Below are 72,089 nucleotides of genomic sequence, written 5' to 3' on the forward strand. Positions count from 1 at the left end.
AGGCACTATAAAAATCACCTGTAATCCTACCAACTAAAAGGTAAACTTTTTGTTGATATGAATAACAATTATAAAACACTGTCACATTACACTCAATATTCTGTAGTCAGTTTTTTTCCTCACTTAGTAATACAGCATCAACATTTTTGTTATGTGATATTGTTACCTGAATTTCTTTCTTCAGTAGGTCCCTGGTCCCTGGGCTTGGAAGAATGAACCCACGGACCACAGGTCAGTGGTAAGATAGGATTTAATATACAGAAAACAATACAGAAAAAGCACCAGAGCTCCTGGCAGAAAGACCCAAGTGGGAAAATCTCCGTCTGGGTCCTTTGTTTAGGGGTATATATAGTCCTCTTTGTCTTTTGTAGTTACCTTTGGCCAGGACCTGGTAACAAATGAATGGATACAGTCCTTCCCGGTTGGGCAAGGTGAACAAGCACATTAACTAAGGATACAGTCCCTTCAGCTCAGGGCAAGGTCAAAGAGCCATTCCCTGCAGGAAATTGTCCAGGCCTAGGAAATGGCAAATGCTCATAGGGGAGTAGCGCAGACAGAGGCTCTTTAGGTCCAAGGGTGAGGGTTGGCACCGACAGCAGCATGGGCCGTATCATGGTTTTCCTCAACTAAGGACCCGCCTGCTTCCGCGGAGCTCGCCCCTCTGCCGCACTTGGTTCTCCAGCCCTTGCCTCCCCGCGACTCGCCACACTAACACCCCTAGGGCTGCGCTGCAGAAGGCTAGGCGGGTCCTCCCGGGCAGCCCGGCACGCCCGAGTCGGGCGCCGCTGCCCTGTATCAGTATCCCTACAGGATAAGTCCTAGTGGATGCTAGAGCTAACGCTACGCTGTATGAAGCATCATACTTTACTCAACTACTCTCGTAGTGTTGGAGAATTTAAATAAGGCTTCATTAAACATATCTGATTATTTCCTTAGAATAAATTCTTAGTAGAATTGCAGCTCGAACTAAATTTGGTGCTGTCCACCGTTATGATGATAAACTTCAGAATATCCAGTCATGCCCTCATCTGCCATCAGCTCACTCAGGATCCACTCTCACGCAGAGAAGGGCCTTTTCCTGACCGCCCTGTGCCTCCGCTCCACCGGTCCTTGTCTAGCTGGACCACAAAGCTCGGCCTTAGAAGTTGTGGCGCCGGCGGAGGGGAAGTGGGAGGGTTGCTGACAGTCCTCCACCAGTTGGAGGCGCTGTGCGGTCCAGGACGAACCAGGATGCCGCTCTCCATTGGCGGACGCTCTTCCCGCTAGTTCCGCGTCGCCTCTGCGGCTGCGGGTTTGAGGAAGTGTTTCTAGGAGACCGCGGCAGGCGGCTGCGCTTGCGTGGTTAGCGCTACCGGGGGCGGGCTGACGGACCGAGGCGCTGGCCGGGGGAGCAAGTTCCCGCGGCTCTGGGTGGCTGTCACCGCCAGGTTTCTCTAACCTCATGGTACGTCCGTGAGGCCGGCTGCCGGTAGACGTCTCCGCAGGATGGAGCACATCCGGACCACTAAGGTAGTCGGGTGTGGGAGAGCGATTAGCCGCTCGGCCGGTCTGACCCAGCAGAGACAGGAGGCGACGAGGGCTCGCCTGGCCTGCCTAGGACTGGGAACTGGTGGGGTGGGGATCTGGCCTCGGACCGAAGGGGCCTGGCCAGGCCTGATCTGGGAGGGCAGGTCAGCTTTGGCCGAGGGTGGTGTGGAGGCCTTCTGACCTACAGAGGACGGGGTTTCTTTCTCAGTACCTTGGGGTGCTCGAGGGTAAGTACGGGAAAATTGGTCGACGCCCTCTTAGTTGTAAGCTTGCTTTCTTTCCTCCCCCCCCCCCACCCGCCCCGCCTGGAGTGGGGGGAAAGCAAAATTGGAAGTGCTTTCTCTTTGGGGGCTTTCAACTGTTCACTGCTTCTCATACTGGAAGACCAGCGGGTCTTCACATTAATATTACGGTGTCGTGTAAGCTTTCCTTTGCTCACGTTTCATTGTTCCGTGTCATAGATAAGTGATGGAAGTTTTAGAGAAGCCGAGATCAGCACTCTTGACTTCCTAGCCTCAATATCATTCATTTATTAGGTATTTCCGCCTCTGTGCTTCAAAGTTGAGGCGTTACATTCAGTGGTCAGCTCAATAGAGGAGTTACGGAGAAGAGAAAAATGTTATCCCATATTTTAAAAGGATGGAACTGTTTTCGATTGAACTTAATTCCATTATTTCTTATTTGCGAAAGATATTTACTTTGAGAATGTACGAATATTTTATAACATTACAAATTTTAAAACCTAAGGAAATGACATCAGAATATTACCAACTTACTTTTCCAACATTAAAATTAAACTTCAATTTTGGCAGGGAAAAAAACATAAGTCGGGACCAGAAGAACTAAGTAGCATTTTAAGATTGTTTTGGAACTTGTCAATTAGGGGGAAGCCCCCCTGACTTTAACTCTCCGGGTTTCCCCCAGGCCAAAACCGTCAGTCAATTGCTACGTGTCTTAAAGTTACAGCTGGTTTGGGGAACCTGGCAGACTTAATGTTATCTCCATTGTTCCAATGAGAATTTGAGATCTGTGTCTTTAAAGTATTTAACTATACTGTACCCTGACAAAATTGAATATGCTAGAAGCTGACCCTTTATAAAATAATCTTTCTTTCTTTCTTTCTTTCTTTTTTTTAACAGAAGAAAGGTAAAGTTGCTGGCACTCAAAGTTTGAAAATATAAGGGTGATTAAGCCTATAACCAGACTAGTAGAAGGCACAAAGGTGGCAGGTTTTTGTCTATTGAAGTTTTTGTCCTAGTTCCAGGGTTCCAGATGTGTTTTATATAGTAGCGGTGTGCTTATGACTTCTTTCTGCACCAGTTTGAACTTCATCTTTGCATCTTTTTTTTTTTTTATCTGAATCATGGGGCAGCGCCTGTGGTTCAGTGAGTAGGGGTGCAGGCCCCATATATCCAGGGTGGCCCCGGCCAAATTGCAATTAAAAAAAAAAAGCCAGGCGTGGGGCGGGCGCCTGTAGTCCCAGCTACTCCAGAGGCTGAGGCAAGCGCCTAAGCCCAGGAGTTGGAGGTTGCTGTGAGCTGTGTGACGCCACGGCAGTCTATTAAGGGCGATAAAGTAAGACTCTGTCTCTACAAAGAAAAAAAAAATCAAACACGCTAATAGAATTTATCTTGTTTGTGCTTGCTACAGTGGATAGCATACAATTGAAAACCAGTAAACGTGAACTGAATCTAATCAACTAGAACAAACCCTATTCTTTGGTGAATGGTAAGAGTTAACAGACTCTTGGAAAATACATGTATTTGGATCCTTTGGGTATTTTAAGGCTTTTCTCCTTCAATTTATAATAACACAGGGTGTTCATAAAGTTCATGTGCAGTGTAAAATAGCCAACTATTTTGTTTTTATTGTACGGTTGTAGCCCTTTTTATTATCATCTTGAAGGTTGTTACTGTTGATTTGCATTTGGTCTGATATTTCTCTTTAATTTCTGATTTAAATTTAGCTTTCCACAGTGGACCCATGCTGGTGGTTTAATAAGGCCCTCTTATGCCTTTTAAAGATTTAATTTAATTTTGAGACAGAGTATCACCCTGTCACCCTCGGTAGAGTGCCATAGCATCATAGCACACAGCAAACTCAAACTCTTGGGTTCAAATGATTCTTTTGCTTCAGCCTCCTGAGTAGCTGGAACTCTCAGTGCTGGCCACAGTGTCCAGGTAGTTTTCCTGTTTTTAGTAGAGACAGAAAAGACCAACCTCTTGCTTAGGTTGATATGGAACCCCTGAGCTCAAGCAATCCATCTTCCTCAGCCTCCCAAAGAGCTAGGATTTATAGGCCTGAGCCACTACACTGGCTCATGCTTTTTTAAAGACTGAAAGATTTCTGACTAATTCAGTATTAAAACTACTTCTCAAATATGCTCCTTTATTACTTTGGGTTGCTTTGGACCACTACTCTGGAGTGATCTGAAGTAGTGTATGTAGACTGCAATTAAATATTTGCTAGGTATCTATTATGTGCCAGACACTGTATAGACACTGGATATACAATAGCAAGGTAGACATGGATCTCATATATATTCTGATAATTGTATGGATGGTAACATTTTCTTAAAATATTAATCTATTGGGAAGATAACTTATTCTTAAAAGGTTGATTTGAACATAACCAACCTTTTTTTCTCATTTTCACCTAGACATAGTCAATTTGCTGCAAAAATAATTATAAGTATTTCAGAATCAAAAATGAATGACTTTTGGTTTATTAGCTATTTTGAACCTTATATAGTTAAGTCAGTAGATCAAGAATTGATCAAGTAGGCGTGGTGCCTATGGCTCAAAAGGGTAGGGCGCCGGTCCCATATGCCAGAGGTGGCAGGTTCAAACCCAGCCCCGGCCAAAAAAAAAAAGAATTGATCAAGTAAATATACATAAATATGACTGTTCAGTGATTTGTTCTCTGTTCAGAAAGTTATATTTGAAAAGTAATTCCATTTATTGGAAACTATCATATAAACAATCATACAATATTTTTGTAACTTCATAATATGTATATGTATAATTTCACAAATATGTTCATTTATACTGTTATAGGGTGAGATAAGGACCACCTACTCAAATTAGAAGTTCAAAAGGAGTCTTTTATTTACCACGGGGCTGTCTCAGCAAAGTCTGAGGCAGCCTAAGTGAGAGAGCATTGAGGGGTCTGAAGTTGGGGTTGTTATAGTCTGAAAGTTGGCCAAGGGACAAACAGGTGGGCTAAAAGTTGGCAAAACAAGCAAAAAGCAAGCGTGGGATCATGATGACCCCTTTTACAGAAGTGAACATTGCAATTTAATGGATTAACAGATAGGTAACATAAAGGTCACGTAAAGCAGATTTGGCAACACATCAAGCAGATCTGGCAATTAGTGAACAAGTAAAACAATTTGTCATAGCACTTAGCTTGTTAACTCTCATCATGACAGTACTTGGCCCATTAGTTCTTATCTTGTTCTGTTCCTGCCCAATCTGGACCAATCTAAGAGTAATGGTGCCTGTCATCATTTCAGAATTATGGTAGTCTCATCTTTTGTCCTTTTATCTTTTATCCTGGTGCAAGCCGGGTGGCGGGGCCGTATCCCCTGGTGCAAGCCAATGGTGGGCGGTATCCATCTTACGGGGGTGATGAAGCTGCTGTCACCCATCTCAATATAGTATTACACAGTTCACTTATACATTGTTGTACAGTATTAATGTCTTAAAAAACCCTGTTGGTTGGGTATTATTATTTCCATTTATAGATAAAGAAGAAATAGCCCTAGACAGTTTTGAGTAACCTGATCAGTTAGCTCAAGAGGGGTGAAGTTTGGGTTTAAAGTACATTTAAATTTAGTTTGTCTAACTATGTATGCTTTTTCCAGTGCCTCTCTAGTTTTAACCTAATTTTTAAATTTGTATGTAATATTAATTCAAAAATAAATGCTAATAGTAATTTTAAGGACTTTTTCTTCCCTAAGCCTCTTGTCAGAAGTAAATGATATTTACGTATACTGTTTTTTATAATGTTTAGGATCATTATTTACTGCTTTGTTTTAAAATTTTTTCAAGACAGAGTCTTACTTTGTTTTCCTGGGTAGAGTGCTGTGGCATCATAACTCATTGCAACCTCAAACTCTTGGGCTTGAGCGATCATCTTGCCTCAGTTTTTCTATTTTTAGTAGAGACAGGGGTCTCACTCCTGCTCAGGCGAGTCTTGAACTTGTGAGCTCAAGCGATGCACTTGCCTTGCCTCCCAGCGTGCTAGTATTACACACGTGAGCCGCCTTGCCTATCTTTTATTTACTGCTTATTAACCAGGGGTTTTAACCAGGGATATTACCAGAGTAATATTTCAACTAAGTACTAATTAGTTCTAAAATTGAGGAACAGAGATATCTTCTTGTCTTAGTCGCATTTGGTTTACTAACTGTGTAGCATTAAGAAAGATGTCAAGTCCCTGAATTTGAATTTCTGAAAGAACATTTGCAAGCTATACTTATGAACTACATAGCTACTGCCTATCACTTTGAGCTCTAATTTTGCTGTAATGAGTTAGTCCTGCCAAGAAACAATGAGAAATATGCAGAGGCCATCCTTTTTTATGCAGTCTTTCTCCTTTCCCTGCCAGGCTCCAGAACTCTAGCTGACATCATATATTGATGTTGAATGATACTGTGCTGTCTGTGTATGGAACTTTACAGAATGGAATGGAAGAATTTTTTTTAAAGCTATAAATGAAAAGCTGCTTCCTGGAGTTTGTTAAAGAATGAAACGTCCCATAAAAATGTGATCCTACCAGAAATCAAATTGAGTTATTCCAAAAGTAATGCCCAATTTCTTCTTTAGCTCACTCCCCTGTTTAGTCATTAGAATGCATCATACATGAGTGTGTACAAGTATACAGAGGGAAGGACATATAAAACTAAGAATGGATCAAGAATAAAACTGATATTAATTAAATTGTCTTTGAAATAAGAGCCATTAGATTTTGAGGAGTACCTGAACACTTTTCCCCAAGTAAAGTGCTACTTCATCACTAATGTTATCCCATTTTATAGGTGAGGAAACTGAAATTTCAGAGATTAAATAAAATAACAAGTCCTGGGGCTCACTCTGCTCTACTAAGGAAGAGGTGGGAGCTGGGACCTTGAATCCAGGTCTTTCTGTTACCAGGCCTATTCTCTCAACCACTGTATTCTCCCACCTCACAGAATAATGATCTACTCAAGAGATTTGAGTTTGAGTAGTCAGGTGGGGCAGTGTGAGTAGGTAATGGAGAGGAAGGGTTGGTTGAGAGAAACTTAAGTGATCAGATTTTTTTTCTAGTAGCTAGCTGTCTTATGAGGATCCAGAGTGTAGGAAAAGGTCTGGCACCAGGAAGTATATTTGGACATTATCTGTGTTTAGATAACCATTCAGATTTCTGGATGAGAGAAATTTGGATGTGTTTATGTGAGAAGAATATATTAAGACTCTGCAGAGAAGAGTGCAAAGGCTAGAGTCCAGGGAATGCTTAAAAAGGGACAAACTAATGAGAAAGAGTAGTTTGGATCAAACTGGAAGGGCTCGGATAGGATGAAATGGGAAGGGAACAGGCTTCCCTATTCTAATTTGCTTCTCTGGGCCTTCTTCTTTCCCCTCTGCTTCCTCTTCTTGGGGCCAGGCACTATTCTGGGCACTAGGGAAATGGCGATGGACAAGTTAGACAAAAATTCCTGCCCTTATGAAATTTTCTAGTTGGAGAAGACACAATAAACAAAAATATTAAGTCCAATGTGTAGAATATTAGATGGTGGTAAATGCTATGGATAAAAATAAAGGAAGCAAGGGCTCTGTAGAGTGGTTGGGGGGAAGTGAGGGAGGGCAGTTGTAAATCTGTAGTTCAAGAAGTCCTTGCTGAGAAGGTGACTCTTGAGTACAGACCTGAAACTCGTAAGCGAGTGAGGCATCCTGCCATGGGGGCAAGGGCCTGGGGGTCCCCAAAGAGGAGTAGCAGGGGCAAAACCCCTTTGTAGGTTATGCCTGCTTAGTAAGAACCAGAAAAACTGAACTGAAAAAAATGCCCTCTGATTTATGATCTGATGTTACTCCCAACCTAAGAGTTCCATGAATGTTTCACTTGATGATTTATGCAGTGAGAGATTATTCTAGAAACTGGGATACTTACCTTCCACTTCCTGAAGGAAAAATTAATACACTTTTTTTTTTTAGAAAGTGCATTTTTTTTTTTTTTTGAGGCAGAGTCCACGCTGTCATCCTGGCTAGAGTGCAGTGGCATTATCATAGATCACAGTGACCTCAAACTCCTAGACTGAAGTGATTCTCCTGCCTCACCCTCCCATGTATCTGGCACTAGAGGCTCACGACATTGTGCCTAGCTAATTTTTCTATTTTTAGTAGGGATGGGGTCTCAGTCTTGATTAGACTGGTCTCAAACTCCTGAGCTCAAGCCATCATCCCTCCTTGTCCTCCCTGAGTACTAAGATTACAGGAATGATCCACCACACCCAGCCTGAAAGCTAATTTTTGGCAGGATATCAATGAGGAATAATGATTCTAAGAGTCCCAAAGGACTGCCTGGCTGTGGGAAGGAGCAGAGCAAGCCAGAGAAGGAGTGGCAGTGCATCTTCTGCTTCAGTAGCCACAGCATCCATTGCCATGTAGATGTAGAGTAAGTGTTCTGTTGGTCACAGAAGTCTGATTAAAGAAGGACATTGCTTCCTTTCTGTCCCATAGGCTACTTTTCATTTGTGGGAATAAATAGGTGTCTTAATTTTCTGAATGCGATTCTGTGTATATGGGATTTCTACGTTTTCCAGCTCCAACTTTGTAATTACCTGAAATTTGAACTTCTCCATAGACCATTAGGAACTTCTGGTGTAGGCCCATAGTTGGCAACAAATCATGTAAATTTAAGGTCTGACAATTAAGTTCATGAACTTACCTTTAAAAAGGGGCTACATACCTCATTGCTGAATATCATTATTGACACACTCCCTTTGAGAAACTATGCACCAACACCAGTACCTAACCTACCCTCCAAATCAAGTTTGGAACTCTTTTTCTGGTCTGGCCATCAGAGCTGTTGTTATATTACCTGTGATGTCCTGAATGTCATTAAAATGTCTTCCTTTCAAGGAAGAAAGTCATTGGGGGCCAGATCAGATATGTAGGGAGGGTGTTCCAATACAATTATTTGTTTACTGGCTAAAAACTCCCTCACAGACAGTGCCATGTGAACTGATGCATTGTTGTGATGCAAGAGTCATGAGTTGGCAAAAAGTTCAGGTTGTTTTTTCCAGCTTTTTCACGCAGCCTTTTTAGCACTTCTAGATAGTAAACTTGGTTAACTGTCAGTTGGCACAAAGTCATAATGAATAATCCCTCTAGCATTAAAAAAGGTTAACAACATTGTTCTTACTCTTGTTTTGGATTGACGGAACTTTTTTGGTCATGGAGAATTGACTGACTTCCATTGTGCACTTTGACCCTTTGTTTTGGGGTTATATTGGTACGCCCATGTTTTACCACCAGTTATAACATGGCCCAAAACATCATCTTGCCTCTCCAAAAGGTCTTGGTAAACTGACTCTCCGTTGCTTTTGTTCATTAGTGAGCTCCTTCAGGACCATTTTTGTACGTACCTTTCTCATGCCAACATTTTCCTGTTTCTCTGTTGATGTTACTCCATGTGCTGTGCCTTCTCACAGTCAGCTGACAATTTAGATGCACAATTTAATGAACTTGTGCAATGTTTTCATTGGCTCTGCTCCTTACTGGCTTCCCTGACCCTCTCTTCATCAGTTTCTCCCCTCAGAAGAACATTTAATATATTTGTACACTGCCATTTTCTTCATGGCATTATCCCTATAAACTTGAACTACGTGTCCCTTACTTCCTCTTTTGCCAAGTTTAATAAGAAATTTAATGTTTTCTCGTTGCTCTAATTCAAGCTCCAATCTTCATGCAATGACACACGAAAACATGCAACAACAATAATGAATGCCACTCGGCAAGACACTGTCACACATCCACATGAACTCAGCTGTGAGATACTGATATACCAAGGTTATGAAGCCTTACTGAACTGTTTATATAGTGCTGCCAAAGTAAGTGCATGTGGGAAGTTCACAAACTTAATTAATGTGTGTCAGGCATTTACCATGTCTCACTAGTGATACTCTCCAATTCCTTTCTTGCTCCATTTTTTTTTTTTTGTCTGTTTTTTTCCCCAAAGTCTTTTTTCCCCTTTCCTATTTACTTTTTGCCTGTGGTGATACCTATAATTTAAATATCCTAACATTATTTTGGGAGTGCCTCAGTAATTGTGACCTAAAAGAGCTGTAGTTATTTTCTAAATATCTGACAGAAACAGTATCTGTAAAGTACTTTTGGTTCTTTGATAAAAAGGAGAAATATAAAGAAGGAGCTGGGGTTTTTTGTTGTTTGTTTTTCTTTTTTGAGACAGAGTCTTAAGCTGTCACCCTGGGTAGAATGCTGTGGCATCATAGCTCACAGCAACCTCAGACTGTTGGACTGAGGCGATTCTCTTACCTCAGCCTCCCAAGTAGCTGGGACTACAGGTGCCTGCTACAACACCTGGCTATTTTTTTTGTTGCAGTTGCCATTGTTGTTTTAGCTGGCCCAGGCTGGGTTCTAACCTGCCAGTCTCAGTATATGTGGCTGGTGGCTGGTGCCCTACCCACTGAGCAACAGGTGCCACCTAAGGAGCTGGTTTTTAGAAATTTACTTAGTCTGTAGTTTAAAATTTGTATACCAATGATTTTAACAAAGAAAAATACTTGTTTGCCCTTTGGGGGGGGTGGATATGCCACAGAGATAGAATAATCAGTGTATTTTCTCAGAAATGCTTTTTATTTCCTCCATAACTTTAGCTAAAGAACTAAATATATGTTTTGGAATAATTGCAGATTAATTTCATTGTCACTTCCATAAAGAGGTTGTCTTATTGACACAGTTATAAGTAATGGTTTTCTACTATTACATTTTCTTGATCTTAATATGAGTTTGAATTTGATAAGGTAATGAATAATCTTCAATTTATTATATTTAAGATATACTTGCTTTTCTCTCAGACTTTTTCTTTTCTATTTTCTGAAAAGCTTAAAATCTGTAAGAAACCTTTATTTCTCCTTTCTTCCTTCTCTCATCATTTTCATTATTGCTCTAAGATGGGCTTCGTCTCTCTCTCAGATCCTAGTCTCTCTCCCATTCACCCCTAGCGTGACTTCATTAGGCTTCATTAGCCTTTTACTTGGTTACCCTTCCCAACTCAGCATTTTTCCACATTGACACTGTAGTGATCTTTATAAACTGTATCTGGTCATGGACTACTTTGCTGTTTGTATCTTTTTATTTATAGCATGAATTCTCTGCCTGAACACATTTCTTTTTCATTAGATGTTATGCCTCTTCTCTTGAAATATGTTACGTCTCCTTTATTGAGAATTCTGTGTTGTCTCTGTATTTCCACTAGTGAAGAAAATCTTGTTTTATCTTTGCTTTCTTTTTTTTTTTTTTTTTTTTTTTTGAGACAGAGCCTCAAGCTGTCCCCCTGGGTAGAGTGCCCTGGCATCACAGCTCACAGCAACCTCCAACTACTGGGCTCAAGCGAGTCTCTTGCCTCAATATAAAAAGTAGATAGGAAAAAAGGCACCTGCCACAACACCTGGCTATTTTTTGGTTGCAGCCATCATTGTTGTTTGGTGGGCCTGGGTTGGATTCGAACCTGCCACCTTAGGTGTATGTGGCTGGCACCTTAGCCACTTGAGCCACAGGTGCTGAGCCTTTATCTTTGCTTTCAATATTTATATGAGAAAAGCAGTAGTTTTTAATTATAGAGCACATTAGAATATGGAATTTGCTTTTTAAACTCCATGTCCATCCTTCTTCCTTTCTCCATTCAAACTTAACTGGATAGTAGCTTGACACAGGTTTGCCAGGACTCAACCTAGCATACTAGATTACTAACTGTGGTAATTTTTGTAAACATTTATTTGTGCAAACAAGGGCAAAGTATCTAACATTTATTATCCAACCTTCCTATAGCCCTCTGAAGAAGAGATTCTTCTTATTTGAGAGATGAAAAATGAGACCCAGACAGATTGGCCTTCAGTTGCTAGCCAGTAAATTTGTGTTGAGTGAATTAGTATACCATCTTTCCTGATTCTGTGTATTTATCTACATGTTTTTCAAAGATAAGTGTGTGTGTGTTCATGTTAGGGTCACAATTGCAGTAAGCTCCTTTAAAAAGTGGGAGAACTAGACAAGCTGGGGCCTTAAATGTTCAGGAAATGAGCCTAAAGGTAGAGAAGGAATTTGGCATCCTGTAAGTTAAGAGCAAGAGGCATTAATTTGGAGTTGAAGTTAGAAGAAATATCAGTTGTATAGGAATGAGCAGTGATTTTAAAAATACAGATTCTTGGCCTCCATCTCCTCAGATGACTGAATGGAGTAGAAGTAAGGCTTGGGATTTGTACTTTCACAAAGATTTGGAGATGTTTCAGATGAATAGCTAGCTGGGCTTTAAAGCTTGTATGTAGCTGACCAAAATTAAAGACTAACAAAGGGAATTCTAGACAGTTTTGGCTGTAAAACTAAGAGGGATCAGGAAATAGGCTTAAAGCGTTAGAAAGAGCATTTTCAAGCCAATTTTGCCATCTTGACAGGAGAGGCAGCCAGAAAGAACTGTGACTACTATACAGGTTCAGAGGAAGAGTGATTTTGTCCTAATTGGGTGTTGGGGTAGGGATAGACTTTCACTGAAAGTCTTCACAGAAACAAAGCTGAACTATACCTGTTCTCCTACTAGTAGCTTGTCTCCTTGTTTTTAGTTTGGTACTCACTTATTCATGAATTACTGAATAAATAAATATCTAGTATTCACCCACCATGTAGGGAAAAGGCATCAGAGAGAACAGAGGAATAGCATAATGGAATAAAGAAGACTCTTCGTTAATAAATCCCTTGAATGGGCTCGGCGCCTGTGGCTCAAGCGGCTAAGGCGCCAGCCACATACACCTAAGGTGGCAGGTTCGAATCCAGCCCAGGGCCGCCAAACAACAATAATGGTTGCAACCAAAAAATAGTCGGGCGTTGTGGCGGGCGCCTGTGGTCCCAGCTACTTGGCAGGCTGAGGCAGGAGACTCGCTTGAGCCCAGGAGTTGGAGGTTGCTGTGAGCAGTGAAGCCATAGCACTCTACCCAGGGGGACAGCTTGAGGCTCTGTCTCAAAAACAAGAAAATAAATAAATAAATAAATCCCTTGAATGATTGCGACAGAAGAGACCATTGATAAACTGTGGACACTTTCTGTTTTCTCCTATGGGAAATGTTGCCGTAAGGGTCTCACGGAAAAGCGATATTGTAAAGAATAAGCACGCTTATTGAAATTGTGTTTTAAATAAAGGTGACCATCTGCTCGCTCAGGCAAAATGGCGAGCTTTCTTTATTTGCTGTTGGTTTTTATAGGCAATCTTGTGCATGCGCACTATACAGCAATGACCTCATAAATACTCATTATAATCCCTCTGCACATGTGCATTGGAAATCAATGACTTCATTAATCCATTTAAACATCATATGACCACCCCACTCTATAAGTAGCTCCTCCCTGGTAATCTGATAATCTACCCAACATACACCTTTAAGCATAATCTTTTCAACATAACCCAGTTTAACATAACTTAATGAAGAACAGGTTGTCAGTTATTACTTTCTTTGTTCTTATCTGATGAAGCCTGAGGCTACGGGGAAACATGATTTGAATATCTGTTCTATTGACCATGCCATTTGGAGGCAGTTACTTCAAATCCTTAAGCAAAGCATAGAGAAACTTCTTGGGCATACAAGAATTCGTGTGCAAACCTCTGTTCCCATGTAGGCCTTAAGTCAGGTAGTTTTTGCTGGAGCCTTTTATAAGGAATTCTCAGGCTGGACTTCTCAAAAGCCTTTCATAGGCCTTATAAAGTCAACCTTAAGTCCTTAACGCAGTCTGGAAATGCTATTCCAGCCAAAGCCTTGGTCATGTTAGGCCCGCAACTAACCTGGCCTCATGGGATTCTGCCTCAGTTTCTTACAAGTGTGCCTGCACAAAGTCTTTGCCCTTCCTAGCCAAGAGTGGCAAAACGAAGAAAAGTAGACAATAGTTGATCCCATTTGTCTTAAAAGATGTTTAAATTTAAGTTTTGATTCAGTGTATAATGGTATAATGAAGACAGATTTTTATTTAAAGAAGAAATGGTCCTAAACAATGAAATAAATGTTGACCTCCATAAGAAATCTCTTTTCATGTTTGTGATTGGTAAGCCTTCCTATTTTTTAAAAGAACAATGTGTAACGATCAGACAGTTTTTGTATGTAAATCAACTATCAGACCTTAGCTGTTTAAATTAGATCATATACGTATCTCTTAAGTTTCCAGAGGAAAGTGTTAAAATTGAATTTGTCTTACCTGTGCAAATAACATTTTGTATCAAAAACAAGTTTTTAAATTTTATATTTAAATTTTAAGGCTTGGCGCCTGTGGCTCAAGTGGCTAAGGTACCAGCGACATACACCTAAGGTGGGGGGTTCGAATCCAGCCCGGGCCCACCAAACAATAATGATGGCTGCAACCCAAAAATAGTCGGGCGTTGTGGTGGGCGCCTGTGGTCCCAGCTACTTGGGAGGCAGAGGCAAGAGACTCGCTTGAGCCCAGGAGTTGGAGGTGGGGTTGAGGTCTGATGCCACGGCACTCTACCCAGGGGGACAGCTTGAGGCTCTGCTTCAAAAAAAAAAAATAAATAAATAAATAAATAAATAAATAAAAATAAATTTTAACTGTGTGTGTATTGATATATATATACATGTATATATATATTTTATTTTATTTTATTTTATTTTTGGAGACAAACTCTCACTTTGTTGCCCTGGGTAGTATGCAGCCCACTGCATCATCATCATAACTCACAGCAAACTCAATCTCTTGGGCTTCCATGATCCTCTTGTATCAGCTTCCCTAGTAGCTAGGACTATAGAGGCCACAATGCCAGGCTAGTTTTTCTATTTTTAGTAAAGACAGTGTCTCACTCTTGGTCAGGCTGGTAAATATTAACTATTTGAATAAGTGCTGTTATAAGCAAAATCACTTCATGAAAATAAGTTTATGGGATTGGGGAAGGGAGTGGTGGTTGATGCTTAATTACTTTGGAAATCATAATTTCATAATGGGGCATTCTGTTCTTCATTAGTAATGGAAAGGAAAAAATATGTGGGAGAAAAGTATAGAATTCGTGAGATAACGGCTAGATGTGTAGACATCGACAATGTAAAGAACTATCTTCTCTAATAGTGGTTCTCAACCTTCCTAATGCCGTGGCCCTTTAATACAGTTCCTGTGAGTCGCAACCCACAGATTGAGAACCGCTGTTCTATAATATGCTGCTATACCTGTAAATTGGGTTTTTTTTTAATTGTTTTTTTTAAACTTCAGGTTAATATGAGAGTACATACAATTAGGTTACATTATTTACATTTTATGAGGCAAAGTCCAAAGTCTGAGTTGAAGTTGTGTCCTTCACCCAGGAAGTGTTCCATATACCCCTACGTTATACCCAATAGGTGGGAACGTACCAACCTCCCATGCCCACCTTCCTGGTTCTTGAATTTAATTGTGTTTTCTTCTCATGTAGAAATTAAAAGTTTTTAAGTTGGTAGTGGTACTTTTTTTTTCCCCCAGAAGGTGAGAAGCACTAAATTTCAAAGCAGTAGTCTCCTGCACATTCCTGTTCAACCCTAATCCCACCTTCCACTCCAGTGGCAACTGTGTGTGTAGGTGTGTGTGTGTCTACTAGTATCGATAAAGACATACTATGTACCTCACTGCCTCAGGCATCAAAGGAGGTAGAAGCAGTATAGGAACAGAATCTATACCAGGAAATTCCAAGCTAGAAAGGAATATGAAGCCAAGACATAAGTAATGAATTAATTTTCTGGGAAGACAGGGCATCAGTGAGCCGTGAAGAATGCTTAGCACTAGCTCAGCAGAAGAGCCCACTTAAGGGAGGAGAACAGTGTGAGCAAAAGCCCAGAGCTGTGCACAAAACAGTTATTGTCCTGGTTTGGGCTGCTGAGGAGAATATAGAGACTAAGTTGGAGTTTGCAATCATTTATCAGTCAGGGGTCCTCAAACTTTTTAAATAGGAGGCCAGTTCACTGTCCCTCAGACCATTGGAGGGCCGGACTACGGGCCCAGGGATGAGTTGGCTGCTAAGTAGGACAGGCAGTGGCAGCAAAAACACTGGCAGGCTGGATAAATGTCCTTGGCGGGCTGCATGTGGCCCGCAGGCCATAGTTTGAGGACGCCTGATTTATCCGGTTCCTGGTTTAATTTTTCTAGTAGGTGACTTTTAGAACTCTAGATAATAACCTTAAATTCTTACTACTTGATTTTTCAACTTCAGTATTGATTGACTCGGTATGAAAAATGTTACTGCTTTTTTCTACCACATACCTCTTTCTCTCTCCCCCTTGATGTATGTATTACTGCTTTTTAAAAATAGTTTTTTCTCTACTGGCTACATTTATAGCTATAAATAATATCTGTATTGTTTGTGGCTTATATATGAAATTTAACACTGAGAATTAAATAAGCTCTTATGTTTTTTAGACAGAAGACAGGAAAAATAAAAAATGGGTGCATATATAATAAGTTCTGGGATAACAGAAATAAATTTACACTGTTTTTGAAGTGAGAAATAACATCTTTTTTTCTTTTAGGTTGAACAAGTAAAAGTACTGGACCGATTCAGTACCGGCAATAAGTCCTTAACAGGAACACTGTATCTTACAGCCACACATCTATTATTTATAGACGCTCATCAAAAAGAAACCTGGGTAAGGAGGACCACAGCTGTACTGTTTATCACATTGATAATAACGGACTTGGTCTGTTGCTGTGTTTTATTGTGAACATGTGCAACAAAAGTTTTAATTACTGGTTACCTGTCTCAACCAAAAATTTTTCCTGTAACCAAACCACTTCTGCCCTCACTTCTAGTAAATCAGTGATACCATGCATAGTGTTAAATTCTTCTATAGAATCCCAGGCTCTTTTCATCTCATAAATGATTCTAAAATACTTATTTGTTCCTTTTAATTTTAATAAATGTAAGTAATATATGTATGTGTTAATAGGTTGATTGTTTGGTACACAGTATTTTTATACCAAATTGCAACTAAGATGCCTAATTTTTTTTTAGTAGTATAAATGTAATATACGTATGCATATACCAACATCTTATATATGTATATAAAATGTATGTAATACATTTTTAAGTATACTTTTATATGTACTCAAGTATACTTTTAGGTATATGTGAAAATTTACATATGCAAATGTCTTATATATGTTTGTTCCTATATACGTGCCAGAGTTTCTCTGGGATATTTGCCTGGGAGTAAAATTATTGGGTCTTGGGTAAGCACATTATATATTTAACCTTACTTTGTCATCTCTTCAAAATGTCGTTCCAAGTTATTATCCTCAGTGGAGGGTTACATGTTGTTCTGTGTCCTCAGCAACGCTGGTATCAACTTAAAATTTTTTGCCTATCTTGTAGATGTGCAATTGTAATATTCATTGGCTGATACAAAGAAGTTACATTTTCCAGATGTTTTGATCCTTGGGTTTTCTTTTCTTTTTCTGTTGGATTCTTTGTCTTTTATTGATTTTGTGGGTTCTGGGTTTTATTTCTTTGTCATATATAGCACACATTTGTTCTCCAGAAAAGTTTTCTATAAATATTTTAAATTAATGGGAATAGTATTAAGACAAAGTAGACATTTTAGTAGCAAACACAGTATTACCAGTAGAAGGTGAGAATGACAATCATGTTTAAAATATCATCCAGTATTGAGTTTGTAGTGGGAGTTTTGATCTATTTGTTCAGTAAACATATCTTACGATGAAGGAGGTGTCAAGGATGACATTCATATTTCTAGCTTGGACTTTCAATCATTCAAAAGAATTAAAGTTGGAATTTGTAATGCATTTGACATATAACATTTGCAAGATTTTTTGATGGAGGAGGGCAATTATAATGCTTCAGGTACTCTGTTAGGTGCTGGAGATGAAATAGGCTGAGCTTGCTTCTTTGAAGTGCCCACAGCCTACCTGGAGAAATAGACATTGACCATACAACTAATTACTCATGTAAAAGTGCTCTGGAGGAAAAGTGTAGTTTGATATGCAATGAGAAAATAAAGGGGATTAACCTACATGGGAAGGGTTATGGGGCATGTCAAGGTATACTTTTTATATTATGAGGCTTTGTTGTTTGTTTTTGAGAGACAGGGTCTTGCTATATAACTCAAGATGGCCTTAAACGCTCATTCCTCAAGTGATCCTCCTGCCTCAGCCTCTTAAGTAGGGACTACAGGCATGCATCCACCACCCCCAACTAATATTATGAATTGTAAGCAGAGACTGGAAATATGACTAGAACAGCGGTTCTTAACCTGTGGGTTGCGACTCACAGAAACTGTATTAAAGGGTCACAGCATTAGGAAGGTTGAGAACCACTGGACTAGAAGTTCCTAGGTGAAGTGTTAGAATGACAGTGTACTAGTTAGTGGGAGCAGTTCAGCACGTATAAAGGAGCTTGGCACATTTGAAGGACAAAAAGAGGGCAAATGTCACTAGAGCATAGTTAGTGATGGAGGAGAGACTTGAAATGAGGCTAGAGAAAGTGAGAAATAACCAGATTACTTATTTGTAGGTTGCTTTTGAGTGTTCACTTTACTATCTTGCAGAAAATGGATCAGAGGGGCCAAAAGTAGATATGGAGCTGTTTATTTATAGTAGTTCAGTGGGGACATTGCAGCTCTGGAAGTGACAGTAGAGATGGAAAGAAGTGCACAGGTTACAGAGATTTAGGAGTTGCAGTTCTTGGGGTCTAATTCTCTGTTGAGGGTGTGGAGTGATGGAGGAGGGAGCGGAGTGACACTCATATTTCTGAGTTGGGCATTCAGTCATTTAAAAATTTGTAGTTTGAGTGAGTAGTATATAGCGTTGGCAACTTTATTTAAGGAGTGCATTTCTAACACATACTCTAGAATACTTAGTGCTTTCTGTATTGATGACTTGACTGTTTTTTATGCTGTAGATTTTGCACCACCATATTGCCTCAGTAGAGAAACTTGCTTTGACTACTACAGGATGCCCGCTTGTGATTCAGTGCAAGAACTTCAGAATTGTGCATTTCATCGTTCCCAGAGAAAGAGATTGCCATGATATTTACAACTCTTTGCTGCAGCTGTCAAAACAAGGTATTATATACTTACCTGGCAGGGGAGATACCATGATGACGAAGGGGGTTTTCCCAGGGCGAGGCTTATCCATTGCACTCCGGATGTGCTGACCCCTGCGATTTCCCCAAATGTGGGAAACTCGACTGCATAATTTGTGGTAGTGGGGGACTGCATTCGCGCTTTCCCCTTTTTAAAAAGAAAAAAAATAAAAAAAAAACCAAAAAAAAAAAAACAACAAGGTATTATTCTTAGAAAGCAAAGCGTACGTGGTCAATTTGAGATGGGTTATTCAAGATACTTTATTTAATGTCTCATTATTGTTATTTTATACCTCACATCACTTTGACATTCAGGTTCTTGTGTACTCTTCTCCCCAAATTGGTCTAGAAATAATTAGAAACTACTGATCTGAATTGTCAGAATGTTGTCTGAATAGTACAGACTTAAGAAACCATTGGTTTACATTAACGTATTTAAAGTGTGTCGATAGCAGAGGTAAGGTTGAGAGGAATGTAAGCCCTCAGGAAGAATCTTAGCACTGCTTACATCCTGGGGATGTGGGAGCTTTCTTCCCCAACGTGACTTGAATTATAAACTGAATTGGTTTTCTGTTGAGCAGCCTGGATTGCAGCCTGCAGTCTAGGAGCAGGTCTGTGTTTGCTCTTCTCTCCTGTAGAGCCTGTAACATCCTCTTGTCCCAAGCTAAGCTAGAGCTTTTAGTAAAGATAGCTGTGTGACACCAGGGCTGATCATTGCTCAGTAGTGTTTCCTGGACTCCATGGAACACTTGCTGTTTTTGATCAGCACTCCTGTAGAAGTGTATAATGCAATTCTGTGTTCTATATGCCTTCTTGAGTTTTTCATTACAGCCTTAGTCTTTCCATTTTATGTCTCATTTAGGAAAAGTGCTGAGTACCTATTTGTCTTTAAAATTTTACTTTTAAGAAAAAGAAATATGCGATAGAAGATTTAACATGAGTCTAACTATATTGTTTATTACCTTAACTTTTGCTGATGCCATATATCAAATCTTAGATCAATATATATGTACCTTAAGGTATAATCATTTGCATTAAAGAACTCAGAAAATGTTAAGTTCAAATATGTTCATATATTGGCCATGTCTTTGAAGATTTTAAAACAAAAATGAAGAAAAATTACTTTATTTGTAGTATATTAGGTCCTTTTTTGAGTTTTTCTTTGTCACCGTAGGTAAATGCAGTGATATCATTGTAGCTCACTGTGGCCTCAGACTCCTGGGCTCAAGCGATCCTCTTACCTCAGCCTCTTGGGTAGCTGGGCCTATAGGCACCAGCTTTGATGCAGTGAATTTCCCTATTTTTAGTAGAAATGGGGTCTCTTGCTCATTGTTTCCAACTCTTTACCTCAAACCTCAGCCTTCCTGAGTGCTAGGATTCAGGCACGAGCTGCAGCGCATAGCTGATAGTATATGATGTCTTAGAAATTACATTTTAACATTTTAAATTTTGTGTTAAGAAATACAAAAAATTTTATTAACATACCATAAAAAATTTTATTGACATTCCTATTTTCATATAGCAAAATATGAAGATCTCTATGCGTTTTCTTATAATCCCAAACAAAATGATTCAGAACAACTACAAGGCTGGCAGCTCATTGATCTTGCTGAGGAATATGAGAGGATGGGATTGCCAAATACACACTGGCAGTTGTCTGATGCCAACCGAGAATACAAGGTAACGTAACCTTTTGAAGAAATTAAGAAGATGTTAGCACCAGAGTGTCAGAGTAACAAGCTGTGTACTGCTGTGTGCTATTCCTGCATGTAAGAAGGCCTAGAGGTTTTTAAAGGTGGTTTTTAACTATGAATAGAGTGATTATATTTTATTTGGTATTTACAGATTTGTGAAACTTATCCCAGAGAACTTTATGTTCCCCGGATAGCAAGCAAGCCAATAATTGTTGGTAGTTCCAAGTTCCGGAGCAAGGGGAGATTCCCAGTTCTTTCCTACTATCATCAAGATAAGGAGGTAGGAAGCTTTCTTTTAAATTTATAAGTATAATATAACTCCTCTTTCAGGTTTAAGCATCTAAAAGAACATTTGTATACATTAAAAGGTTAGTAATAGAGAAGTCCTGGCTTTTTGTTCAGTTAACGTTCTTGAAATTTTAACAATTACATCCCAAAGGTGGGGAGTCTGGGACTGACCCCACCAGTGTTATGTTTGTATATTTGTTTATGTGAGACAATAGAACATAACAAAAACAAAACATTGATGGGGTCAGTCCCTACTGCCCCACTTTGGGACACGAGTGTTTTAAAGCATGACTATATTGAAATACAGAAATTTTCCTAATTCTTGTTATCATCTTCTGTCCCTCCTTTCCAATAATGACTTAAAAATAATAGGATTAGTGAACAGATAGGTGGTTCTTCTTTTCCTTTCGTTCTCTTTTGATCCTTCTTGTATTTGGGGAAACTGGATAGTTTTGATAAGAAAACTACTGAGAGAAGGGACAGAGCCAAGGGCATTTCAGGTTTCCGTTTTAATAGTAGCTCAAATAAAAAGGATTTTGCCACACGAAGAGGTAGAAGAGGCATCTTTATAGTGAGATGTTGTAACATGGTTGCTTTTTTACAGTAAAACTTACTTTGTAGCCTACTAACAGAAGGGCAGGAGATACTGAATATTAAATAGTTTGTATGCATGTCTTTGTAACTATGTAAGATAGACTTTACTAATTACCTGTAACTTTCAAATGGGAAACTGAAGTTCAGAGAGGACAAATCACTTTGCTTATATGTCGCGAGTTCTATGCCATTTCTGACTCCTAATCCTTTGCAATCTAATTTTTTTCTCTGGGAACTTTTAGAATCATCTTTTTCCCCAGTGTTCTGAAATTGCACAGCAATATTCCTTGGTATATCTCTTAAAATTTTATTTAGAAACTCAGGTTGCAGTTTGGGGAATTTGTGTCTGTATATCTTCCTCTTCTGTTAATGTTCTTTCTTTTATTTATTTATTTATTTATTTTTGAGACAGAGTCTTGCTCTGTTGCCTAGGCTAGAGTACAGTGGTGTGATCACTGCAGCTTTAAGTCTTGGCTCAAGTGATTTTCCTACCTCAGTCTCCCTAGTAGCTAGGACTACAGATGAGCACCATTATCTCTGGCTTTCTCTTTAAAAATTTTTTTGTAGAGAATGATGTTTGGCTATGTTGTCCAGGCTGGTCTCAGACTCCTGGCTTCAAGTAATCCTCTTGTCTCTGCCTCTCAAAGTGTTGGGATTATGGGCATGAGCTAACATACCAGCCTGATTATTTTTTTTAACTTTTCTTATTTGACAATTGGGCTTCATAGAATAGACCTCCTTTTTTTTAACTTTCTCCCCCTTTTTCACCTCTTTTCTGTTTTTTTTTTTTTTTTAAAGATTTCCTGAACCTTATCTCCAGTTTTTGTTTTTGATTCTTTATTTTTGTTGTCATATTTTTAACATGCAAGAGCTCTTTCCTATTTCTGATCTTTTTAGACAGTTTTACTGGATGTGATGTTTTAGTTCTCTAAGGACCTCCCCCTCCCCTTTTTTGGAGACAGAGTCTCACTCATCGCCCCATGTTGAGTACTATGGGGTCATAGCTCACAGCAACCTCAAACTCTTGCTCTCAGGCTCAAGCAGTCCTCTTGCCTCAGCCTCCCTAGTAGCTAGAACTACAAGCATGTGCTGTGCTGATAGCATGATACCCAGCTACTTTTTCTAGTTTTAGTAGAGATAGGGTCTCACCCTTAGACTGGTCTCGAACTTCTGTGCTCAGGCAATCCACCCACCTTGGCCTCCTTGAGTACTAGGATTATAGGCAAGAGTTACCACACCTGGCTGAGGTTGAAGACTTTTTAAAAAAATAAATATAAATTTGCATGTTTCTGTATTTAAATTTACATACAAACTAAAACCATGAACATTTAATAAAATAACAGAAGAAAACCAGGATTATCTTATTAAGACCTTTTTATAGTGGGCATTGAATATCCATTTTCAGCCCAGCTTTTCAACAAATAATGTATACAAACATAGGTATGTCAACAGAGGCCATAACTAGGCAATCTCCCTATCACTTAGTTATAGAAGGCAGATCAGAAGCTTTTCTAATTAAACTCTTAGCTTTTACCGGTGCTCCCTTCCAAAATCTAAGTAAGGGTCTAATAAAGTTAAAATGTATAAAACCATATTTTTTTGGTCTTTCACGTTCTGACTTTTCATATTTAAGCTATTTCTAGAAGCTCATGTGCACAAAAGGTTTTTATCTTTGAATTCTATTTGTTGTATAAATTGGTTTCCTTAGAGATGAATCCTCTAATTTTGGTCCCATTGTATATAGTAAGTCTGGCTATGATCCACATGTGAGAAGAGTGATGGAAGGATCTCATAAAACCTTGTTAGTAGGCTTTCCTTAAGAATCCTGGGTTTGGAGGGGTATAGGGCTTTATCCCCACCCACAGGTGTGTCTATTACCAGGGTCTTGGTTCATCCTCTTTATAGAATAAACTTTTGTCTTTGGTGTGGGAAGATGCTTGAGTCTTAGCTAGGCCTTACACTGACATTCAACCATTTCTCTTGCTTCCAGTCTCATGCCTTTGTCCCTACCTTTGGAAGTACCAGTTCCTGAGTGTGCCTAGGGTTTTGCTACACAATATTTTGTAATTGACTTAAAGGGGTTGGCAGTTTTCTTTGCCCTGCTTGTTAGTTGCCCATCTGCTTTCTTTTTTTTTTTAAATTTTTTAATTTTGATAAGATACACTTTTAAATGGAAGTATATAAATGACAATAAATGACTGGGCAATCATTAGAGTTAATATTGATTGTGGATGCTAACTAATTGTTCCAAATGCTTTATTCACAATTAACTCTCAAGAGTCTTAATGTGAAGATACTATTAGTCTTTTGTCCAGAATTTGACAGGTTCATGGTTAAGTATACGGGTTGAGAGAATTTAAGTAACATGCCCAGGGGGCCACTTAAGGTCTGAGGCAAGGTTCAAACTCAGGCCTGTTGAGTGCCTTGCTGCTGCTCCCCTTTTCCTGGATTCCACTATGACACAGTGTGCAGAGACATTAGCACTGATGTCACCAGTTACCCTGGCATAGAGGACACACTTAGGGTGAAATACCTCTGCAGGAAGAGCTGAACTGGCAGAACACTACTGTGCTGGAACAGAGGAGACCCTCCAGGAATTGATTAATTCGAAGACATGAGGGGCACATTACTAATTTCTGCTGATGTGGTTTTGAACACAGCCAATACTCATACTTTTTTGTCCTCATGGAGCTGATATCAAATGGCCACACATTCAACATGTATATTTTAAACAGTGTTAAGAGCAGTGAAGGAAGATGCAAGGATGTGGGATGGAGCAAATGTGGGCATCTACCCATCTGCTTTCTTTTCCCCAAATTTTATTGACATACCTGTTTTTGTGTTTTTTCTCATTCTCTTTGTCCTTGTGGTTTTATACATTTTAACTTACTTTGTTAGAACCTTACTTGGGTTTTGGAAGGGAGCAGAGGGTAAGAGTTAACAGGTTTCTCATCTGCTTTCTATAAGTCATAGGGAGGTTACTTGGTTATGGGCTCTGTTGACACCCCAATGTTTGTATACATTGTTTACTGTAAAGCTGAGCTGAAAATAGATATTCAATGCCCAATTTAACAAAAACAAGGAAGTATATGTGTGAATTTAAAATATAGAAATGTGTGAATTTATATTTACTTTTTTCATTGGCAAAAATTATTAATATGTGAGTCTAAATCTTTTCAACCTTTCTTAGGACTTTGAATAACAATAAAGCATTTACTACTTACAGATTTTTTTCTGTCTTAGATTGACTTATGTTTTAACTCAAATTTGAATTAAAGCTCATTTTTCTAATTTTATGTCTCCTTTTGTAATAAAGATTACTTTGTAGTTAGAGTTTTGAAAGCCTTTGGAAAATAAAAATTGAAGTGTTATCACTTAACAGTTCTTATGTATTATGTTAATTAAGCCCTTACTTGAACTTGAGTTGAAAATATCCTATAATTTAAATAAAGCATATAATGCAGGTATTTTAACAGTAGGTTACTTGATAGAGAATCAACCTAAGTTTTTCTTCAAACTGGATAAGGAGTCACTGACTTTTCTTAGAAGAAGAAAATATTGGGAAAATTTAGGATTTTGAAATAGTAAAGAGGATTTCAAAGTTTGTGTCTTCTAATTGACATACATGTATTGGATTATATCACTTTAATTTTTTTCTTTTAAGCATTTTTAAAGGCATGTTTTAGAGATCTTGGCATAATCTGTTTTCTGTCTTTTTTAAAATTAGGCTGCCATTTGTCGATGTAGTCAACCATTGTCAGGATTCAGTGCCAGGTGCCTGGAGGACGAACACTTGCTTCAAGCCATCAGTAAAGCCAATCCAGTCAATCGCTATATGTATGTCATGGACACCAGGCCCAAAGTATGTATCGTAAATACCATACAGTTTGTTAGTTTAATCATCTTTATTACATTAATTAGTGGGAGTTAACAAATTTGCCCATATTTAAATATTCAAATCCTATTTTTAAATAAACTGAGGCTAATGATACTAAGGAATTCAATCCTTTATTTAAAAGATACCAACTTAGAAGATCAATTTCCCAGTAATCCAGGAGGTAATTTCTTATGTCTTTTGATATATATAAAAATTTAGGAAAGTTGAATTTTATGTTGAGAACTCTTATTAGTCTTTGTCTTTTTTCTCCCAATATATCCATGTCACAAAATATAAGTCCTATGTTGTTTTGAAGAAACACTAAATTATATGTGTTGTGAAAAATTGTAAATCCTTATTACTCTTTTTGGTAGAATTTTTAATTGGCAAAACACTTCATGTTAAAATAGTGGACGTTGATTTGAAATGTTCAAAAAAATAAAACCGGTAGTGAGTTAACCTAGGAAACATTGAAGTAGAGCATCTGTGGCATAGGGATAAATTTTTGTCATTGGGATAAATACCAGAATCCCTTTTTCCTAACACAGTTAACTACCAATTCATTTAGGGTCCTAAAACTAAAGTAATGAAAATTCTCCATGGTAACAGCTAACATTCCTTTTAATTTTTATTATAGCATCGCATGCAGAGCTGGTGGGCTACACAAAAGGACATTGGCAGAATTGTAGTGAGGATTTCTTCAAAAATCTGGAATGATGAGAAAATAAGAGAAAGCGATGAGAAAAAGCGAGTGAGCGATATAAAACAAGCAATTTTAGGCAGCTTTGTGAAAGGAATGGTAGCTGTTTTAGCAGTAATTCTCATCGTTATGCAGACTCACAAAAGATAATGAAAATGAGGTTAATCTTGAGTAAATTAAGAATTTTTTAAAACATAGAAATAACTTGATAATCTTTTATTTTCTTAGGAGTTAAGAGTGTTGGTGATATCTCCTATGAGAAAATTTTGTTCTGCTTCCTTGTATAATCTGAGTTGATTAGTGGATTAGAACTCTTTTTTTGGTAATATTAGATATAAGAGGCAATTGTAACGTGAGACCTGGTGAAGATGGGGTCCAATGGTGTTTCGTTTCTCAGGACGCAATAGCTTTTATTTGTACAATTATCTTCTATACATAAAATATATGTTTTTCTTTGATTGCTTTACTAGTTAAACTTAAAAGCAGATCCTAATAATGAGGAAGTGTTTTTAATATCTAACTGTAAATTCTGCTTTAGGTGCTGAATAACCAGTGAGTCAGTAGATAAAATTTAACTGTACTAGTTACCAATCTGGGCCCCACTTAACTGAATGAAAGGCTACTTTTTCTTCTGATTTAGATTCCGTTTCATCCAAGTTCATAAGAATTTTTAGCAAATTGTAGTAATGTACTGTATGAAATTCTAGTCTGAAGGAATTAAGCATGCCAAATCCTTAGGGAACTTCTGATAACATTTTGACTTTTTATATGTAAGTAAAGACCATGGGTCTATGGCAGTCTGTTTTCTCCCTAGAGACCAGTTTATTTTTAGCACAGTATAGCAGATTATATGCCATATTATATGATATATGGGCCTGCAGTAATCTCTTATATAGATGACCTCAGGTAATTGGAAACATATTTCGGATCTGACATTCAGGGTCCTTGTGGCTTTCTGAATGATCAGGCAGCTCTGTGAAAGGAATGGTAGCCATCTTAGAAGTAATTCTCATCATTATGCAGATTCACAAAAGATAATGAAGAAAATGAGATTAATGCGAGTAAATTAAGAGTTATTTAAAACATAGAAATAATGTTTTATTTATGTTTTAAATAATTTGAGTGATCTGAATGATCACAAGTTCTAGGCTTGTTCTGAAATGGATCTTGTAGATTCATTATGTAAAAGAAAAGCTCCCCAGCTCTGCTTATCTCTGAATTGTTTAGGATTTGGATAGGAGATATTTATTTTTAATTTTGAAATATTATAAGCTTATGGAAAAGTGACTAAAAGTGTAAATGAATTAGTTTCATGAACTTGTGGGAACTTCTTGTCTGGACCTTTCTATTATATAACAATCATACTACTTTATCCTTTCTTTACTGTTAATAACGTGACATTTCTGCGTATTAAAAATGATAGCTTATCTATAAAAAAGATAGCTGAGCTTAAAAAAAAAAAGAAAGAAAGAAAAATGGTAGCTTACTCAGTCCTTTAAACTCTGTCCTAGCTAAAATATGACTTATTTAGTGTTTTCATGACATTCTGGTAAGTTAATTTAAAAGAGAAAAGTAATTTGTCTCTAAATGTCTATAATTTTTCATTTTAGCTAAATGCAATGGCCAACAGAGCGGCTGGAAAAGGTTATGAAAATGAAGACAACTATTCTAATATTAGATTTCAGTTTGTTGGGATTGAAAATATTCATGTCATGAGATCCAGCCTTCAGAAGTTATTGGAAGGTATAATTTTATTACTTACTTTTTAGGCAGCTTTGTCCCATAGAAATCTAGTGTTAGTCACATGTAATTTAGACTTTTCTAATAGTCACATTTTAAAAGGTAAAAAGAAACAAGCTAAATTAATTTCAATTATTTTAACATGAGTCAGTATAAAAGTTAGTAATGAGATACTTTGCTTTTCATCAAGTCCTCGGGTCAAATGTGTATTTTGTGCTTATAACACATCTCAGTTTGGACAAGCCACATTTCAGGTGTTCAGGAGCCACATTTGAGTAATGGCTGCTATATCAGATAGTATAATTCTAATGGTTTTGCAAAAAAGTGCTATTGTTATATTCTTAAGTAGTCAGTCCAGTGAAGATTAATTTATGGTAACGTTCCATTTAAATATTAAAGTGTATTTCTAATCATGGTATTAAAAAATTAAAATATGGAACTATTTTTAGGTAAACACTTACGCTATGATTTTTGTAAGTGTTTGAAGGATTTTTTTTAAAGCAAGGAATAACAGAAAAATATACCCCAAAATCCATTATTGAGCTTCTAATAGCATTTTTCATATATGAAGAATCTTGCCTACTTATTTTGTCCCTTTCTCAATTCACTCACCTAGAGAGATCTTAAAAAAGACAAATGGAGACTCTAGCTCCATTCTAATTGAAATGTTTTTTCCCCCCCTCTTTTAGTCAGTGGTACCAAAGGCCTTACTGTCAATGATTTCTACTCTGGTCTAGAGAGTTCGGGATGGCTTCGCCATATCAAAGCTGTTATGGACGCTGCAATCTTTTTGGCCAAAGTAATACTTTACCTCTCATGTTTGGTTTTGGGGTTTATAATGGTTGGGAAAGGGTAGATTTATTCTCTCAGGGCTGGCATCTATTCCAGTTGATCTATTTACCTCTTTAATGAATTTTATTTTAATTTGAGCTTTTAAAATAGTATGGAGTTTTGTTTTTTGTGTTTTGTTTTTTGTTTTTGAGACAGAGTCACCCTCAGTAGAGTGCTGTGGCATTATAGCTCTCAGCAACCTCAAACTCTTGGGCTTAATTGATTCTCTTGCCTCAGCCTCCCAGGTTGCTGGGACCATAGGCACCTACCACAACACCTGGCTATTTTTTGGCTGTAATTGTCATTGTTATTTGGCAGGCCTGGACTGGATCTGAACTCGCCAGCTCTGGTGTATATGGCTGGCACCCTAGACTCTGAGCTACAGGCGCCGAGCCTAGTATGGAGTTCTTAATGTAGAAACTTAAAAAAAGAAATTTCCAAGTACTATAATGCAGCATTTTTTAAAATCTTATTTTATTTTATTTATTTTAAAGTTTTTATATTTTTAATATTTTTTTATTTTTTTAAATTTCAGGTTAAAGCCGCATCTTTATCTTTCTCTTTTGTTTGTTTTATGTTGTTCTTTGTTTTTTGGAAATTATTCAGTGACATTATCAGTGCAGGCATAGTTCTTCTTTATAATACAATGCCTGATAATATGGTTTTTGAGTAGGTGGATTTATTGATTTACCTAAAAGGTATTCTGTTAGAGTCTGAGTATGTGATCTTACTTTTCAGGCAATAATGGTTGAAAATGCAAGTGTGCTGGTACATTGTTCTGATGGTTGGGATAGGACTTCCCAAGTTTGTTCCCTTGGTTCTCTTCTGTTGGATTCCTACTATAGGACAATCAAAGGATTCATGGTAAGGGTTTATTTAGAAGAAGCCCAGTGCTAAGTAGAAGTAATTTTGTCCCCACTGGGATATTTGGCAATTTTGGAAACAGTTTTCCACTAACAAAAGTGGTGGAACTTCCACCCACCTGGTGGAGGCCAGGGATACCTCTGTTAAACATGTTGTATGCTCAGAATTACTGGCCTTAACTCACTACTGCTGAGATTGAGAAACCTTGATGTAGACTGATTTTCATGTGTGCTACCTCCTTGCCAGAAAACTTTAGATTTAAAATTTTTCTTTGTTCCTAAAATGTTACAATAGAAATATTCAGTATTTTCTCATCTTTTGTCTGACAAATATAAGTAATAAACAAGGCACAAATGAGAGTACTTAAAAAATTATATTCTGGAGGAAACTCCATTTGAAACACCTTCATTTGTTGAATATAATAACATTAGGCGTGATCATGAACTCCTAAGCTCAAGGGATGCTCCTGCGTCAGCCTCCCAGAGTGCAAGGATTACAGGTGTGAGTCACCATGTCTGCCCTTGGATCTGCTTTTTAAAAAGAGTGTGTGGTGTCTTGAAGGCAGAGGGAAGTGGGAATAGAGGCTAGGAGGCCGGTGTGCCAGAACTAAGGTGGCAATGTACAAGCAGAAGAAGAGGTGATGGGTTCCAGGGAGATTAACAAAGTAGAGTTAATTAGAATCAGTCATTGGTTGGATGTGGGTAGAATAGAGGAGTCCTCTAGGAGGATTTCCAGATTTCTGAGTTAGTTGCCAGGATGGATGGTCTGCCGTCCTGTTCTTCACTTAAATAAACAGCAGAGTAAGTTCAGTGAGAAAGATAAGTTTTAGATGGGGTTGTGTAGAAGAATGGCAGGGAGCCCAGAATAAAATCTGTGGCTGCAGCCAAAGATCATTTGCCTAAGGTCACAGTGGTGTAGAACCAGTGAAGCCAGGATTTGAGCCTGTGCTGGCCCTTCAGAAATTGTAATTTCTTAACCATTACAGGGCCTTCTGCTGAAATGAGAGTGGTTTAAGACAAAACCAGAGAAGCTGAAAGTAGGAATGTTAAACACTTTGAAAAGAATATGCATGGCTTGGTGCCTGTGGCTCAAGTGGCTCAGCCACATATACCTAAGGTGGTGAGTTCGAATCCAGCCCAGGCCTGCCAAACAGCAATTATGGCTACAACCAAAAAATAGTCGGGCATTGTGGTGGGCACCTGTGGTCCCAGCTACTTGGGAGGCAGAGGCAGGAGACTCGCTTGAGCCAAGAAGTTGGAGGTTGCTGTGAGCTGTGATGCCACGGCACTCTACCCAGGGGGACAGCTTGAGGCTCTGTCTCAAAAAAAGAAAGAAAGAAAAGAATATGCTTGGTGATTATATAATGAAATCATGAAGCATATTAAATACTAAGACAATATGCTTAGATTAGACTGAAAAAGTTAGAAATGAATTATTTTAGTGGACGTGGAAGGTAAAGAAGCTATAGCAAGGCGTACAGACAAAGACAGTCCATTCAGGAAGATAAATATTAACGTCTGGGTTTGAATATAAACTACTGTTTTCATTTATCTTTTTATCATTGAGTGTTTCTTGAAAAAAGTATTAAATAAGTAGTGTATAAGTCAGCCAAAAAGTTTAAAACGTTCATCCTAGTCCACCACCCAGAGTTAATCTTTGTTAGCATTTTGGTTTAGTTTGTTTGCAATTGTAAATTAACAGTATATAGTAAATGCTGTTTTTAAATTAATAGGATTTAATCCACAATAAACAAAAAATTGAAAGCAATTATAAAGTGGATTTTACTTTTTCTCATTAAGGTTTTAATAGAAAAAGATTGGATCTCTTTTGGACATAAATTTTCAGAGAGGTGAGTCATAAGTAATACATTTTATATTTTGTAAAATGAGTAAACTAGAACACTGAAATGTGTGTTTTTTATGAACTTGCATCTTTGATGGGAGGCAAGCATGCTGTGGTTTTTACTGTATTTTAATTTTTTTCTGGTTTTAAAAATACTATTACTTTTGTAATTTTCATGGCTATTTATTATCTTTTTATTTGGATTATAGTATTTAGAAGGTAACAGATCCTTTAAAATTGTGGTTTCAATAAAAAAGTTTTGGGTTGTATGTGCTAATGTAACAGTGTTTTAGGATTATTTTTTGTAGGTATATTTTAAGTTTAATAATACCTCAACAATGGACTTCTTTCAGAGGCATTTTTAAAAGCTTGTACTTTCTTGGGGGTTAGGTGTGGCCATTTGGATGGTGACCCAAAGGAAGTCTCACCAGTATTTGCTCAGTTCTTGGAATGTGTGTGGCATTTGACCGAACAGTTCCCACAAGCCTTTGAATTCAATGAAGCATTTCTTCTTCAGATCCATGAACATATTCATTCATGCCAATTTGGAAACTTTATTGGAAATTGTCAGAAGGAAAGAGAAGAACTCAAGTAAGATGATTTGGTTAAAATAAGCTCTTATTTTCCTTTCTTAGCTGAGGTCTAACATAAGTCATGGTTGAACTTAATAAAATGTCTTGACGATATGAAATAGAATTGAATTATATTGTAAAAGTGTTATCTACTTTGCTGAAGCTAAGTATCATTCTAGTATGCCCCACCCCTCCAGGTAATAGGAAAAATATATTTTTTCTTTTAAACCCTACTTTTACTGTAAATACATTTTAAAATGTGTTTTGAAGTGGAGTATCCATGCAGAAAAGCATGGATAGCATAAGTGTGACACTCAGTAACTCTTAATTAATTTATAACCAGCACCCTAGAAACTTCCCTTATGCTCCTTTCAGTCTGCTTATGTTTAGAACAGAGAAATCTTCCCATTATTTTATTTTCCAGGCAATACTGGTCACTAGTTTTCAGTTATGGTTAAAAGATATAAAATTGTTTGTTTCTTTTAAGTTAAGATGGAGTTTATAATTCTGCTCACATTTCTAAACATTTTTTTTTTTTTTGAAAATAAATCTACCCACGTTGGCTGCAATATGTCTGTCCCTAGTTCACCTATTATTTCCTAATAATATTTTTGGGTCAGGTCTGTGGCTAAATGCTGATGTATGGGAGATCTTTGGAGTAATGCTGCAAGGTTCTATATATATGTGTATGTATATGTGTGTGTGTGTCTCTCTCAAAAAACATACATACATATATATGTTTGTTCTTTCTTTTAGATTGAACTTCTGAGTTTAGACTTCTTACAGTAAGCAGTAAAGGGCACTTAAGAGTCTCATGCTCTACCGACTAAGCTAGCTGGGCGACCATGGTAAAGAGCACTTAAAAATTCTTGGACATTCTAAGGACATATTAGAGAAGCTAAATCTGGCAGTAGTTTAAAGACATTCACATGCTAAACACTCTAAACAAAGTGAGAACATGTGCAAAATTCTGAAGAAATGTACAGGGAATAACAAGTGAGTAGAGTATGGCAGAGAAGAGCAAATCTAACAACATTAAGACTAGCTGTTTGCTGTGGTAATTTATAGTAGTACATTATAATTTGGATCAGGTGACTCTTAGAACACTGAGCTACTTTAGCAACAAGTATTCTTAATTAGTGTCAAACATCCTCAGAAATGGGAAGTAAAAGTGGGTGTTTCCTAGTAGTTCTTATCTAAGAAGACACCTATGGATCATCTTAGGAGTCATGGAAAAGTGAGATTTTCCCTCCTAAATCTCTATCTGCGTTATGTTATCGGTTATTGTACTATCTACAACCATTCTACACTTTACCCACCCACTCTTAGATTTGCAGTATAATTGGCATTAAGGCTCTTGCATAATGTCCTGATTTTGCCTGTTTTTCTTTTTGTACCCACTCACAATTAAATGTGTTCCTGCTCTATAGCCCAGGTAGGAGTTAAGAGAATAAGGCCAAGAGTAGAGATACATCAGCATCTTGTCCTGTGTGTACATGTGTGTTGACTGAAATAGGTAGAATAGAGAACAAGTTTTTGGAGTTGTGTAAGTTGAGAGAAATTCCTTTGTGAGAGAAAACATGTATCTGTGTTGCGTTCAAGAAACATGACTTTATTTGAAAAAGGAGAAAAGAGAATAAAGCTTCTGAGACAAGAAGTTATACTGCAAATGGAAGAAAAAACTAAAACTTGAATCTACTTCGGAAGCAATTGCCTGATTTATAAAAATGACTATTAGGAGACACCTCTTTATGTTTTTCTCATTATATTAAGGTTGAAAGAGAAGACTTACTCTCTGTGGCCATTTCTTTTGGAAGATCAAAAGAAGTACTTAAATCCTCTCTACAGTTCCAAATCTCAGAAATTTACAGTTTTGGAGCCAAATACAATATCTTTCAATTTTAAGTAAGTTGGCCTCATTGAAGAATTTATATTTTGATTTTTCTTAAACACAATTTATTGATTTTCTTAAACACAATTTATTGATTTTTTTTTTCCATAAAGGTTTTGGAGAAATATGTACCATCAGTTTGATCGAACATTGCATCCTAGGCAGTCTATATTTAATATAATTATGAATATGAATGAGCAAAACCAACAATTACAAAAAGATATTCAAGACCTAGAATCTGTAAGTATTCTGAAGTATCTAATGTAATTTATATGGGATATTAGGTTAGTTTAATTTGCTGTTAAAGTTGCTTCGAAATCAGGTCTATTGTACTTTGAATAGTCTGAATCACTTTCTCTATATTCTAGAATGTATTAAAATACTTAAAGTCTATAGCAGAGTGTAGAGCAGTGGTTTTCAACCTCCCTAATGCTGCAATGTATCTTCATTGTTAAAAAGGGGTTGTGACCCACAGGTTGAGAACCGCTGGTGTAGAGGTAAACTTAATAAATACCTGTATATCCACAAGTACCTTTGTGAGATTTTAACACTTATCATATGTGCTTAAGATCTTTCTTATTTTTATTTTAAGAAATAAAACATTATAGATAAATATATTTGAAGGCCCTAGGTGCTCTTGATATTCCTCCATCTGTAATATTTTGAGGTAGGCAGATTCACTGTGCTGAATTTGCTGTTAATCATTTATGTGTATATCATTACACTTTTCAGCATATATTTGTATCCACAAATAATTTATATTGCTGTTTTTCTTGATTTATTTATATTTATATTGCTTGTTTTTCTTGATATTACATTGGTTGCACTACATGTTGAAAATATACCAAAGGCTATTTGTGTAGTCTTTATGTGAGATATAAAGGGCAACAAATGACGTGTATGCCCTGCTTAAGAAACTGCATGTTTAAAACTATATAAAAGTTGTCATATTGTTTATGTTTTATTTTGCTCAACATTGTTTTGAAATGTATCCATGTTGATACATACAACTTTAATTCATCTGCTTTAGTAATAACTAGTATATAATTTTCTACTATATGAATATACTACAGCCTGTTCATTCAGTATTTGAATTGTTTTCAGTTTTGGACTTCCATGATTACAAATGAAGATGAATGACTTTCCATATGTTTGCTGACCATTGATTTTCCTTTTCCATGAATGGGCGATTCAAACCGTAGCCCATTTTTCTGTTGGCTCATTTGCCTTTTTCTTATTGATTTGTAAGAGTTCTTTATATACCAGACACCAATTCTTTATTAGTTATGTACATTGCAAATGGCTTTATCCAGCCTGTTCTTGTCTTTTCCACTTTATTTATGATATGCTTTATATAGATATTTTGAATTGTCATGTAGTCAAATTTTGATCAATCTTTGTTTTATGCTTTTTATGTGTGTCTTGTTTAAGAAATCCCTCTCCACCTTAAGATTTTCGTATAATCTTTCTTTTGCTATCATATATAAACAAAAAGGATCAGTAAGTACATATATACTTTTTAAATCCTGCACAGTTATGTAACTCAGTAAGACTGTCTTGTCTGCCTGTTCAATAAGGAAGTAACGACTATTTGTCTCAATTGTAGAAGGATATAGTAAAGAGAGGCAATCCCAAGGTTCAAATACAAGATTATCTGTAATTCAGTTCATAAATCTGGAGAGTATCATACTCTGCCAAAGAGTGCTTTTTACATTATTCTATTTTTAAAAAAAGAAAAAAAGTTCTATTATGTTCTAAAGCCTGTTATTTTCACCTGACAAATTATTGTAGGAAAACCGTGTGAGAAAATGTTTGTAGTCAATGGGATAAGACCTTTAAATAAATAAATTTGTGAATGTTACATAGTTGTGATTTCAAAGTGAATGTTTCATATATATTTCTTTTATTATAAAATGTTTACTTGTTATCCTTTCTAGGTAATGTAGGTCTTTTTCAAATGTGAAGGCCTAGTGGTTTGCAGTCAAATCTGGCTACATTATTTGTTTATTTAATAAATATAAAAACTGATCATTTTTTACTGCAAAAATTGTAAATAAACAATTAGGATTTTCAACAGTGTCATGTGCATTAGATGTAATTAATTTTTTGAGATTTAGTTTTTCATTATACAAGAGAGAAAGAAGATTTGCAAAAGCATGTTTTTCTTTTTCATCTACCATATATTGATCATGTGTTATGTGCAGTTAGTGATTGTTTTTAAATGTGTGTTTGTTCTAGAAAATTAAGCAACGGAAAAATAAGCAGACAGATGGTGTCCTCACCAAGGAATTGTTAAATTCAGTTCATCCTGAATCACCTACCCTCAAAACTTCCCTGTGTTTTAAGGAGCAGACTCTGCTACCTGTGAATGATACTCTTCGAACTATAGAGGGCAGCAGCCCAGCAGATAATCGGTACAGTGAATATGCAGAAGAGTTCTCCAAATCAGAGCCTGCTGTGGTCAGCTTAGAGTATGGAGTGGCAAGAATGACTTGTTAGACTTACAGAGTGTTTTCTGGACTAACTGTAGTATAAGAAATGGATTATTGTGAAGATGGTCTGTGTGCATGACCAAAAGGAATCTGTCTAATAATGATCTTAGAGTTTAATACACACAGTAGGCTAATAATTGAAGAAAGGACAATAACTGCTCTTGTGAGAGAAGTCAGTCAGCTTAATTGTGCTTCTAGCAAGGAATGCCATTCAGTTCTATAAGAAATGAGTGGTATTTGGTGGATTTATTCAAAACACAGTTTGCACTGTACACTAGGGAGTTGACATTTCTGTATGATTTGTATGTTAATTGCAGCCAAACACAAATAGCCTTTCTTAAGTATATTTTAACTTAGAGAAAATAAAACTTTACAGAATGGTTCCTTACTAATTGACATGGCATGTACTTTCAGTTACGTAACTGTGTAACTGAGTATTTACATATTTTGCCTTTTAGTGATGTTTAATGTTGAAGTGCCATGAAAAATGTTTCTAAGAAAGCCTTAAATTCTCAGTTTTTTCTTTACCCTTAAGTTTTATAGCCGACAGTAAGGCTTTTTGTTTTTTCTTTTGGTCAGCCTTGTTTTGTTTGTGAAGAGTTGCACTCTCATCACCGCAGGGGTTGCATGCTACATTAAACTCAAAGATAAACAGTGGCAGAACTACACTTTTTATAATTCATGTTTAGCCAGCCCCATTTCCATGTTCAAAATTAATGAAACTGAAGGTTTTATTCTTGTTATAATTTGTTGAGTGCTACATTTGATGAGTTATTTTCAGCACAGATTATTGATTTTTTAAAAATCTGTATAAGCACATTTGACTGCCTTTTGTATATGGATGACTGCATTCCATTGATTTTTATTTTGTGGTTGGCTTTATTCCTATGATATCTATGTAAGTTTAATGTGCTAGAGCTCTAAAACTGTTCCCAGAAACAGCTCTGCATATATGTGTATATTTTTAAACTGCCTTATCTCTTAACAAAATTGGTATACCTAGAATATCTCACTTTTAGTTTACCTAGAAACTTTCAGGTAAAATAAAAAGGGAAGTTCTCATAGTTTAGATTTTACTTGGTAACGTGAATGGTAAAGCAGTCATTTCTATGTGGAGCAGTTTTTTTCTTCTCCGTTAAGAATAGAAGAAAAAAAGGAGAATTAAGGAGACTCTAGTACAGAGTTAATGTTGAACAAAAGCAACTTAAACTCTGGGAAGGATTTCATTTTGCCATGTTGTAGTTAGTGTTTATTCTGTGACTAGTACATATCTTTCAATTAATAAATGTATTGCAGTTGATAGTATCAGCCTGGCTTTAAAATTGAAAATTTAAGTAACACAGTGGCATGAGGTATGATTCAGGGTTACTAGGTTATCTATATCGGATCCTTCATGCTTCTATTATACTTATATATATTATTTTAATTGTGAACATAAATATCTTTTTCAAATGGAAAAAAGCTTTATTGTATGAGAGCTTATCTAATCCTGTTTATTTTTCCAATGTTCTGTAATACATTATGTAATAAGAAAAATACTTGTTTTTAAGTGGTAACAGAAATGCACTATAAAATACAGTATATAATTAACCAGTCCTATCTCCATGTATAAGCACCAGGAATGAACCTTAACCTCTGTGACCACAAAGGGAAGCTTTTGTGCCTTGGTGTTCCAGTCACTGCTTATGGTTTTAGAATCTTCTGTGGCAGACTTCTTGTATTCAACTCTTTGGTTTATTAATCTTCAACTCTAGGCATATGTGTATGTGTTTATTTCTTCTTACATGGACTGAGAAATCAGTTAACATCCTAAGTGACCTACAGGGTACATGTTGGCAAAAAGCAGATTGTGTATATGTCATATAAAATTGGATTTATGTTCACTGTGTTTGAGAATGTATAGCATGTAAATTATTTCATACATTATTTAAAGGTGATTAAATGTTCGTGTTTTTCTTTTGGAAAAAAACAAGTGTGATCAAGTTGTGTTTTTTTTTTTTCCTTTTTCTCACCTAGGCAAGTGGACCTGCATATTAACTAACATAACACTGTAAGAGTTGAGGAGTTCATTTTCCAAAAGATTGTTGACAAATAATACCTGTTTACATGCAAATATAATTTCTAAGATATTTATCATAGGCATAGTGGGCTAAAGGGCTCAACAGATAAAGTCAGTAATGTCATTAAATTTTCTTTTTGCTCCTGTCACTTGCTGATGTTACAATCAGAGTTTTATTATGCACTCGCCAACTTGTCAGTAGAAGTCAGGGTCCAGTGAGTACATACATTAAAGGTGAAATATCTGTCTAAAGGCAGATCTGAATGCAAATACGAGGAAGAAAATGACTGGCTGCAAAGAGGATAATTTTGTTGGGAGTGTATTGAACAGATCGACTAGGCTAGAAGTGGCTCAGGGAATCTTGAGTAAATACAGATGATGGGAACTCTTTTTTAAAAATTGTATTTATTTGGTGGGATTCCAGAGCCCTGGTGGGGGTGTCAATCTAGGTCTTTGTAAATTTTTTTGCAGAAGATTAGCTTTAGAATACTGAAAAATTTCCAGTCGGCATTCTAAGTTGGATTAAACGCTGATCATTTGCAAAATTATACAGAATAGTTGTAAACTTAATAGATCTTGATAGCCAAGTTTTTTTTTGTTTTTTTGTTTTTTTGTTTTTTTTGTGAGACGGAGCCTCAAGCTATCCCCCTGGGTAGAGTGCCATGGCATCACAGCTCACAGCAACCTCCAACTCCTGGGCTCAAGAGAGTCTCCTGCCTCAGCCTCCCAAGTAGCTGGGACCACAGGCGCCCGCCACAACGCCTGGCCATTTTTTGGTTGCAGCCGTCATTGTTATTTGGTGGGCCCGGGCTAGAGATTCGAACCCAATGTGGCTGGCGCCTTAGCCGCTTGAGCCACAGGCGCCGAGCTGATAGGCAAGTTTTAAAGTTATTTCGTTGGCTTTTCCAAGTAGAAGTCCAAGGGACTTAGCATATCTTGATTAAACGTAGAGCCTATTAAAAAATTTTTGTATATATATGTATACAGCTCACATATACAATGGTAAGCATTAGGAATTTATTTCCAAAAGAAAGCTTGGAATTCAGAATCCCTTAAAAAGCGATAATCATTGTACTTGATATCTTTCTCTTTTTTTAGCCTCCCCTTTTAGCCAGTACTTTTTATAAAATAATGTAAAATATGAATCCCTGCCATATTAATAAATAGTATTTATTGCTATTGCAATTATTTCTATGAAAGTAAAACGTTTATTATTGGCATTTTTTTTAAAGAAGAGCTTTCACTCATCAGTTGGAAAAATGAAAAAATGCTTAATTCTGCTTTTAATCACTAATTTTCAGAGTAATGAGTTGTAATTGTCACCTCCAGTTTTCTTTCTCTTTCTACAGGGACATGAATTTTCCTAATCAATTGCCATAGGTATTGTTTTTACTCTGAATTGTTCTTACCCCTCAGTTCCTTCCATGCCAGGTGGAAATGCCCCTATTACTTCTGAGCCTGTCTCTGTTTTTGGATGTTTCAGGCTTATCTTACACTCTTCCTGCCCAGTTTTGGAATCAACCAATTTCTCCAAGGTTGGAAGGAAGCTTTGTCTCTTTTACTGGGGAACAGTATTGAGAAACCAAACTGGGCACTAGATGTGCTCATTGCTACTGGAGTGTCACTGCTTTTAGTCTGTTTGAGTAAACAGAGCTAGGAAATGCATTATTAAAAATCGTGAGTACAAATAATATTAATTCAAATTATCATTACCGCAGTGTATTCTTTGGTACGTTGCTTTCATTTTAGGGTTTACTTAGTCTTTCTTTTTTGATTTAATGTGTATTTAAATAGGCAAAACAATTGCACTGTTCAAAGTTCAGACTGACCTAAGAAGGTATACACACAGTCTTGCTTTTATTACCCTTCCTTCCACCCGACTTCTGACCACTATCCTCCATCCTCCCACACAGGTAGCCATATGGACTGGAAACTAGAAGGTTTGCCCTTCCAGTGTCTTTTGCCAATATATGTGCATATTTATTTGTGTATATACACATACACATCTTTATTTCCTTTCTTCAGCAAAAGGTACACTGTATGCCCTTTACCCTGTGGTTTTCACTTAATGACTCCTGTAGGTTACAACTTGCTCATTCCTTGTTTGTAGCTGCAAGGACTCCATTGTGTGGATTTTATTAAATAAGTTTATTCAGCTCATTCTCTATGTTTAAACCTTTCACTGTGCAAATATACAAATATTCATAAATATAAGGATAATACGGGTAATACAACGATAATAAATATAATTAATGCATTTTACTAATCATATTTTATTGATATTCCCCACATTTTTCTGTTGGAATTTATTAAGACAGATCTCAAACATATCATTTTAGCCAAATAGTTCAGAATCTGTGTGTGTGTAAATATTTTATTAGGCATGGTAAAGATACTACAGCATTGATGGATAAGGCATCATTTTTTTTTCATATATTTAAGGTCATTTGCACTTTTTCTGGGAATTGTGTATAATAAAAACCTCCCCTCCGCCCTCTCTTCCCCTCCTCTCCCTCTCCTCTCTATCTTTTTTTTTTTTTGAGACAGAGTCTCGCTTTGTCTCCCTCAGCAGAGTGCTGTTAAGTCACAGCTCACAGCAACCTTCAGCCCTTGGGCTTAGGCAATTCTCTTGGAGTAGCTGGAACTACAGGCACCCTCCACAACACCCAGCTATTTTTTTGTTACAGTTTGGCCAGGACCAGGTTTGAACCCGCCACCCTTGGTATATAGGGCCAGCGCCCAACTCACTGAGCCACAGGTGCTGCCATATCTTCCCAGTTTAGAGTGCTATGGCGTCTGTTGCCCAGGCCAGAACGTTGAGGTAGCTCACTGCAACCTCAAACTCCTGGGTTTAAGTGATTCCTCTCCTCTCCTCTCTTCCCCTCTCCTCTCCTCCCTTCCTCTCCCCTTCCTTCCCTTCTTTCTCCTCTCCTTTCCCTCCTCACTCCCCCATCTTCTTTTTTTTTTTTTTGACAGTCTCACACTATTGCCCAGGCCAGAATGTTGAGGTAGCTTACTACAACCTCAAACTGCTGGTTTCAAGTGATCCTCCTGCGTCAGCCTCCCAAGTAGCTGGGACTATAGATGTCCTTCACAACAGCCCAGCTAATTTTTTCTGTCTTTAGTAGAGACAGGGTCTTGGTTTTGCTCAGGCTGGTCCCAAACCCTTGAGCTCAAGTGATCCTCCGACCTCAGCCTCCCAGAGTGCTAGAATGACAGGCGTGAGCCACCACACCTGGCCTTTTCTTTTTAATAGTAGTTTGACAAGCTTATATGGGGCCATATGCTCCAAAGTACAAGTCAACATGTGGATTCAGGTCTTCTTTTATTTCAGCAAAGTTTTCTTGAATCACAGCTTTAGATATTACTCATTTTCTGTTGTTTTACTCCTGATTCAGGGGCTCAAATGGTATGACTGTTGGATGTTATTTATCTTCTCTGTGTATCACTTTCTTCTGCTTTTACCACTTTTTGTTACTTTCTATTTAATATCTCCCCCCCCCCCACTTCTTTGCTTTACACTTTTTACATGTTCGGTCGTTCTATCTCCTTTTGCAAAGTTAAGCTGTAATCTTTATTTCTGACATATTTTCTTTAGCTTCAGTTTCCTTTTTCAGTTTGGTAGGTCTTGTACCACATTTTTTTGTTCATTTCTGTTCTGAGTTTTTGTTTCTATGATTAGTGGTTGTTTAATATGTCAGCATTTGCTTTTCTACTTAGTATTTTAATACATATTTTTGTTTTGTGACTATTTGTCTCTTGAAAACTTAATTATTATAAATTTTTGCTTTCTTATAATACCTGTACATGGATGCTTGTTTTTCCTTTTCTATTCATGTGTGTTTGTATTGGGTTTTCCCGGACCGGTGATAGCAGGCGATCCTATGTAGAAGAGTGGAAGACTTAGCATGGCTTACTAGTTTTCTTAGTTGAAGAGCTTCTTCTCTTGCTCTCATGAAGTACAGTTTAATAAATGGTGCCTTTGGGCGGTGCCTGTGGCTCAAAAGGGAAGGGTGCCGGCCCCATATTCTGGAGGTGGCAGGTTCAAACCCAGCCCTGGCCATAAATAAATAAATAAATGGTGCCTTTGTTGTCTGTCTTTGGTTTGTTTATATTAACATGTCAGGGTAGAATGCTCATCTTTAGTTGTTTTTTATTCCTTCCCATTAACTATGCCCTTCTAAGATGCTTCCTTCCCTTGGAAATAATGTCTTCCCAAGACCACCATTTCCTTCTGACTCCCAGGTTTCAGCGAGGGTGTCAATACTTCCTCACTTAGGGAGGGCTCCCCTCTTTCTGGGAATGGGCCCTATAACTCTCCTGTCCCACCAAACCTTCATTGCACCCTCTTCTGTGAATTCTCCACCTGACCTGGTGTATTTTGTGGAAACTGGAATAAAATCTGCTGCTCTCAGGTATTTATTTTTCCAGTCACATTTAAACTGAAATTTATAAAATTCTCTCCTAGTTATGCTGTAGGTATGTGCCAAGGGTGACTTAATTCATCTTCCCCATTCATCTTGTGTGCTTGTTTTGGAAATTCTAGTTTGGGTAGTTTGGGTAGCCACCATTATCCTATGGGAATCCAACCTAAACCCTCCTCCCAGGTCTTTGGGGTTCTTTAAATTATTATTGTGGTAAAATATACATAATACCAAATTTATCACTTTTAAGTGTACAGCTCACCCTACCCTCACACCCAGATCCCGCTGTCTGTCTCTATAAATCTGACTGTTGTGGTTATTTCATATAGTGAAACCATACAATGTATGCCCTTTTATGTCTGGTGTATTCACTTAGCATAATGTTTTCAAGGCTCCTCTATGTCAGAGCATGTATCACAATTTCATAACTTCCTATGGCTGAGTAGTAGGCTATCGTGTGTGTGCCACATCGTGTTTGTCCCTCATCAGCTGAAGGACACTTCAGTTGTGTCCACTTTTTAGCTATTGTGAATAGTGCTGCTTGTGAACATTGGTGTGCAAGTATCTGTTTGCATTCCTGTTTTCATGTCTTTTGTATACATACCTAGAAGTGGCATCATCGGATTATACGATAATTGTATGTTTAACTTTTGGAGGAATAATAAAATTTTTCTGGAGTGGCTATACCATTTTACATTCTCACCAACAATGAGCAAAGCTTCCACTTTCTCCACATCCTTGCCAACACTTCTCACTTTTTGACAATAATCATCTTAATTTTTATTATGGTATGAAGTAGTATCTCATTATGGTTTTTATTTGTATTTCCCTGATGATAAGGGACATTGATCATCTTTTCTTATACTTATTGTCCATTTGTATATCTTCTTTAGAGAAATGTCTGTTCAAATCATTTGCATGTCTTTGAGTTAGATTTGTTTGTTGAGTTGTAGAAATTCTTTATATTTTCTTCATACTAATCCCTTATTAGATGTATGACTTTTACAAGCATTTTTTCTCATTTTGTGAATTATCCTTTCATTCTGTTTAGAGTGTCCTCTGATGCACATAGGTTTTTTTTTTTTTTTTTTTTTTTTTTTGAGACAGAGCCTCAAGCTGTCCCCCTGGGTAGAGTGCTGTGGCATCACACTCACAGCAACCTCCAACTCCTGGGCTCAAGCGAGTCTCCTGCCTCCGCCTCCCAGGTAGCTGGGACTACAGGCGCCCGCCACAACGCCCGGCTATTTTTTGGTTGCAGCCGTCATTGTTGTTTGGCGGGTCCGGGCTGGGGATTCGAACCCGCCACCTTAGGTGTACGTGGCTGGCGCCTTAGCCGGTTGAGCTATAGGCGCCGAGCCCACATAGGTTTTCAATTTTGATGACATCTATTTTTTCTTATATTGCGTGTGCTTTTGGTGTCTGTCATTTCAAAAAATCATTGTCAAATCCATTGTCATGAAGCTTTTCCCCAATATTTTCTTTTAAGAATTTTAGAATTTTAGATCTTACACTTAGGTCTTTGATTTGTTTGGAGTTACTTTTTGTGTATGGTATTAGGTAGAGCAATGACCAGTTGAAAAGACAGTCCTTTTCCCAGTGAATGGTCTGGGAACCCTTGTTGAAATCAGTTGGCCATATATGTGAGAGTTTACTTCTGGGTGCTCTCTTTTATCACATTGGTCTATGTCTGCTCTTATGCCAATACTACACTGTTTTGATTGTAGTTTGGAGTAAGTTTTGAAATCAGAAAGTTTGAGTCTTTTAACTTTGTTCTTTTTATTTTTCAAGATTGTTTTGGCGATTAAGGGTCCCATGAGATTTCATATAAATTTTGGGTAGGCTTTTCTATTTCCACAAAAAAAATGTTATGGGATTTTGGTAGGTATTACAATGAATCTGTAGATTGCTTTGCTTGAAAGATAATATTGTCTTTCAATTCATCATCTTTAATTTCTATTAGAAATGTTCTGTAGTTTTGAGTGTACATGTCTTTAGCCTCCTTGGTTAAGCTTATTCCTAAGTATCTTATTCTTTTTGATACTATTTTAATGGAATTATTTTCCTAATATATTTTTAGATTGCTCATTGCTAGCTTATAGAAATACCACTAATTTTTGTGTGTTGATTTTGCATCCTATACCTTTGCTGAATTTATTTATTAGTTTTGACAGCTTTTTGGTGTGGAACCTTTATTTCCTACATAAAAGATGATGTCACCTGTATACAGAGATAATTTTACTTTTTCCTTTCCAATTTGGATGCCTTTTATTTCTCTTTCTTGCCTAATTACTTCTTGACAGGGCACATCCTTGTCTTATTCTTGATCTTAGGGGAAGAGCTTTGGAAAAGGATGGTGTTATGTAGGGTCGTCATATAGTGTATGGCCTTTTCTCTGTTGAGGTGATTTCTTTCCATTCCTGTGTGTTAAGTGTTTTTATCATGAAAGGGTTTTGACTTTTGTCAAATGCTTTTTCTGCATCTAGATGATGTTGTTTTGTTTTTCTTCTTTCCATTAATGTGGCATCTCACATTGATTGATTTTCATATGTGAAGTACTTTTGCATTTCTGGGATAAATCCCACCTGGTTGGTCATGGTGTGTAATCTTTTTAGTGTTATGTTGAATCCCATTTTCTAATATGTTATTGAGGACTTTTGCATCAGTGTGCTTTTGGGGTATTGTTTCGTAGTTTCTTCTTGCAGTGGCTTTGTCCAGCTGTTCTTTAATGTTGGCATGATATGAGTTGATAAACTAAAGGAAGGGTGACCACCATGAAAAGCTGCCATTTCAGCGAGGAAGAGGGGAGAAAAATATTTCTCAGCTTCATTTACTTCCTTCAGCTTACTTAAACTGCTCTCTTGATATAGTTGCCAAAATAATGAAAATTAAAATAAACACGCTAGGAGGAACATATAAAATACGTGAGAAATTTTAGACTCACTCTAGCCCTCTAAAAGCAGACATGGACTATTATAAAAGAAATGAAGTTGGAGACATGTTGAATAGCACACACATTAGCTATTTATCTGTAGCTAATGTGACGCTGGGTGAGTGAGAAGCTCTTATTCCAGTTGCCAGATCCTCAAACACTCTCAGAGGGTGTTCCTGTGACAAAGCAGTGACTGCAGAACAAAGGCAGGGAAAGTCTATGCCAGTGTGCTCTCATGGAAATATAAGATGAGCCGTGTGTGGGATTTAAAAGTTTCTGGAGGGTGGGTAGCACCTGTGGCTCAAGGAGTAGGGCACTGGCCCCTGTCAAAAACTGCGAAAAAGAAAAGTTGCTAGAAGATACTAAAAAGGTAAAAAGATATACATGAAATTAATGTGAATAAGTTTCAGTTAAGCTAATATATCCAAAATATCGTATTTTCACATAATCAGTATAAAAATTATGTGACACTTAACATATCTTTTATACTGAGTCTTCAGATCGGTACATAGTGTATTTTACACCAAGAACACATCTCACCAGTTTGACTCCCCATGATTTAAGTGTTCAATGGGCAGCACACATGTAGGCTGCTGGATCTCACGTTCCAGAGCTGTTCTTAATGTAATTTTTAAAACTTCATAAAAGAAATCACCAGCTTCTCTGCCCTCTGTTTGTGACTGATCCTACTGCGTGCTTGTGTACGAGATAGGTCCTATAGGAAGACATGAATCTTGAAGTCTTCATCTAACAAAATATCCTCTAGACATAGCAGGCATTGGGCAGATTGTCAAGAAATAAGTTCCTGGCAAACAATCTTGGCGTTTGAGGAGAGGAGGGAGGACGGGTGGCAAAGTCGTTGTGGCAGGTGAAGATTGTAGGCTCACTGGAGCCAGCAGGAGGTAGAACTTTTGAGCAGTTGGTAGATAGGGAAACAAAACATCAGGGAGTTTGGGAACAAGAGTGGGCAGGGAGGTTGGCCTTTCATCCCTCTTTGCTTGTCCTTGAGTGAGTTGGCATGAGATGTGAGCACACATGTGTGTGTGAGAGAGACAGAGAGACAGTGAGGCCTGTGGGACTGGGTGTTTAGGCTGTCGGTTCTCACCAGCAGCAAAAAAATATCATAGGATTTTGGTAGGTATTCCAATGAATCCGTAGATTGCTTCGGGTAGTATTGGCACATTAACAACATTGTCTTCCAATCCATCATCTTAATTTCTGTTAGAAACATTTCATAGTTTTCAGTGTGCATGTCTTTAGCCACCTTGGCTAAGCTTATTCCTAAGTATTTTATTCTTTTGGATACTATTTTAATGTTATTATTTTCCTAATTACTGTTGTAGATTGCCCCTTGCTAGCTTATAGAAATACAATTGACTTTTGTGTGGATCCTGTAATGTTGCTGAGTTCAGTTCACAAGCCCCTGTCTCCTTCCATGTCTCCCTTCACCTCGCTTGGATCCCACTCCCCCTAGACATCTACATTGAATGTGTTGATTAAGTGCCCTTGAGATGCTTGTCGTTAGGGGTGTGTGTTTTAGAGTGTACACAGACGGTGTTGAGCGCTGCTTTCTGCCTGTTCTTTCTATTCTTGTCTCATTCGTGCTATCACCTCACTATCCCTTCCTGTGATGCTTTTTCCACTTGGGGGTTTCTCCTCATTTCCTTCCATCATTTGGCATTAATTGAGGACCAACTGCGTGTTAAGTGGTTGCTGGGTAGACAATAGACATTATTTTGTTCAAGTCTCACAGTAACCATGCAAACCAGCGGTATCTTCCTTGCCAGCTCTCCGTGCTCAGGTAGCATGCCACTGTTACACTGCTGGCAATCTGTACACGCTTAGCCTGTGGATTCCAAAATCCACACCCTTAATGCTGCTAGTCTAAAGGTTTGCTTTTTTTCTAATTCATTCATTTGACAAATATTTGGCATACCTACCATGTGCCAAGTATTATTTTAGGAACTGGAGGGATAAGAGAGGACAAAATGCAAGAAGTTTCTTGCTTACCATCTAGTGGCAGCAAGCAAGAAGCTGACACAGAAGGAAGGGGCAGGGCCCTTAGCTGGAGGCGGATGCACTGTGCCCTGGAGCCTGCTTCTGACTCACTTTATAGTCCAGTCTCTAAGAGCAAGCTTTTATGTTCTAACAGCTTTATTGAGGCATAATACACCTACTGTTTGAAAATTTGACCAACATCTATAATCTTATTTATCTGTAGCTAATACGTGTATCAACCTTGTTGGACTTAAGTTAGTTGACAGGTATGTGGAAAGCACATAATCATGCTTGGTGCCAAGTATTTGATGCTTTGATATTAGAACAGCTATTATGAATATTAATTTGGTGACAGCATATTGAGCGCATTGCAGGAGAGCCAGTAGCTCAGTGTTTTTTAAAACATGGTCCCCTGATCAACATCATTGAGAATACATTGTTAAAAATGTAAATTTTTGAGCTCAATCCCAAATCAAATGGTCTGAATATTGGAGTGGGCCCTGGCAGCCAGCATTTCAACAGATTTCCAGGTGATGCTTATGCCCAGTTGAGTTTAAGAACTCGTGTGCTTGGTTAGCCCTCAGTAAAAGTTACTTGTTGTTTTGTTATTTTTTGCTGCTGCAAATTATTCCTTTTGTAGCTTAGGGAAGTCTTAAGCTACAGAAGTCTCCCAACTTGGTTAAGGATCATCAAACAACTTGTACAAATGAGTAGGTTTTGAATGGATGTGTGGGTGTTAGCCAGGTAAAGGGGAAAGTTATCCATTTAGAATATAGATGGAGGCTTGGACATCTGAGAGAGCCTGGGTTTTGGAGGGAGCTATAATGATCGCATGAAATATGATAACAAGAGTGTGACTAGAGAGTAATAAAAGCAGGTGCTGTATTGAGAATCTAGAGAGGCAGTTTGAAGCTTTGGTTTCCAGCAAGAGTGATAGAAGGTCAGATTTGCATGCTAGAGGGCCCAGGCGTGAGCACAGGTGCAAATCAGTGATGACTCTCAGATTTCTAACAAGGCTAACTGGGTTGGATGGGGGTGCCCTTCTGCGTGGGGATAGCAGAGGAAAGTCAGGGATGTTTTGGTTTTAGGTGTATCACACTGGAGATTGTATGGGGCATACAAGTGGAGGTATTTTATCAAAATTGGAATATGAGACTAGTATTAAGGAAAGAGACTTTTTATAGAGAAAGCAATTTAGAAGCCATCAGTTTATAGTGGAGAATTAAGCTATGGGTGTGCATAAAATTGTTTTAGAGATCTTAGAAGATGATAAGAGATCCAAGAATGAAACCCCCAAAGTAGGTAGAACCAAGCAAAAACAGCAGGAGAGAGAACACTGGAAAACTGAGGAGAGACAGACGCCAGAGAGGAGGAAAGCGGGATTAAGAAAGTTAAAGAGTAGAAATCGTCCGTGTCATTGTCAGGTTGCACGAGCAGTGTCAGAATTGGGGTGTAGAGGCAGAGGCATTGGGTGGGAAAGGCTTCATACCTGAATGGAGTAAGTAGATACCGTGAGCACAGACTACACACAGGAAAAAAAAAAAAAAGATTCTCTTCTGTATAACTTTTCCTTTAAAATAATTGAAGAATATTAAAGAACATCAAGTTTAAAATAAGCTGAACGAGTATCCCCTAGGGACTAGATGTGGGGATTTTTGCCTTGGTCTATTCGCCTTTCTGTGGCAGGAGTGCCCTTCTGTCTTTATCCTCCCTCTAAGCACAGTGCAGGCGCTCAGGAAGTCTACTGATGGGATAGACAGGCGGACAGATGGCTGGATAGACAGCTGCAGACCTCTTAGGGTTATATTTTTCCTAATTTCAGATGGAGTTAAAAGAGAGGGAATGAAAAGGAACCATGTTAAAATACTGATACATACCAAGAATGATATTTTCAATTTTCAAATAGACTAATTTTTCCAGTTGCCAGTGTTGCTTTCTCTCATTTAATATGCTTTCTCTTCCCTTCTGCACAAGTTGAAGCAAGTATTTCATCTAAATATTTCAATACCTTATGGAGTTGGAAGTGAGCTGGATTCTAAAATTCGAATGTCAATACTAGAGAATAAGAGCACAGGAGCATAGTGAGGGTGTGTCTAGCATTGCCGGAGAGCCCCGTGCGCCTGGGGGCTTCTCTGTGCTCTGCACAACCTCCCTGCTGATGGGCCAGGGGGCTGTGGCCACGCCTGCTGGAGTTAGGCCAGGTGGCTCTTTGCCAAATGGTTTCTGAAAATGTGCAGTATTAATGTTTAATGCTCCTGCTTCCCGGGCAGCTGCTGGGAAGCTGCTCTTTGCCACTGTCTTCCCTGGTCCCTTCACCCAGGATCCCCCCCTGCATTGCCCTTGTCCCCATCGATCCTTTCCCATTGCAAATTGGGAAAAAGTAGAGAGTGCTGGTGTGGCTCAGATTCCCAATGCAAATTCCAGAGCTGCCATTTTGTGTCCATTTTTAAGTTTCTGGGCATTTTAGATTAAACAAATCGAATTTGTAGCACTTCGCTTTCCCAGGACTATATTTTAAATTAGGGGGAAGCATAAAAAGATAAGAGAGAAAGCTGTGTATGGGGGAGAGGAGTTGGCGGTAGAAGAATGGGACCTTGGGCTGTTTGTCGCTGGCTCTCTGCTCATGTAACTCCTTCACCTGACCAGGTGCTGGGAAGGGTGTCAGGCGGACCCTGTCTGGACAAGATTTTGTTTCTCTGTGCAGTTAAGTGACAAATGCATTCAATACTTAGCAAAGGGGTGGGTTCATTGAAACTAATTCATATCATTCTTCAAGAAGTATTAGTGAATGCCCTGCGGGTCAAACATGAAGAGGGCTCATAGGCCAGAGGGGAGAGAGACGGGCAGGTAACAGAAAACTGACAGGCCGTGTACACTGCCCCATCTGTAGGGTTTCCTTGTGATGACCTGTCAGAGGAATGAGGAGCTGTAGCTGTCTCTCCGTGTGCCACGGCTGGGGTGTGTGGCAGGAGTCAAAAGGTTCTACAAGAGAAATGGTGGTTGGGTTGAGTTTTAGGTGACGTGTAGGTGAAGGGGAGTGATGTTCAGGATAGAGCCATGAATAAACACGAAGGAATGAGAAGAGTTGCAATCAGTCCATGGAGCAGCAGGTGGGGACGAGCCAGGGGGAGACGGGCTGGAGGTGGCGGTGGCCAGATCCTGCAGATGTTTTCTCCTGGGTATGGGTGCTGTGCTGTGAGCCTCAGTGAACTGGAGGATTTTAAACGGAGGTTACATAATCAGATTTATATTTTAGAGAGACATGCTGGGAGGAGGGCTGGCAGGATCTAGCAGGTGTCGGGTGCCTCTGGTGCCTTGCTCCGCTCGCCCGGGGCGGTGAGCACTTCCACATGGCTTCCACGAATCTGGCCCTGGAGCTTTTGTCTCTAGAGTACATCTTACACCATCTGCTCTCTGCTGCAGCTGTTCTGCCGAGCCTCTGACTCTAGGTAAAGAATGCCCAGCTCAGAACTCCCAGCTCCCGGGTACAGGAAATGTAACCTTTACAGGCTTCCCTTACACAGAGAGGGATGGAGCCAGTAGACGGGAGGCTTCTTCTGGTCATTCTGCAGTGAACAATTCCAAGAGGCAATCTGAGGTGGTCCTGGATGGCATCAAGTCGCACAGAGGGGATCCCAGTAGCTCCCCCTTATGTTGGGTATGGGGGATTGTTTCTTGCATCATTCTCCCTGCTTCCTTATTCCTGCTGCCTCCAGCAGTTCCCAAATCAGCTACCTGCTCACAGGTTAGAGGAGACCCAGGCTGCACTGCAGGTGCTGAAGAGGAGGCTCTTGTAGTAGATTAGGCAAAGACATAAACCCCCAAGCAGAACGCCGAATGCCAGGATGACATAGGAGAGGGCATGGTGGGGCTGTAGGGGGAATCAAAAGGTCCTGAGGACCAATGCAACGCGAGGGTGAAGCAAAAGTAGAGTGCTGGTGTGGCTCAGATTCCTGACTGGGACAGCGGTGCCGTTATCCCAGCAGAGACAGAAGGTTGCAAGAGTGGAGTGGACAAGAGTGGGGTATACATGTGGCAGGTTGTGGACTCGCTCTTCACATGACGAACTGAAGATGCCATGGGGTGGGGGGTGTGGTCATTAGGAAACTGGATCCAAGAGTCTGGAGCCAGAAGAGAGGTCTGCACCGGAGGGCACCCCTACTTGTTATCTAATGTCAGTGAAGTGCAGCTCTCTTCCCACAACTCCCTCCTATCCCTGTCTGCTTTCTTCTTCTGTTAAGACAGCATGGCTTCATTAAAAGTTGTGTTATCATAGTTTTATTATTTAATTTTGTTTTCCAAAAAAGGAGTCATGATGAAGACAGAAGTGCCTCCCTCACTGCTGAGAGCGGTGCAGACAGGAAGGAGAGGCAGGGGGCCGGCCAGGGGCTCCTGGTTTGTTTCTAGGTCCTGGGAAGTCACTGGGAGGTGCAGCTGCAGGGACTGCGTGTACCGGGAACTTGAGACCTCGTCTCTACTAAAAATAGAAAAATTAGCTGGGCGTTGTGGCAGGCACCTGTAGGCCTAGCTACTGGGATGGCTGAGGCAGAAGGATTACTTGAACCTGGGAGTTTAAGGTTACTGTGAATTAGTCTGAGATCTGAGGCCATAGCACTCTACCCAGGTGACAGAGTGAGTCTTTGTCTCAAAAAAAGAAAAAAAAAGAAGAAAGAAAAAAGGTAAACTTTCTGTGTGAGTCTATAATTAAACCATTAAATCATGGGCCACTTTACTTACGAAAGGCTATCACTTCCAGCTTCTGTTCCTTGCTACGAGTTCATATGGACCCCAGTAAAATAAAAGGTATAAAGAATCTGTTCCTGTTTATCTTAATTATCTATACTTGCCTTCTTTTACTTATTTAGGGTCACAAAGTTAACCTGTAAAATGTTCGCTTTTTCTCCACAATGGTTTTACTAGTGTAAGTAGAAAGGAATGAGCAGTTTAAAGGATTCCCTTAGAGTCCTATGCCAGGCCTCCCAAGCTGCCAGCAAAAACCTCACCCCATTCAGTGGTGTAGTTTTCCATCCAAAATCAAATCAGCATTTTACCTTTGGGATACATACTGGCAGTCTCTATTTCTTCACAGGTATACAACTCATGTTTAGCTTTGACACGAAAACTAATGAGGGCTGGGTTGTCCAATATCCTTTTGTAAATAGTAATAGAGTAAAAACCCTTCAATTTAGGACTGCAGAATTTGGCATTCAATTTATAATTTTTGTAAATTTCAATTTATAGAATTAGTTTATAATTTAATGTATAATTATATTTATAATTTTATAAGATTGCATAATTACAATTTTATTTCAGTCTTTGTCAATTCCATTTCTGTACTTGTCTGCCGTGAAGAACCTAACACTGTAGGAAACTTGGAGAATCTCTTATCTTTTAATAGAGAAAGTCAGTAATCAGTAAGCCCAAAGATAAGGTCGGAAGCGAGTGTGAGGCATCCAGCCTAAAAGGGACAGCTTTTAAGGTCTAGGACTCACTTTTGGTGGTAAAGTGCGGTGGTTTTGACAGCGAAAGCCTGCTTTTATGCCATGTCAAATATTTATGTGCTTCTAACTCACCCACAGAAAAGGAGGGCATTCCAAGCTTTTAAACCACAGGCGATAGTGGAGGACCATGATAGAGAATACAAAAAATGTTTCCTCACTGGGGGAAGGAGGCATGTTTTATTCAGTGAAAGCAAAGTCAGTGTATGAGACTCTCTCCACTAGATTTTTGCAATTATAGGTATATAGTACAGGGGACACAAAAGATGTACTGGAGAATCTAATACATCGGCGAAATCCAAACATTTTTAAAACAGGCTTAATTCATTTTATTTTCATATATAAAAACACCATGTTGTAGCCACAGTGGAGCCTGAGTTCCCTGCACAGAGATTCTGGTGTGGGTCTTGATAAGATGGTCAGTGAATTCCTAGCAGGGAGATGTGGTGGACAGTCTTTCCAGAGGTCAGGAATCAGGTAGCTGTAGGTCTTGGAGATGGCATCACAAGTGGCCTTGATGAAGCTGCAGAGGGTGGTCGTGTAGCCCCTTGCTGAGGTGTGGCAGTCAGTAATACCAGCCAGCCAGCAGCAGCTTCTTGGACACAGGGGCTAAGAGGATGCCATTCTTTTAGGACAGTGCTTTTTAACCTTTTTTATCTCACGGCCTGCTTGAGACTGTAGTTAAATTTCTGTACCTTTAAATTATGTTGATTAAAAAGAGTAAGAAAAAATATATACTTACTGTGCTTTTGAATTTCTTTCAAAAATAATTTAATTAATGATCTTTAAAAATTTTTGCAGCACTCCTAAGATCCTTTCACGCCACACTAGTTGAAAATCACTGCTCTGGGCCTGTAATCCTAGCACTCTGGGAGGCTGAGGCTGGTGAATTGCTTGTGGTTAGGAGTTTAAGACCAGCCGGCCACATACACCGAGGCTGGCAGGTTTGAACATGGCCTGGGCCTAGCTAAAACAACAACAACTGCAACAACAACAACAACAACAACAAAATAGCCAGGCATTGTGGTGGGCACCTATAGTCCCAGCTACTTGGGAGGCTGAGGCAAGAGAATCACTTAAGCCCAAGAGTTTGAGATTGCTACGAGCTGTGATGCCACGGCACTCTACCAAGAGCGACATAGCAAGACTCTGTCTCAAAAAAAAAAAATAATAATAAGTCATGAAACCCAAAAGACAAAGAGTAATCAAGTAGGCAAACTTTCAGAGTATCCACTCGAGGACACAAAGGACCCCTGAAACAAAATGAGAAAAGGAACGTGGTCACACCTACAGCCCTTGCCCGGGCAACCACAGAGCCCCCTATGTAGTCACCCAACTGCCACTCTTGTTCTCATCTGAATGTTGCTATCTCCCCCCAAACTCAGTTTTTGGAATCTAATACCCAACACTATAGTATCAAGAGGCAGGGGCTTTGGAGAAGTGATCACTTGTCCCTCATGAATGGGATGTGTGCCCTCATGGAAGAGGCTCAAGGGAGCGCCCTCTCCCCTTCCTCCATGTGAGCCCTCACCAGACACTGAGTTTAGATTTTAGACTCAGTATCCAGACTACAAACATTTAGTTATAGCAGAGCAAATAGACTAAGATACTGCCCCAACACTCTGACCATATGGTGTACATTGGATCATGTCACCCTTGCATAAAATCCTCCAGTGTCTTGCTGTTGTCCTTAGAGGACATCCAACCTTCTCATGAGGGCCTTGTGATTCCACCTGTGCCCCCTCTCTGGCCTCCTTCATCATTGCCGGCCTGCCTTTACTTCCTGCCCTTCTCTCTTATTCTTTACCCTGCCCGGCTCATTCTAGCTTCGGAGTCTTGGCACTTGCTATTTTCCCAGCCAAAGAGTGCTGGGCCCCAACCTTGACAGGCCTACTTCCCTTGGAATCTCAGCTCCTTGCCTTCCTTCTCTGAGACTCCATCTCTGGCCACTTTGTCCCAGGGAGCCATGTTTGCCTGTCTACACTGTCTGCAATCAGTTTGTTTACTTGATCTCTGGTTCTTCCCTATAGGATGTGAGCTCCATCAGAATAAGACTTTTCCAGCAGAGTATGAATGTCTTAACTCAATAACTAAGAAAATGACATGAAGGTTATGTTAACCAGTTTGATGAGAGTATTTCAAAATGTATATGAAAACAGCACACTGTACCCCATGATTGCATTAATATACACAGTTATGCTATGTATATGAAAACAGCACACTGTACCCCATGATTGCATTAATGTACACAGTTATGCTATAAGAAATAATAAAGGAAATTTGAATGGGAAGAAATAAAGAAGAATAAGACTTTTCCAATCATGTCACAACTATGTTGGTAGCAGCTAAATCAGTGCTAAAATCCTTAGAATGTGAAGTCTGCATGGCAGACAACTTATTATAAATTGAATCTATAAAATCAAATATAATCAATATTTGTTGAATGAACAAAGGAAGAATAACTATGTTTAAAGGACTTTCAAAATATTATAACACCATAAATGCTAATAAATAAAAAATATTAACTGGACAAAATGTGAATCTTCCATGGACCAATAATAAAAAATAAATTAAAAAAAATTTTTTTTGAGACAGAGTCTCACAATGTTGCGCTTGGTAGAGTGCTGTTCTGTTACAGCTTACAGCAACCTCAAACTCTCAGGCTTAAGAGAGTCTCTTGCCTTGGCTCCCAAGTAGCTGGGATTATGGGCACCAGCCACAACGCCTGGCTAATTTTGGTTGCAGTTGTCATTGTTGTTTAGCAGGACCAGATGGGGCTTGAACCCGCCAGCCTTGGTCTATGTGGCTGGCACCCTACCCACTGAGTTACACGTGCTGCCTAAATTTTAAAATTTTGATATGTATTTTCATAAAATTCTAGAGTGGAAAAACTGTGAGGTCAGCCTCACTAGTTACTATAAGATGAAATCTTACATAAAATACCAGCAAATTAACTTTAATGGTGTATTTAAAGGATAATTTACTATGCCCATATAGGATTTAAGGAATATAGGGATAACTGTATTAAAATGTATTAACAGAGCAAATCAATAAAATGAAAAACATTTATCTCATCTTGAAGAGATACTTATAAAATTTAAGGCTCTTGCCTATGAGGATAAGAAATAACCTGAAAACACTGGGGATATGAAGGAACACATTTAGGACAGAATATGTAACTTTATGAAACACAGTTAGTTTATTGTTAAACCCAACAGTATTTCCATTAAAACTGGGAGAAAAATCCAAGGATATTTTCCTCTGTTATTATTTACCACTTCTGGAGGTTCTGGGCATTGCAATTAGATAGTAAATAGAAATAAGAGGCATAGATATTTAAAAGAAGAAAAAAGAATTGCAGCCAATATTGTTGGGTGTCTTAAAAAAAATAAAAACTCACCAGATACTAAATTAGGAAACAATTCCATTTGATAAAGAATCAGTAAAGTGGCTGAATACAAGATAAATATCTAAAAATTGTTAGCTTGTGTCAGCAAACTGTTACATTCTTTACTTGGTCTGAACCAGTCTGTCAGAATTTAGAAGTAGAACTGGAGCCTTCTTCATTAGAAAAATATTATCACCTGTGGCCTGCAGTTTTGTCTTCTACCTCATTCTGTGATGCCTGTCATATAGTATCGACCCACAGAGAAGGTTGGAGGGTGAGGAAGCAGCTTCCTAAAACTCATCCAAAGGGCTGGACACGATGGCTCATGCCTGTAATCCCAGCACTTGGGAGGTTGAGGTGGGTGGATTGCCTGAACTCACAGGGTCGAGAACAGCCTGAGCCAGAAGGAGACCCCCGTCTCTAAAAAATAGCTGGGCATTGTAGCAGGCACCTCTAGTCCCGCTGCTTGGGAGGCTGAGGCAAGAGGATCTCTTGAACCCAAGAGTTTGAGGTTGCTGTGAGCTAAGATGCCATGGCACTCTACCAAGGGTGACCAAGTGAGACTCTGTCTCAAAAAAAAAGAAAACAAAACTCATCTAGTGACTTAGATAAAGTAAGCATGTATGGGATGGGGGCAGATAGCAAACAGAATATAGTCTTCATGCTATTTAAGGGGTAGCTCAAAAAAAAAAATTATATACAGAGTCAGTATCAATTGGTGCAAATTGAATAATTTAAGACCTCTAGGTGTTCCTTTGAGAAAAAAGAAATCAGTCAAGCATTGTGGTCAAGCTGTAGTTCCAGATACTCAGGAGGCCTTGAGGCAGGAGTATCGCTTGAACCCAGGAGTTTGAGGTTGCTTTGAGCTAGGCTGAGGCCATGGCGCGCTAGCCTGGACAACAGAATGAGACTCCCTTTCAAAAAAAAAAAAAAAAAGACAGACAGAAAGAAAAGAAATTAAGACTTTTTTGATCGCTGGAAGGAAATACATACATAGGGCATTGGAATTGTATGGAAGAGGAAAGAGGAGTGAGGTGGTGCCCTTTTTATGGGCAAAGGCACCACAGAGATTGAGTTGGACAGTCCTTACCTTATGTAGGAGCAGTCATGGCAGATCAGAGGCCTCAGCAATATCTGCCCTCATCCGCATAAATTTTAATGATATGGTAGGATACAGGGACCAAAAGAAACAATTTCTTAAAATTTTGGTCTCCTGAAAGGGTTTTTCCTACAAGCAACTGTTTTAAGGTTTTTCCTCCGCTTCCAAGGAAAGGGCAGCACACACATAGGATGCAAAATTCTGTTGCTTCATATCACACTTCCTATCCTGCCGGTTAAAGAGAGGGGGCTTCTTCTGGCCCAGTAAGTAGCTTCAGACTATAGGTAGTTTGTAGGCTACTTCTGGCTTCACCCATGATAAAGGTTCTCCAGTCTTGGCGAAATGAATTAAATACATATGAGTAATACATATGAGTGTGGTGAGTATATCCGTGTGGGGACTGGGATGCTAATTCTCTTCCCTTGGGACAGATAATTCTTATTTCTGAAATTATACCATCTCTACAGTTTTTGCCACATAATATCTTTCTTTGCCTTTGTTTATTGACTGTTTAATGAACATATTTGGAGTAATGCAGTGTTACTGCCGAACTCTACTTCCCTTTTTGCTCTGGCCAATACATCTATCTTATTTCTTATTTTAATTTCTTTTGCTTAAGTGTATCCAGTCACTCTTTTATTCAACACGTATTTAACCATCTTCAATGGAATTGTGGAGCAGAGGCCAAAAGTAGAAAAGCAACTTTGTCCCCATTAAAACATACTTTGAGCTTCATCAGTCCCTTAAATATCAGCCTGGATAAGTTTTAGATTCCTTCCTAAGAGGATGGAGTGGTGAGAGAGAGAGACTTTGGAATTCTAAAGAGAGAGTGGGAAGGACATAAAAGGGTGAGCAGGAGGCATTTAAGTCCAATTTTGTCATTGTCCTGACTTTTCAGGCTGTTGACCTTGGTACGTTCATTAATGTCCACAGAAAAAGTTGTTCTTAAATGACACATAATTTACAGATGATTAAAGGAGGTCACAAAACATAAAGAGCTGCAGGTTCTGATATAGGAGAAAATTTAGGTTATCATTCTTTAAGATGTTTAAACTTAGTGTGAGTTTATAAAACTTATAAAAGCCTGATGAAATTGGAGCTGATCTTTCCTCACTAGTGCCCCTTTGCTGGGCTGTACCTGTCTCAAGGGTGGGTGCTGAGTCTTTTTCAGCACAGTTCCTGGTACTCAGCATAGCACTTGGCATATTGCTGTGCCCCCAAAACCTTCATCAATTGACTGAATGAAACAATGCTGCCTGATGGCTCAGAGTTCCCAGATCCCCTTCCTGAATTGAAACTTGATTCCATCTTATGATGGTCTCCATAAAACACTGCTTGTAGAGAAAGCCCTTTCAGAGAATAAAACTCGAGGAATTTGTTTCTTTTGATCCCAATATTCTATCATGACATTAAAGTTTATGAAGAGGGTGGCAGAAGCACTAAATTTTCACCAAGTTCCAGGCCCAGAGCTCTTAAATTCCCCCAGCACACACTGTTCTTGAATGGCCGCACCTTTCAATGACTTTCCAGAGCACTTCAAATGAAATCTCCACCCCTCACTGCTATGTAACCTCCTCCCTACTAGCCTCCTTCTCAAGAGCTTTGCTAGAATGTCATGAAAAGAACCTTTGTCTTCCTCATGAATCCTTTCTTAGGAAGACAAAATCAAATGCACTCTCCAAACCGTGCTATCACCACGTCGCATGTATGAATGCCTGCTTATTGAACAAGACAGCTATGGGAACTCAAATGGTGGGATGCAGGAAATGAGGGCCATTTTCACAGCACCCTTGGCCTGGGAAAAGAGCTACGTTTATTACAGAGTGGGCCTTGAAGAGCAGGCCCCATTGTGCTCCTCTGATTTCCCCACTGAGCTGCCACTCAAATGGCAGCATGATTGGAAGCCGATAGCCCTGTTGCCATGGCCAAATGAGCGCCCAAGTACCATCTCTGCTGAAAACAGTTGTGGGAAAATGTATCACCAGCTTCATCCTTACCAGCACTTTTGGAGTTAAAGTTCTAAAACTCCAGTTCCTATCACCTAGGATAAATTTGCTGTGCTGTTGGGTTGTCTCATCCGGCCACCAGAACTCAAAAGATCCACCCTCCTTTCCTGGACACAGTCATTCCATTGAGGAGGACATTCTGGTTCAATTTTTTTTGCAGCCATTGTGGATGCAATTCACAGTTCAGAGCCATGATCAACTGGGATTACCCAGGAGAAAAGGGAGCAAAATTTGAAACTCCAAATTGAAATTGAAATTGAATCATGGTCTAGTTAGTCTTTTATAATTAATTACTCCATGTACAATCTGTACAGTCAATGATAATTTCAAAATTCTAAATCCCAAATTTGAGTGTTAATTGCCATGTGGTAAAGTCGTTATCTGCTTTCAATTCTATTTGTGTCCTCTGTGCTCTTTCAAGTAACAGATTTCAGGTGTAGTTAGGCTTAGACTTTTTTTTTTTCCCCAGTTTCTAGTCCTTAGTCTTGTATAAGTGACTTAAAATTGTTTTGGCTTAGACATATAGGACATTTTAGATAAACTTTTTTTTTTTTTTTGAGACAGAGTCTCACTCTGTTGCCCTCAGTAGAGTGCTGTGGTGTCACAGCTCATAGCAACCTCTAACTCTTGGGCTTAAGTGATTCTCTTGCCTCAGCCTCCCGAATAGCTGGGACTTTAGGTGCCCAACACAATGCCTGGCTATTTTGTTGTTGTCATTGTTGTTGCAGTTGTTGTTTTAGCTGGGCCCAAGCCATGTTCAAACCTGCCAGCCTTGGTACATATGGCTGGCACCCTACCCACTGAGCCTATGGGTGCTACCCAAGATAAACTTTTAATTTGGGAATAGTCTTAGATTTATAGAAGAATTGCAAACATGGCTCAGATAATTCCACATACAGGCATTCCTTGGTCTTCCTGGGTTCGGGATCCAGGACCCCTCCAGGATACCAAAATCTGCAGATGCTCTAGTCCCTGATACAAAATGGGATCATATTTACATATAACATGTGAACATTGTAAAATCATCTCCATTTAAATCATCTCTAAATCATTTATTAAAACCTAATACAATAAAAATGTTATTTAAATAGTTGATTTACTACATTTAACATTTTTTATTATATCATTTCCTTTCAATTTTTTAAAATGTTTTTGGCCAACAGTTTGTTGAATTGGAAGCTGTGGACCCTGCAGATATGTAGATCTGACTATTCCATTCTGCTAACCTACTGTTTCCTCTACTGTTAACATCTTACCTTTATTCACTTTTCACAGGCAAAGAACTAACACTTGTCCATTACTATTAACTAACTGCATACTTTGTTCGGATTTCAGTAGAGTTCCCCCACTTTTTTTTCCCAGATCCCATTCAGGCTTCATGTCTCCTTAACCTCCTTGGGCTGTGATGATTTTTCGGCCTCTCCTTGGTTTTCATGACCTTGATAGTTCTGAAAAGCACTGGTCAAATATTTTATAGAATGTCCCTCTACTTGCGTGTGTCCAGTGGTTTCCCCATGATTAGACTGGGGGTATGTGCTCTTGGGAAGAAGACCACAGAGGTGGTGTGCCCTTCTCATCACATCATATCAGTAATACGTGTTATCCACATGGGAAGAGGAAACAAGAGGAGGAGGTGCCAGCCTCTCTTTAAGAATCAGCTCTCTTGGGAACTAATAGAGGGAAAACTTCTTCATCACCCATGTCACACCACAAGGATAGCACCAAGCTATTCATGACATATCCACCCCTTGACCCCTGCACCTCCCAGAAGCTCCCCTCCCCAGCACTGGGAATCAAATTTCAACATGAGGTTTGGGGCACAGACATCCAAACTATAGCAAGGGATGGAGACAACTGCGATAGGGGAGAGAGGTTGAACTCTAAATATAGCAGGCCAAGTGGGGAGTTGTAGCAAAAGGTAGGACAGATGGAAATGACTAACAGGAACTTAGGTGTCATTGTGGGGCAACAGAGGATGGACATCAGGGATGGGAGGATTCTCCATAAAGTAGCTCAACAGGATTCTTTCTAAAACTGGGCTTGGCAGGTCACAGACAGGCGTCCAGGGCAAGGTGTAGCTGAAAGAAGGCTCAGAGGAGCTAAGTAAAGTTTGGTCAAAGACAGCATCCTTGTCATCACAGCAACGGATGATCAGAGTGCAAGGGGCATCATGGCCTACAAACATGGCAGGGGCAGAAGTAAGCTTTCCCTTGCTCCAACACAGGAATCACTGGAGGAGCTGGGTCCCTTCCCTCTGGCCCTGAGAGGACGTGGGTGAAAAGACTGTGCCATGGAGCTTGTGGACACGGTATTGGCACTGGTAGAATGAGCAGCAGAGAGGAGTGGGGGGCACTCATGCTGCCAGCTCATGGGGCTCAGGGCCAGCTTCCTGGAAGAGCTGGGATCTTGGATGCTCTCTTTATCATATTCTTTTGACAGTAAGTTGATTGCTTGCCTCTGTGAGTGAAAAGGGTGAGAATCAAAATCCCAGACAGGGCTCCCCAATACCCACTGCTTGTCTCTGTTTGCTGGAGGAGAGGTCACCTGTCACAATGTCAGTTTCCCCATTGTGGTTGCTGAGAAACAGACACATTTTCTTTGTAATGATTGCTAGTGCTAGTGTAATCCCTTAGGACATGGCATGAGGTAGCTTGCCCACAGCCCCAATGGGAGTGCTGACCCCTCAGCTGGGCAGTGCAAGGAACCCAGAAATGCTCCTATAACCCAGGGAGAACCCATGATGACAGAAGCTTAGCGCTGGGAGATTCACAGAGACTCCTGAGGACTCCCAAGTCCAGACAGGCCCCTGGTTCCTAAGCAAATCTTTGGTCAGCCACCCTACATCACCACCAGGGGGTCTCTGGGGACAGCAGGTGAGATGAGGGGCGCCAATACTACAAGCTGTTGTCAGCCATCCTCCACCTCCTTCTTGGAGAGAAGCAGAAAGACAGGAATTATATCTGAGACTTAGCATTTCTCCTTGAGAGACTGAGCATGCACCCAATAAAGGCAACGCCTGTAGGATTCTGTCAGGCTGAAGTCACTGAATCCCAGCACATTTTGTCTCCACCTCCCTCCGTGCAGTAAGAGTTGCTCATGAAGACCAGCAGCTCAGGATTGGAGAAAGCAGAGGGGCAGGGGGCATAAACATGGGACCCTCCCTGCTACAGGATGGTACATTTTCCAGATACAGTTTTTATCCCATGCCGTAGCTACTGGAGCAACAGGGCGGTGGGGGGAGGGCGTGTGTGTCCAAATGCCATTTTCTAAGTTTGGGGGCACTCAGTGTTTCTTCAAGTGTGAGCAGCATGGACAGAATTCGGTGCTTCCTAGTTATAAATGTCGTCTTTAGTCATCACTCCCACAGAAGGGACTCATTGCTGGCTTCCAGATAGTCACAGAGTCGTGTGATGGATGGAGCTCTGGATTCTTTGCCGTGGCATGAGGACCACAGCTTGCCTGATGAGCTCCATGCATATATTCATGACCCTCATGTTTCACTTTCAACCAAAAGCCTAGATTATTTCCTAAATATTATTTTATATCAAAATTTGCAGCCTCAGTATTCCAGAAATATTTTATCAGTCATACACTTTCCCTCTGACATCGCTCCCAGGAAGCAGGAGCGTTTGTGTCTGCCCACACACCCAGGGGCCAGTCTCCCTTGAGCCTCCACCGGCCCGGCTCTTACTGAGCTGCACAGCTTTAGTGTTGAGCACAGAGAGCAAGAACCGGAGATCACTGGAGACCTCTGGATAGGTCCAGTCCCCTCTCCTGCCCTGAGAAGCAATTTACATGCCTCCGAATGGACAGAAACAGGACACCCTTCACCCAAGAGGGGACAGTAATGTGGTGTGGAGCTTTAGGCTTATGGTGCTCCTCGCGTCCTTCTCGTTTAACCATCACGATAACCTGGGGAGGGCGTGTGGGCTCTTGCATACGTGCACTCAGGGCCCAAGAGATTCCCAACAGGAACCAACGTCCTGTGGCTGTGAGGAGAGAACCAGAGAACCAGTCCTTGTCCCACTAGCCCAGAGAGACTGTGGGACCAAAACACCTCACAAAACCCTAAAGACATCTTTGGAAAATTCATAAGGAATGATACCAACTATCATCTCTTTCTATCTTTACTATATTCCTTAGATTATGTACAGCAGGACACATTTTTCCCATTTAACAGTTAAGGACTCTGAAGCTCAGAAAGATGAGGTGACATTTCGTTCCCAAAGTCTCACAGCCCTGCAGGCGGTGCAGAAATGTGGTCCCTGCTGCCCTATCTGATGCTCATTTTAGGAGAGAGGACGGCACCGCCTGGGCGTAGGAGAGCTTGGCCAATCAGTATCTGCTTCTGGAATCCCCTGCGCCTGTCTCTCCGTGGGTTGAGGCGATCGTGGTTTGGGGACATAGGGCTGTGCTGTCTCCTCTCCTCCTTGCAGACACAGCCGTGAGGGACTGCTTGGGCTTGAAGGACAAATAGATCTGAGTGAGGATCCTGTCTTTTACCTCACTCCCCATCAGTTTTTTTCTCTGTACAATGAGAATTGTAAATCAGCAAATAAGCCCATGCACATGGTGCTCGTGCTGCCGGTCCCCGTCAGTTTGCTGTGAGGTGTGCTAAGACAGTGTGCTGAACAGTAACGACAATTGACTCCTCTGGAAGGCTCTTCCATCACCTGGCACTTGGCACACATCCCATCCCTTGATCCTTTCAACCACCCCCCTGAGATAGGCACCACTAACAGTTCTTTCTTTAAGAATGAGGGGATGGCCCTGCCCAAGGTCACCCGCCCTGCAGCATGCTGTAGCCACAGAGGGTGCCAGAGCTTTCACCTTGCTGGTCGGGGGCTGCCTGGCTCGTGGGTTCCCTGGTCATAACCACTGGCTTTGGAGCCCTTACCTTTCCATGGAACCGGAACTTCTGGAATATGCCCCTGGCCAGTCCATGGCGAATAGTAGACTTGCAACAAAAACCTAGAAAAAAGCAAGTGACTACAGGCCTAAGTTTTAGCTTCTGTCAGAGAATCTACATCATCTTTATGCTTAGTATGTGGAAATCATTGATTTTAGAGAAGTTTCTTATTTAAGAGGCTTAACACAGTTCTGTCCACACAGGGGCACTTTTCTAACGGGAAGCTTTTGAGAACATCCGTCTTTCATGAAACAGACTAATACTAAAACACAGTTAATATGGTAAAACTGGTACAATTTTGTGACAAGATTTCCTAAAATGATTCTTTCTTTGTAGAGGATGGAGTGGAATCAAATGACTCATCTAGGGAAGGCTCTTCACAATTCCTCCCTGACCCTCCTGGTGAAACCTATGTGTCAGTGGGCAGGAACAGGGGCCTTCCTAGTGAAGAAGTGTCCCCCTGCTCACTTACCATCTTCCCAGCAGTCATTGTCTGTCTGCTCTGAGCTGGCCCACAGGCGTAAGTAGATGGAGGAAAGAATTTCAGAACTGATCACCCTAAAAAGTGGGGGGCGGAATTATTAGAAAGTTTTAAGCCAGAGACAGACTTTACGTATTCTCAATGTCTCCATTTAAGAGTAGAAAGAGGAGAAGAGGCTAATCTGGCCTCTGTGAGATCCTGCTGCCTGCGATTTGGCCCTGGGTGCTGAGACACTTGTGCTGCCCCCAGCCCAGGTGGTCTCACTTAGAGGGGTTGGTGCAGGTAAAGTGAGCCAGGACAGCCACATTCAGATGAACTGTGGCCATGCGCTGTGGGTTCCTCCTGGGGACCAAGCATTGCACCAGGCATGGTGGGTGGTGATGAAGCCAGAGTTCCAAGTAGGTGAGTATAAGCCCTCTTTTTAAAGCAATAGTTGGAAGACCTGTTTTGTGAGTTACGGGTGAGGTGGGGTTTTTTTGTCTTTCTCCACTTATCATCCAGATGATTGGATGTCTTCTCCCCCTCTCCCCAGTGGGACGTGGCTCTGGCTGAGTGTGGCACTCATGGCTGTTGCATCAATAGCTTCCAGGGAGGAAAAGGGGGCTCTTGTCTCTGCAGACCAATGGCTGTTTCTGTCTGACAGAAAGACATGCCCTGGGTGTTGATATATAAAATATAAGAGAAAACAAGACTAGGCCAATTTCCCCTTACAAAACACCCTCTCCATGTGCATGGAATGTTCTGGAATGAAGTGAAATTTGTTAACAAAGAGAGTTGAAAAACTTCATAAAGTCTTTATCCACAAGCTTTACTTTTTTGTTTCATTTTGCTTTATTCAGATTACTGGGTTAATTCCTTTCAAGGCCTTTGGCTTGTGAGTCAAAAGTCAAGGCTTTGTTTCTCGCTGGGAGTTTTCCATCCTGGGTCCATATTTCCTCACAGGTAGTTTCAGCCTGCAGTAATGTTCTCATTTGTGGTACCAGGAGGGCTATTGAGGGAGATGAGGAATGAAGCATTTCACAAACCATTCAATGGTCACCATCATCTCTGAGTAGTTCCTGTGCAGGGATAAGAGTCCAAGCAGTGATGATATGGAAATAGTGAGTGTGAGGATAGCATGATTTGTTGAGTATGAAATCCAACTATTGCAATTAAGTAAGAAAAATCACTTTTGACTCTCTCTCTTTTTTTTTTTTTTTTGAGAGTCTCACTCTGTTGCCCAGGCCATTGACTTGGCCTAGCTCACAGTGACCTCAAACTCCTAGCCTGAAGTGATCCTCCCTCCTCAGCCTGCTGAGTAGCTGGGACAAAGAGTGCCTGCCACAATGCTCAGCTAATTTCCTATTTTTAGTAGAGACAGGGTCTTGCTCTTGCTCAGGCTGATCTCTCAAACTCCTGAGCTCAAGCAATCCACCTGCTGAGATACCGCCTCCCAGAATGCTGGTATGATAGGCATGAGCCATTGCATCCAGCCTCTTGACTCCTTTTTAAAGGAGCACACTTCTCATGTCCAGGTTTGAAGTATTCTGAGAGCAGGCATGAACTAATTGGACTTCTGCAAGATGCGACCTTCTAAAAAGAAAATCATTTAAGTGAAGTGCAGTGAGCTTAGCACCCAAGCCTTGATTTTGGCCTTGAATCAGCCAGTCCATTAGTAGCCACATATCCCTTTCCTTGATGGTTCAAAGCGTAGCTAGCGAAAGCTTTGGCACTAGCTCTCATTCTAGGAAAGACCTGGCATCCAGCATAGAAGTCCCATTTCCTTTCCTTGGATTACACCTGCAGCCCTGGCACACAAAAGCTAACACTTCTAGATGGCTCTCATGGCTGAATCATTTATAACACTGTTATAGTCTCACTTGGCTTCACACACCTTTATTATTTTTTAATTTTAAAAGCCAAACACACAGTAGCCATTGCTCAGGGCTTGAGCTTTGTGCCAGCAGTCAGTGACTGACCTGCCACTGCATCATTTCACCTCCAGGGCAGACAGACTAGGGCTTGGAGGGGGGCCCTCGGGTTGGCCTCTGGGTGACAAAACACCAAGACTAAAGGGGCTCTGCATCAGAGGCGCTGGCAGGAGTTTCACGTTATCCCAAGGACAGTCCCCTGGCCTGGAGAGGACCAAGTGGCACTGACAGATGTGCACTGTAAGCCACCAGAGGGGACTCACCATGAATGTCTGGATGGTTCCTGCATTGCTTTCCTGCCCTGGCTCGGAGACAGGTGGCTTTTTTCTCTCTCTTCTTCTTCCCTTAAGCCAATGAACATCTTTTTACTCTCTCTTTATCCATAGTTCACTTGCCTTGAACTTCAGTTTCTCTATGCTCTTTTTTGAGATATAAAACATTCTGGAAAGAACGATACGGCTTCCCCACCATCCACTCATCTGTGGAACTTCATGACCCATGACCTAGTGCACACCAAGTACATGTGTGATGAACAAACTAATGAGTGAATGTGTTTTTTGGCCACACTGGCACACCATCCACATGTACCATGCTCCTGTCATTCACGAACAGAGGACTGGAACATATGTCACCATCAGCAAAATGTTCTTATAATTGATTCATCAAAATAGAGAAGTCAGTCCTGAACAATGATCCTAGCAAGCTCTTTTAGAGCCAAAAAGTTTATCTGGGTTCTTTAAGTAAAGAGAGTTCATTAAAGGGACGTGTGAGGAAACAAAGAACTGAGGAATGTGTCAGGGTTGCAGAGAGACAGAGAGAGAGGACAGCCAGGGGCAACTGGCCAGGCTTGGTCCCACTGCGTCCAAGCCCAGGTGAGCACAGCCCGCCTCCCAGCCCTGGGGCCAGGGCTCCCTCTCCACCAGGTCATGGTTGCTTTTCCAGGGGTCCTTTTGGCCATGGCTTCCTCTCACCTTGTTTCTGAAGACTCCTGCTCTTGTCTGCTCTTTCGCTTTGCTTCCTCTGTGTTCTAACTGTCTGTATTTCACTGTGAAACTCCCCAAGAGGAATATCTGATCATCCTGTTACAATGATGAAAATTAAATTAACCTCAAGCCCAGAGCATGGATATTCAAGCTAATTAAAACAAGACACACCATAACCTGCCTAAGTGTTAACTAGAAACCAGAAGCCAGCAGAAAACAGAAATAGAAGTTCAATCTCTAAAAGTTCACCAGCAAAACCAGAGGAAATGGCCCTTTTCTCTCTCCTTCCCATTCTCCTGGCTTCCCTCTCTCCCTCCATTCACCTTTGCCTTCTCACTTCTGTCTGGGCTGGAGTTTGCTTGTTCTTTCTGCGTGGCCTCGGTTGTGGCCACCCCTGCCACTCGCTGTGAGAGCTCAGCACTGCTCACAGCCTTTCTGCGGATTTCACCTTGTATCCTGCCTGCTTCCTACTTCCTGTTCTTTGCTGTACACACACTGCTGTTTTTTTCTTCATTAAATCATAACTGTATACATTAATGAAATACGGAGTACAAAGTGCTGATTTGATAAACAATGTGGAATGTTTACATCAAACTGATTAACGTAACCATCACCTCGCTTACTTATTTGTTGTGGTGAGACATTTATACTCTATTCTTAATAGTACTGAAATGTACTGCTGCATTACGCACCTTAGGTGAGGTCCCACCAAATACTTTCCCTCCTCCCGGGCTCCCCTCCCCCTTCTCTTTCCTCCTTCCTTCTGGACTATAGTTATGTTTTATCATTCGTATGAGTGTGTTGATGATTATATATTTATTTCATAGTAGTATTGAATACATTGGACACTTTTTCTTCTTTTCTTGAGATACTTTACTAAGAAGAATGTGTTCCAGCTTCATCCAGGTCAACATAAAAGATGTAAAGTCTCCATCCTTTTATGGCTGCATAGTATTCCATGGTATTCATATGCCACAATTTGTTAATCCATTCATGAGTCAATGAGCACTTGGGCTACTTCAACGACTTGAAAATTATGATTTGGGCTGCAATAAACATTCTGGTACAAATGTCTTTGTTGACTCCTGCTTTTTGTTACTAAACCACAGCTTGTTAGTCCTTAGCTGCATCTCCTCTGCCTCCCTGGATGTGCAGGCCCAGGCTTCCAGCTGGGGAAGTTGGGGCACGTGCAAAGCCCAGCCACCAGTGCTGCCCAGGGGAGATGCCAGGCACTCCCAGGCAGGATGGAGTGGGGTGTAGCCTGCCTGCCTGGCTGTCCCTGGCCTCCCCTCACACCAGCCCCTGCGGCCTGGGAATACGCACATCCTGGTGTGGCACTGGACATGGTTCCCACTCCTGATTCAGCCTGTTCAGGGATTTCAGAAGGCATAATACAGAGCAACCCTCTTCACACTGAAGAGCTTGACTTAGCTCCTGTTATCTACTCACTCACATGCGTTACTATTTGATTTCATTCATGCAAGGACTGATGAATACTGTCTTATAATTTGCCCTGGGTAGTGTCAGGAGATAGAAGTGGGTAGTGTGTGTGCTTGGTGCCTGTGGGGACAATGTGGTGGCCACCAACAGCCAGTCTCCCCCTTTCCCTTGCTAACAAAATCCCAAGTTTATTCCAGGATTGCCTGACTGAGGAAAGAAGGAAATTGAATTATGATGAGTCTGGGCTGATCATGAGAATCCTATTCCCCTTAGCTAGTGATTGGGTTTGGCCATTGGGGAGCTGGGACATGTGGCCCCTTTCTGGCCAATGAGATGTAAAGGAAAGTCTGTTGGGGAATTTGGGGAAAGATTTTCCATTCTAATAAAAATAGAGACATATGAAGAGGATTCACCCTTTCCTTCCTGCCTTTGCATATTATCATGGAAGGATGTGATGCTTGGAATTGTGGCAGCCATCGTGCAACCATTAGGGGATGAGGAGGAGAAACCAGAGAAGCTGACACAGAGCTTGATGTCATCACACCACTGGATCAACGTGGAACCCTTGTCCTCTATATTTATATGTGACTCCCACTGCTAAAGGCATTTTTAGTCAGGTATTGTGACTCATGTATCAGACACCAGTGTGCCTTACCACACTCTCTTCTGAGAGAGGCACAGCTTGTCAGGGATGGGCAGCAGAGAGTCTGTGTATGGGGGACGTGGCTGGGAGATTTGCTGCTGGACAGCTGGAGCCTGAGGGCTGGAGGTGGGCAGGGGGTAGAGAGCAAGTTGCCAGCTGGAGGAGGCATTGCTCACATGAAGGGCTCTGTGGGTGGGAGAGCCCAGGAAAAAAGAGTCCCTAAAAAAACATACAATAAAAATCTCTATGATCCTAAAGAGAAGGTGGCTGTGAACACCAACCTTAGTGAAAGAAAGGGTGGTTAACTCATAGTTCTAGTAAGGGATAAAATCAATCTTGAGCTCTCTCTCTGTCCTTTCTCTCTCTTGCTAGCAGGCACCCTGTGGAGTTCTGTTTCTACAAACCAGGGAGGAGCCCAGCAGATGAAAAGAACATGCAAATTTTCTTTACAAATCACTAGGCCTATTGACCAAATCCACCATTAGAATTTGTTCCTATAGCCTCAAATGGTTCCTGAAAAGCTCTGCACAGACAAGAGTGAGAGGAACAACTTCCAGGCCTCAAATCTTAACTAAAATCATATCTTTAGGGTGAAATCTCTAGCAGCCATTTCTGCTAAAGAGGAGAACCGGATACAACAGTTACACAGCCTATTCTATGATGCTAAGAAGACAGAAGGAGTGGATGGACCAGATTCACAGAGCCTTGTGAACTGGGCTGCAATTACTTTTTCCTTCTCTTTGCCCCCCTTAAATTCAGCTAGCAATTTGACGCTAGGGCAAACACTCTTCCTTTCTTTCTTTGGGATGCTGTGTGATCTCCTTGCCCTCTTTCCTCCCTACTTTCCCCACCCTCTTTCACTTTCTCACTCCCTCTTTCCTTCTAAGAAGATAAAGTTTATATATCTATACCCTAATCTTGGCCTAGAGAGATCTTTCCTGTCTGTGAGCACCTAGTGAGCTTTCTGTCTTCATACTTAGACTGCAAGAGCACCTGCCCCGTGGGGAATGTCCCTGTCCTTCCTTCTCCTCTGAAAGGATGGAGGAGGAAGAGGAGGAGTTGTGAAGAAACAGGAATGTCCCTTTTCCTCCCCAACCTTCCAGCCCAAAGATGAACCAAGCTGCAAAGAAGTTTTAATCTTACAAAAAAAATTATTGGAAAAATTTTCACATATGAACAAAAATAGAAAGAACAACAAACCCCCATTTACTCTTTTCTTACTTTCAACTATTATCAGTATTCTGCCTTTTATGTTTTATCTATTTTCCCCCAATGCTAGTTTTCCTAGAGGACTTTAAAGCAAATCCCAGATGCTGTATCACTTTACTGATTGATATGTATATATACTTCATTTCATTGTGTGTCACTAACTAATAAGGACATTAAAAAAAAACCACAATCAGATTTATAGTGTTCCCTAATATCTAGTATCTAATAGGCAATCCATGTTCAATTTCCCCCTTTGACTCGAAAATGAATTTTTCAGTTGATTGGATCAAGTCAGAGTGTAAATGAGATCCCCACCTCCCATGTGTGTGACAGCTCATAGCTTTTTTTCTTGGTGGTTTTTATAATAGCCACTGACAATGGATGCCAACTCCCACTATTTCTTTAGAAGGTTACAAGTTGTGATATTCTAACAATATAATCACTTCACTATTGACTAACCGGGTTCTTCTGTTAAGAAGAATTCTCTTCTCTAACCCTAACCCATGGAGTGTTGGGTTACTCTCAAATGAAGTCTGCATAGAAAGGGCAGACCTTCTCCTCTATACACCCACTTTCAGAATAATGTGTGAGTGTCCTAGCAACCTCCAAAGGTAACCAATAAGTGTGGGTGTTTTGTTTGTTTGATTTAGCATTTAAGAAATCATGCAATCATGGATTTATTTTTATTTTTATTTTTGTCATCTTTCTTTTTGAGATTTTCAGACTGTTTCATCTTTGATAAGTCAGTGTGCCTTCAGGTTGGATTCTGTGTCATTTTGAAGTTACTCAGTGGTCTGATACTTCCCTTGCCTTCAGGTTTAAGAAGTCTTCAGCGCTTGTAGATTTCCTACCCCGAAGCTAGTCATTTCT

At 39.8% G+C, this 72,089-nt stretch overlaps 1 protein-coding gene and 1 non-coding gene across 3 annotated transcripts; both read left to right on the forward strand.

Annotated features, from left to right (window-relative positions):
* Positions 1–1,209: 1,209 nt before the first annotated feature.
* Positions 1,210–38,225, forward strand: MTMR6 (myotubularin related protein 6). 2 transcript variants are annotated; one of them, XM_003796713.3, is made up of 14 exons: positions 1,210–1,509; positions 16,289–16,405; positions 18,676–18,838; positions 20,381–20,538; positions 20,704–20,832; positions 25,162–25,296; positions 27,622–27,754; positions 28,441–28,550; positions 29,321–29,446; positions 31,246–31,295; positions 31,679–31,879; positions 33,634–33,765; positions 33,865–33,991; positions 35,990–38,225. In XM_003796713.3, the coding sequence occupies exons 1-14, from the start codon at positions 1,486–1,488 to the stop codon at positions 36,248–36,250; spliced, it is 1,866 nt and encodes a 621-aa protein (XP_003796761.1). In that variant the 5' UTR covers positions 1,210–1,485; the 3' UTR covers positions 36,251–38,225. The 2 variants fall into 2 exon arrangements, with proteins under 2 accessions (XP_003796761.1, XP_023373007.1); XM_023517239.1 differs by having other exon boundaries at positions 28,489–28,550; positions 35,990–38,212.
* LOC111727453 lies at positions 18,846–19,009 on the forward strand. The gene has a single exon (XR_002775013.1). It is a non-coding gene; the product is annotated as a U1 spliceosomal RNA (small nuclear RNA).
* Positions 38,226–72,089: the final 33,864 nt, after the last annotated feature.

Source organism: Otolemur garnettii, unplaced genomic scaffold (genome assembly GCF_000181295.1).
Source record: "Otolemur garnettii isolate 467f Iridium unplaced genomic scaffold, OtoGar3 scaffold00106, whole genome shotgun sequence".
In the NCBI taxonomy this organism is placed as follows: domain Eukaryota; kingdom Metazoa; phylum Chordata; class Mammalia; order Primates; family Galagidae; genus Otolemur; species Otolemur garnettii.

Excerpts from the sequence above, each read along its gene's own strand:
- MTMR6 (XM_003796713.3), top strand. The coding sequence starts at position 1,486 with ATGGAGCACATCCGGACCACTAAG. Across the intron at positions 18,839-20,380 it reads GCTGCAGCTGTCAAAACAAG|CAAAATATGAAGATCTCTAT; the intron begins GTATTATATACT and ends ATTTTCATATAG. Across the intron at positions 31,296-31,678 it reads GGACATAAATTTTCAGAGAG|GTGTGGCCATTTGGATGGTG; the intron begins GTGAGTCATAAG and ends CTTGGGGGTTAG.